Here is a 72,089-nt window from a genome sequence, read left to right on the forward strand (position 1 = left end):
CCCAGTGAATTTCAGCAGTTAGTGCTATAGTTTACATAGCCAATAAATACTCTCACTTAATTATGCACAAGAAATAGCTGCTTACATTAGAGCAGGTAGTTCTAAAAGTGAATTATTAACCACAGACTCCCATATTAAAACCACCCCATTGTAGAAACAACCTCCATCTCAACTGATGTGTTATTACTGTGTTTTTACTTGATATTACTGTGCTGTTTTATCTGTGGGCTGGTTTCTTGTCTACCTGTTACATAATAAAAATATATTTTGGGGAGCAAACTCTGCCACACTCCAAATCATTTGTTCAGACCTAATTTGAGTTGTCTAAAAATAAAATGAAGAGCACAGTAGAGATACAGACAGTCCCCTCTACATTCAATACTGTGCTAATGATAGAGGCCAGTGGTATTATAAACCCTTTCAGAATGCATTCCTTTTTAGAAGTGTGTGTTTGTATTTATATGTGTGGTGTGTGTATATTGTGAAAATGTAGACTGTAATGAGAGCTGAGCAGGGTTATCTGGCTGAGCTGAAACAGGTTTCACAGCTATGAATAAAATATAGCCATGATGCTCCCCCAACAAAAGCACCTCCTGCAGTGAAACGACAGACTTGTAGGTGGTCCTTTACCAGCAGAGCATGCCTTGGAGAAATCACTGCTAATCATTAACTTGAAGCTGGATGGCTTTGTTTTTTTCCCGCTGTACCCCCACGGTTGGGTTGTGAAATATCAGGCCCAGACAACAACACCGTTGATATTTGACTCTTGTCAACATCACATGCACACAGTATGAATGTACCTGCCGCCTTGGAGATCATAACAAACAGTCAGCAATGACAATATCAGAGAGCAGCAGGTATTATTGCTCTTACAGGCTGATGTAACTAAAAATAGGAGCTGACACACAAATGCATTAGCTTATATAAAAAAAACCTTGCAATTTGATTTCCAGATTGCAAAAGAACATGCTTATAGCCAATATAATGCTGTATCACCGTGAATTTAAAAAAAAAAAATCAGCGTTTCTCTTACTTTGCGTTTAGAGTTGGACATTAAAGACAGCCTCAGTCACACTGGATCAAAAATATGAATATGAAAATATAAACATCCTTGTGACTAGAAAAAAACTGGTGGTTACTCAGTGATTGCATTCAAATATTTTTGCTTTCATTCACAAATAAATAAGCAACCAACTGGTCACCCAGAGGTTCATGTGAATACTTCTGATTGGAAGGCAATTCAGTGTTTCACCTGGTAGGAGGCAATCAATCACTATCCTGCAGCAACTACATCACTGTTTGTGGAGACATTTCAGTTTCAATTCTGGGTCTGGCTGGACCAGAAGTGTCAAACATATTTTAAATCATGGGCCACATACAGTCCACTTTGTTCTTAAGTGGGCCGGACCAGTGAAAGTCCTCTTCCTGTCATATTTAATCTATGGGATATCTCACCTTTTCTATAAGAAAAGGTGCAATTTCAACAGCACCATTCAGTTTTTTTTTTCATTTTGTTGATAAAGTAATGCTATTGTTCAAAAGTCCAAAATCTATGCCCTCTTTCACTCTTTCAGTGGGCTGGACTGGAATCATTGCTGGTCCGATTTTGGCCCCGGGGTCAATAAGTATGTGATTATCTGTGTAATGTGAGTTTCTCTGCATGTACACAGTAACAGGTTTATGATTTTTGTAGATTTCTGCCATTAATATCTTACAGATTACTTATAATTGCTAACTTGACCACTCTCAGTTACAAACAGACAGTTTATTGCACCGAAACTGCTTTGGTGTGTCAAAATGGCAACTTACTTTGAAAAGTCACAGACCTCGTACCCATCTTTGAATAATTTTAAAGGCAGCAAGTTTGCAAGTTCCTGGTGCCGCAGCTTCCAACCACTCATGTGGATAAGCTCTCTGCTAAATGTTACAAAAAGAAATAATGTATGGCACTTTGATAAATTAAATGTATATTGATGATGTCACTGTATTGCTGTAATATAATGCATTAATGTTCCCAAATCCAGCGTTTACAAACAGTTACATCAAGTGTGTTACATAAGTTCATCATCATTAGGTGCCCTTTCCTGTGCCTTTTTTAGCACAAGCATTCACCTGACGTCAGTTTATAGGAGAGCAAGAACAAAATGCCACAGACTAAGAAGTCTGTTGGATTGGGAAGTGCTGTAAGTATTTAATCCTAATGGATTGCTTATTTGAAAAAGTAATTAAACATCTGATAGCTTCAAATGAACAATAAACATATTGTGTTATTAAAAAAGTACTCTAAGGAGTTAGTTTGTAATGTGTTAGCCTCAATACTGTTAACAATTAATGTGTAATATATTCCTTCAGAGTAACAACTCCAATCCCCAAGTTAGCTTGTATCTCTACTACACATCCTTGGGTCTGTGTAGAGTTGGGTGCATCAGTCTTTGCTTGTTTTGATGTGTGGGATGAGGACTGAAATGCACAGTAAATGTACCATAAAAACAAAACATATGGCTAAAACATTCTGTGTTCCAATAATTCATATTTGTTGTGTTCCTGCACAAAATTGACCTTCGCGTTTATAGTACATCTCCCATTACCAGTGAAAGTAGTGCAGTACCTAATAGAAACAAATGTTTTTTTTTTTCTAGGTTGTTGCAAAACAGGCAATCCAATATGCTTTGTTGTTTTCCCGACACTGCTTCTGTTGTTTGTCTCAGGGCTGAACAGGAGGAGTAATTAAATGTTCTCTCATCCTCACCATTATCCATAGTCAGGGCAATGCTTCGCCATGGGTATTGTGCTTACTATTGATTAAGAGACTAGAGAAATACAGACTGACTGAGAAACAGAAAATATATTTTAAAGCAAAAGAATAGATGGAAAGATAGGAGAAGATTATAGAAAATGAACCACAATTTGCCGTTAGTTGCAGACCACCCAAATCATCTTTGTAGAGCAACAGCTGGTCAAGACGTATATAAAGCCTTATGATTGTCCTGTACATTTACTGTGGAAATCTGGTTTTTCCACAAGGACTCACTCTCCCTGATGTTATTTTTTTTCTAAAAAGTGCATATTTGCCTTTTAGACAAAATATTCAAGTTTTACACAAGTGCAATGCTTTTACAGCTGCAAGAGCATCAAGACAGGGCTGATAATGGATCACTTCAAAAGCTCCATGAACACCTACACATATAGTTTACTCTATCTCTTATGTTCAATTACATTAATGTGATTTACACTTTCATAACCACAGACAAGACGGGTCATTACATGTTGAGTTGATCCTCTGCTTGCAGTCGCTTCCGCTGTGAGATATGCATTGACTGCTTGCAGTCTGCTGGCCCAGATAGGCTTGTGTTGTGTCTACCGAGCAGGGCACTGTCCCACATTCAGACTGCTCTTCATTCCCAGAGTGACTAACACATTGACAACAACAGGAAAGTTAATGGATGTGTAATGGGGCAGTGGACGACTGAGTCCCACCAGTGCCCCAAATACAAGGTATATGTGGTGGTTTCAGCTAAGTAAAAATAGTATCATGAATGTTTGATGATGCTTCTGCTCTTAGTTGTTTTTCTTTTAAAAGTAAGCAAATAAGCAAAGCCATCTAGTCATCAGTCATCATGCGAATCACTACTGATTAAACTTAGAAAATCTTACTTGGCATAGGATGAGAGGGGAAGCTGCTGAGCAAAGTTCTTCATAGCTAATCTACCAGGACGTATTTTAATTTATTTTAGTATTGCAGTAGTAGTTATTGTGGATTAAAGTTATCGACTCTGAGTTTAATAACTGGTAACTGTAATTCTTGAATATGATAATCAAATAATCAGTTATCAAAAATCAAATAATTATAGAACAATTTTAAATGTTTTGAAGTATCACTGTTCAAGTAAAGGATGTTTATTGCTAGAAAGAACAAAATGAAAATTGCTGATGAGGCTGGGAATTTCAAACTCAATATGAAAAGTGGAATTAAAATTGATGATTTAAAGTTAAAGAAATAAAGAAATGTAGGTTTCTCTTGTTTTTTCAATTACATTCAGCTCATTTCTTTGAATTTATGTGAGAAAGACTGACAAGTCATTAGCACATGTGTTCAATAGATTGTATTTATTGAATATCCTGCATGCAAAGTCTTCTAATACAAAAGCAAAATCGAACAACTGACAATGCAATTTTGAATCTGTTCTTCAAACATTTAATTTGAACACAGGTGTGAATCATGCAGATGGAGAAGTGGCTTCTCATTTATTAGAAATGTTTTGGTCTGCTTTCATTGCTGTTATAAAATGGCTGGGAAATGAGGTCAACCCGTCTGTCTGCGTGTCTGATCAGTGGATGAGTGCATTTTCATAACTCTAATACCTTTTTGGTATAATGAGAATGAAGTCACACAGTGCAACAATAAATACAGATTATTTTTTTTAATGCAAAAAGAAGAAGAGGGAGATTACATTCATGTGGAGCACAGTAACATACCATATATGGCAGTATGCTTTTTTTAAAATCTTTATCCATTTTCTGGCATTTCAAACAGGCTGGCCTATGTGGTACACATGCACTAAAGAAAATATTTACCACTCTTTAAGTGCTCAGGAAAGTTTTGCATTTAATTCATTTAAAGGATTGGTAAGTTAAGGAGCATATCTAATGCAGAAACACATCAAATGCTGAAGGACCACACTGACATATTATAAATAAAGTTATCTGCAGTATTTGTTTAACATACTGTACATGTTTAAGAATATATAAACAGTAAATCTGAGTATTGCATCATGCAGAAAACTATTTTCAGAAAAGATTGGATGGAATTCAGTGGAAGAGTGTCAGCAGAACGATGTATTTCATTTTAACCTTGATGGAGCGTCTGCTGTTTATGCTGCATGTTTTGGTTAATTAGGCATCAATCCATTTTAGAATAGGATTTAAATTACTCTTTAACTCTGCTTGGAAACTGTTTTGGTAGTCGATAATCCATAAAAAACTCATGACAGTTCAGTGACATATGTTAAACCCACCAAATCATCAGAAATAATGAAGAGAATTTCATCCAGGAATCTTTGACTGCCTAAACCATTTTCATCATTTAGAAAAGAAGTGAAAGCTAACGTCTGCCTGTTGAACTGAGTGAAATGAGCTGACAGATTACCTGCAGTATAGATACACAGTATTATGCAATAACAACATCAAAGTGCAATTGATTATTTTGGCACAGTTTCAGCTATTAAGTGGTCACTCACTTAGTTGTTCATTGTAAACACACAAACTACCACAACAGGTATAATTACCTGCATACAACAGTGTCTATTTCACAGAGAAGGTAAGACAAGTAGTGGCAGGGCTGAGCAATAAAGCAATAATGATAATTACCACAATATAGTTCATATATTCATTGCAAAGTAAATCCAGTGTACTCTTTGAAAAGAGAGAAAATAAAGCAGAGACACACTCTTCCTATTGAAAAAGACACCCTGCACAAGATGTGTGCTGCTTGCTGTGACCCATGTTTTATTGTGATAGCACCCTCTACTTGGCAGAGTAATATAATGAAAGCAAATAAGAAGGGTGATGCAGGGCTGCAAAGTCCACAGAGAGAGGGTTGGGGTAGATGCATAAGTTGGAAAACAACATATAACATGTAGGCCACCCAGTGACTTTTATAAAACCTGTGGTGTTTATTATCCAGGAAAACGTTATCTATTTCAACCAAGGAGTATTTAAAATGTGTTGCTTAAACCAACACCTGGTTTCTATGTGTAATAACCATTCAGGTTAAGAAGAGTTACTGGTTGCAATATATCTAAAAGATACAATAAAAGAATGTGAACGGGCCACAACCAGAAAAATTATTTATTTTGCTCTGAAAATGTACAAATTCCTGACCAACTGCAGTCACAGAGGTACAGAAGGTGCGATCACAAATTTCTGACTCTACCAACAAAAAGAAGGAGAGAAAGAAAATGTAGTTATAAAAATAAAAAGAATAATAACTCAGTTTTAGTTTGGCTAGAATTCCGCACACCTCTTCACCGCCTCTGCTTTTTGCAGATCAGTCCAAGTGGTCACATCATGACTACTTGGACTGGACAAGTCAAATTTGGGAAGTAGGCAGTTGGTGAGAAAAAATAGTGTTGGCAAGGCCAAAAAGCTTCAGATTCAGGTTGCAGAATGTTCACTGTTAGGATGTTGAAAATTCACAATGCACAACCACAGTAATCAGTCACACACACACACACACACACACACACACACACACACACACACACACACACACACACACACACAGATATGTTGTTGTTCATAATCCAACCGCTTGCTGTGATATGAAGTTTGGTGTCTGGTCTCTCAAGTCTAAGGACATGGTGATTACCATAAAGGGCTGTTTATCACACATTTTGCTTTCAGGACTATTTGATTACAACTCATTTGATTTCTTTATTGACTGTAAAGTTTCTTTACTACAGAAATGCATATATCAATTCAAACTACCACTTACCAGTCTTTATTTGAGTCTTTTATTTGAGTTTATAGCCCAAACATGAATATTTGGGCTATAATCACATAGTGCATGACTGATATAACAATAAATTACTTACATAGCTAAAGAACTAACAAAACATAGCAAATATTGTGATAACTATCATTATTGCATGATACTGTACTTTTATTTTGATATTTCAGACAGATTGCTCAGCAAACCATTAGCTTATAATCATCCACACTCATTGTACTGTATATTGCAGTCCACAGAGACACGTTTTATCTAGAGGGATTGCATGCATGGAGCTGGTGTTGATAAAGGAAACAGTCAAGCAGGTCACCCCATCCTTGCAGATTCACAGTATTAAGAGATTTCAAAGGATAAATGATCTACAGTAGAGGTCCAGTTTTATTGCCACTGTTTGTCAAACAGACCTTCGTTGTCCTCGCGCTTGTGCCCTGTTGACTATATCCTGGTACATCTTGGACCTGAGAAACCGTGGGTAGGAGTCTTTCTCCATGAGGCTGTAGATTTTACCTTGGACTTCATTGAGGCTGGTTGGGGTGGGATCCGCCAGGCTCTGCTTAGTCCTCTCCCTGGTACGGTAGTCAATGTTAATCTGCCAGGATAAAGAGAGGAAAGAATAATTTTAATGAGATAAGAGTCATTTACTTTCATTAATGTAATTTTCAGTTTGTTTCTGTTACCCCGATAAGAATCTTTTTATTTCTTTTGACTGGGTTTAAACAGTGAATTATGGGTTTGAAATTAATAGTCTTTTTATCGATTCAAGTCTGTAGAAAACTGCATTAACTCACCTCTCTTGGTGCCTGAACCTCAACAAACTCCTTAAATATCTTGTTTGCTTTTGACACCAGCTTAGCTGAGCTCTTGATTTTTTTGTAGTCTTCACAGGCCATCCAAAACTCAATATTCTCATCACTGAATTCTGACTTAAGAAATGTCCGGAAAGCTGCCAGCCCATCTGAGAACAAAAAAAAAAAAAAGAATAAAAAAGTTAAAGAATGTAAAAAAACAAAAACATCTAAGACTGTACAGCACCTCATTTTATCCTTTATTGTTCTTTGTTGTGTGCTGAACATAAGCAGGAAATGGTATTATAGTTACAGCATAAATAAATCAGAACAAAATACTCCCACAAAGAGAACACATTTTTGTCAGCCAAGATAAGTGAGTAATTAATGTGCTCCCTGTGTTGACGTTATGAGAAGTGGGGCATGTTTTTCTATGTGCCTGTGTCATACTGACATGTCATTTCCACCCTTTCTGCTGTTTACCTCTTAACACGGTGCAAAGCATGTTTTATGTAGCAATACTGTCTTGATTGGCCTCCAACAGCATATACGCTTACCGTGGTGCTTGGAAATTTGTAAACCCATTACAATTTTTTGTTCTTCTTACCAACAAAAGCATTAGAAAAAAAAAAAAAACTTTGAAAGTTTTTTTTTCCAAAAAAAGGAGAACTCAATTAAACCAAATGAGACAAAAAATATTACACTTCATTTATTTGAGGATGACTGGCAGAAGAATATGAATATGTTTTCTGTATCATTTGGGACCTCGTTTATCACAAATGAGAGCAAGAACTGGAGCTAAACATTTCCACTAAATCGCTGTTGCATATCAACTTAACCTCCTAGGACCTGGCGTCCACATATGTGGACATAAAATTTTGGAACATCTAGACCAAAATACTGTCCTCATATCTGGATCTCATTTTTCGTAAAAAAAAAAAAAAAAAAGGTAATTCTTTGTTTTTACATTCTTTAGGTCCCAATCAACCCAAATAGCAAAGAAAAATTACAAATGCATGCCATGAAAGAGTTCGGGTCTTAGGAGGTTAATGGAAGTTTTGCCATATTTGCCTCTGAACAAGTTTAGGATGATGCCAGGTTTTTGCACATGAACTGTTACTTTTAGGTCGTTTCCCAGATTTTTGTGTTATTTGAACATTGTTTGTAGATAAATGAAACAAAAATAAACCTGTTTTACATTAAAGATATAAGAGCAATCTACTTCTCTGGGTATATAAGCACTAACCTAGGCACAATCCTAGGTTCCTGTTAGACACCATCTTACTCCTGCTCAGTCTGGTTTTCCTACCATGACTGTGATTTTTTCTTTTTTTTTGCTGGTAAGGTCAATGGTATCAGATCACAGTTCAAGCCAGGAACCTTCCAATCTGTCCAAGTGCCTCAGCCCACCCCGTTGTCTGAGTTTTATCCAATTTCCATGACAGATCTGCCAGATATAGTTTGCATATGTGCACTTCTTCATGCCCAATTGATATTCGTTGTAAATCTTTTAATGAGGTTCTACTTATCATCTCCACCTCCTGTCCATTATCAACCTGTCTGTATCTTCTGTGTGCATGCCAGATTTCTTTAAAACAGTGACTGTCATCCTTTTGCTTTAAAACCTCTCCCCAGATCCCACCATTTCAGACATTTACAGCCCATTTCGAAACCTCCATTAATTTGCTAAATCCTTAAGAAAGTTGTGGACCATAAGTCACTTATTTCTTTTTAGACATCTCTCAATCTCTGGTACAGAAATATTAACATTTTTTCCTCTCAATGTTTTTTCTCCTAATCTGTTACACTTAAAAAAGGTATTGCTTGTTATTTTGTTCTAACAAGTCAAATATTAGCTAACAGTGCACACAAGTTGGATGCATCCAGATGAAATACACAGTATTCCTTTTAAAGCAAATTAAGGTTAGAACCTTATTAAAGGAACATCCAGCACTCTGTTCCTATTGATTTAACATCACTTATGTAATCCAAATATGTGTGTGTTTGTATCTACATGTTGTAGTGTGCTGCTCTAATGCTTGGTTAGTTGTGCACAGGATGCACAGGTGCATCAGGCTCTCTGTGTCTAGGGAAATCCTCTAGTTTTGCCTGGTTTTGTGTGTCAAACTGATCTGTTATGTCATAACCTCAATTTTAATAAAGCTGTTCAAGTGAGTATGACTTTGCTTCATTCAAGACTACCATTTGTTAGCCTAGTGTTAAGGAGTTCATCACTGAACAAAACTGGGATACAGCTGTTGCAACCCACCCTTTGGACTCCAACTCTTATTAACTTTTGCAAAAATCTTGTCCAAAACACGCTAATAACTACCCACATATTTCTGACTTGGGAGTTAATATTTCAGTGTCTATTAACTGTCACTAAAGTTTTCACTTAAGTTTTTAAAAGCATATATGCGATAACAGAAATCTAAAAAAGTGCAAGTAACACTGTGCAACAAGGATACATAGATTTGGATAGGACTTCAGTTTAGGTGTATGTATGAGAATGTTATGGTGTGTTTTAAAGTCTTGTTCTTTATTATCTTTGCTGGTGAAATGGTGAGGCAACAACACAGGGAAATATGTGTTTTTTAATCTGCCAGGTTTTTTAACTGCTCATAGATCCTGGTATCTTTAACCTGGAAAAGCCCTAAATTGTATTGTATTTAAAGAAATTTCAAGAAATTTTCATTCACCTAGCATTTCAATAAAAAAAAAACAAAAAAAGAGGGTAACTGTGGATTGACATTTAGTTAGCAAGGACAGTAAAAATAAAGATGGTCCTGGGTGAACTTTAAAAAAATGAAATGATACAATGATGGACACCCTAAACCTTTCCTGTAATAGAACTAGTGGGATAATCACGTTATGGTTTTAGACATTCATCATTCACCAAATATCCAGCAGTTCAAGCTCACTCATGTTTGGTTATATTGATGGATAACAAAACAATGATTTTAATTATTTGAGACAATATTTGGCAGATTAATTGGCAAAAAAGACAAACGAATAGCTAGTTATAACCTCATGTATTTCTTTATCAAAAAACATTATATAGTAGTTCTCTTGCTTTGCTACAGATACTGACACATTATTGCCACAATCATTGGTCATATAACTGGACAGGTATACAGTGTTTTTATTACCATTTTTAGGGAAGCATATGTTGTAAATTCTGTGCTTGATCTATGTACATGTATGCATACGTACAATAAGGAAGACAAAGCTGTCAGCTCATCAAATGTTACTTGGGGTCAACAGTCCTGAAGGTATCATTAAACTCATCCAGTATTAGTTGGCTGACCCAAGATTTTGAGTTGTTCCAGGAAACGTGGATAGGACCTCAAGCAGCTTAGATTAAAGTTTCGCTTCCAACAAATGACGATTGATTTCTATATCAGTTTAAAAAAAAATGGATTTGACCTTTGAGGTTCAGCAAGACACGAGCATCCTAATTGTAGGAGGAAAATGTTTGAATTTGATTTGAATTGATCCGACTCTCACCAAGTGGATGTGCCCTTTACTCTTTTAGTTTAGAGTTTTCTGTCAAAGACGCTATGTCACATGGCTTGTCAGCAGAAAATAAATACATGACCCATTTGTGCAGACAGACATGTGAGTTGTGAGTGCGTGCTGCTGTCTGTTTGGTCCAAGGGGAAGGTCAAAGACGAGGATGTGACTCATTATGCGGCACGGACTCTTAACAACAAAGAAATGACACACTTGCGTAACATGGGCTTGAAAGGAGAACACTAAAATTTGTGTGTCCTGAGTGAAAAATAGGAAGTATTAAAGAAACTGGAAGGGGCTCGTTTACTCCTGTATAAGGTGGCTTTCATTTTCTTGGGGCTGGCTGTAAGTGTTCTGCACTGTACGAACTGTTCCCACAGAAAATAGAAAGTGTTCACTTACACTTGTGAGTGAGGAGGCTATCGAACGACTCAGACCATCGAACAACTTCATCGGTTGATAGCCTGATGGAGGGAAAGACAAAAAGAAGTGCCTTAGTTACATGCTAATCAACAACTTTGCTCTGATGCATTTTGACTCCTCCGAAGTGTTTTATAAATATTGTTGAAGGGCATCTGAGCTTAATGCATGATTAATTCCTTCTCATACTAATTCTTCTTCTCAAGGCCATAAAATATTTCAAATACCAGGTTACTTTTAAAGATTGGAGGAGGCAACAGAGCTACAGTGAAATGATTAATGTCTTGGACATTAGTAAAGCACGTGTATAGCAGGCTGAAATATTTTAAACCAATTCCACAAGTTTCTTTAGTGAGGATGTTTTAGAACATCTGACCGTGTGACTTTTTTCAACTGGCCAAAATGATATTTATTTAATTTATAACTATTACTGAGTGCAAAAAGGGTTATGTTAAACAGCAAGTATGCTGTACAGTTTGCTCTGTTTGTGCTTTTGGCTCATATAGTTAATCACATTGAGAAAAGATTTTTAAAAAATGGGGTGTTTATATAAAAAATAATAAAAAGATAAATATGGAACTTAATGTATATTTATATCCAGCAACATGTAAGTAATCTATATATGATTAAGGGACTGTGTGTTTCATTGTCAAAAGAATAAAATCATAAAAAGTGGCATGCAAGATTAAGTTCAATTAAATATTTTATAAACAGATCTATAAAAGAGGACTTTTTAATTTTCACCATGACTCTGTATTTACATGCATTATGGTGAACCTGTACATATGAGTAACATGCACCTGACAAAAGATTTCTATGACATGCTTTGAAAAAAAGACTGGAAGGTTGGTTGGATCAATTCACACGGCTTGAACTGCCATCGCCTTACATACATTTAGAAGGTTTTATGATCCAACATTACTTCAGCTTGACTTCATAATATGTCATATGATATAATGTAATTTCGAGGCCATAAACACAATTTGGAAATACCAAAATGGCTATATTTAACATTATATAATATTATTATATTAATATGATAGATTACATGTCATTGTGGTGAAAATAAATTGACCAAAGACAATTTTATGAAATGCTATACATGCTGTAAATTTCAGCCAGTTGATAGGTCGGCGCTAGGCAATATGATGATATCATAATATCTGATACAGATAAGAATCGCACAGCTTCGAAGCCCAAAGTGCATTTGTTTGCCAGCTTAGGTTGGGCAGACAAACAAACAGAATGGTTTAGTGCAGCAGTGACATTCATACAGTCATTACAGCAGGACATTGCACGACTGAAGTTATCTCCTCTAGTAAATGCCAAGGGTGATTCTTGCAAATATGTTATGACTTAGGACTTGCATTAATAATAATAACTATAATAATAAAAATAATACCTGTGTCTTTCTCAGAATGTATAATACTTTTACCGACATACTGCCCAAATGGAAAGCAATAAATTACATTCATATCACCTCAAATTAAAGGAAGTCTTAAAGGCAACTTTTCCTTGAAAGGCCTGATAATTCTAATTATTTTACACAACAACAGGTCCAGCACAAAAACAAGCTGTAGTCTTCTAAAACCAGCACAGGAAGGCTTTTTTTCTGGCGAACTCACTTCAGACACCTGGCTGTGGTTTCGTGGGCTGGAGGCAGGAATTCTGAGAAGTCATTGTAGGAGTCAGATTTGTGGGACAGGCAGCCTAGTCTGGTCTTCATGGTGCAAATCTTGCTGAAAAAGAACACAGTATTTAATGGTTTTCGACACTTTTTTTTTTAAATCACGAAAACCAACTTTTGCTTTATTTTCCATATTGTTTTGGTACTTTGCAAGAGTCGCCACTTTATGTAACACTACCTGCATCAGGACTGAGCCTGTGCTCCAAAATCATGCACAGCGCTTTAACCACAACACACTTCCAGCCTTCTCCACTGGACCCCCTCCCCCCAACCCTTTCTTGGTTTTCCCTGTGCCATGCTATTTATAATACACTGGAAACACCTCTGCTATCAAGAATCTTGCTCTCACGTAGTTGTTGGTGCCAAGATGGCTAATCACATGTTTTGACTTTGTGTAGTTGGGCTGTTCCTTTAGATGATGTATTTATAAGTTCTCAAATGTTGATGGATGGCCTGCTGAATAAGCTGATCATAAAGAAACAAGATGCAGAGAGATTAGGCCAACTGAATCCACAAGACAGGACTGAACGTGGACAACAGGTGCAACTCCATATGCAAAGAGCCGATTCCGTATGGCTCTGCCTCATTCAGAATGGAGCTTCAAACATCACTGATACCCAACTTCCCTTCCTGAGAAGGTGTTTTGGTGTAGCTGTGTAATACACATGATGCAAAGTTTTAAATGAGTTTCACAGAGTGTGAAAAGTAAAGATCATTTTTCAATTTTTCCTGAACATTTTACCTGCACTATAATGATAAAACAACAGAAATGTATTTTTGCACCTATTCTGCTCATCATCTTATTTATTACCATTAAACCGACCACTGGGATAGACCACTAACCCAATAGCTAGGCTTATTTGTGATTTCTCTATAAATTTCTCTATATCATGTTTATAGTATTTAGATGACGATTTAACATGTGGGGAGTCTTTAAAAGCCCCACTGTGTATTAACACTCTCCCCCCAACAAAAGAAAAAAACAGCATCTCTCATGGACCACACTGAAACAAACCATATCTCCGTCTCTCATCACAGTCTGTCCTGTTTCATTTGTACACTGCTGCTGCCATGTACAATTTGTCACTGTTCTGCCTCTGGGACACATGGGTCACTCCAGATGGGGCATGGTTATAAAGATGCTGTTTTTTAAAAGTAAGTCTATATAGATAGTCTCAATAAGCTGTCATTAAGTGTCAGTCTTGTCATTAATATTACTTACTTCCTTACTTAATTTTAACTGTAAAATATTACTGGTGTATTACTGTATATTCAATCCAGTGAAGTCTGTCATCACTGAGAAAAAGACGTACCCTAACTAATAATTCTATGCTGTATTTATTTGTGTAATTTGGCTTTCGCCATGTCTTGATATTGTAGATCATCCATTAAATTTCAGATTTTAATTTTCATAAAATGTTTGCTAATTGGAAACAAGCTAAACCAGTTTGGCTAGTTTTCTATAGTCGACATACAGTACATGAACAAAAGTACTGCGCTACCTACACGTTACACCTACAGAAGCTGCTCTGCCATGGAAGCTCATACCATGAAGCTCCCAGCACACAGTTTTTGTCCTGATGTGAATGTCAAGAGGAGTTTTGGAGAAACATTGGTGACTTTATGTGGCTTTCTTTCTTGGTGACTGAGTTGTTGTGGTTCCTAAACACTTCCATTTTGCAATAACACCACATACATTTGAGCATGGAACACACAAACTGACTTATTGTTTGCGAATGCAGACTCAATGACTAGGCGGTTGATTCTATACAACTGTGGCACCTTTGTGACTGAAAACCCTTGAATTCAAAGATAAAGAGGTGCGGAAAAGTATCGTTGTCCCTACCGTCTATGACATTTTACCAGATGACTGCATGACTTTTGTTTTATCTGTAGTAAAAGCCAAATAAAGTCATTCTTTATTTGTTTCCAGCCTTTCAGTTGATCTAAGGTAAACAGCTGCTGACAGTAGCACGTATTTGGGTAAAGATTTGTCTTGTCCACTCACTTTGTTGCAGTGTTACATCTACAGGATGTTTGCTTGGCTTTGCTGATAGTCCTGTTATGTAAACATTTCCAGAGTGGGCTATTTTATTAGACACTGATGAGCTTTAGAATGACTCAAGCAGCTTGTTTCTCTATCTATCCATCCATTCTTCTTTTCATTGTAGTTGTCCATCCATCATAAAAAGCAATTATTTTGGATAATTATCCCAGTTTAGTGTCCCTTTTTCTTTGATGATATCAGTGCAGCAGAGGAGTTGGAGCACTAGATTGTTTTGATGTTTGGACCTTGAAGTGGGAACATTGCATGAAATGTACTGTTCATTAGCTGACCGAAATCCATTTGCTGGGGATAATGGGCTTCATCCACCACATGAATTCCAAAGCTCTTTAAAATATTACTTTTTGTTCCCCGTCTATCCACTCCTGGGTGTTTTGAGGTGTTGCATGCATGTAAGAGAGTGTACGTGCACTTATGTTTGGGCTGCACTAATGCAGAAGGTTTGTGGTATTGCTATTTAATGAAATTTGCTCAGCACTCTGCCTTTAAGTGGAAGAGGTAAGCCAGTGAGGTAAATCTATGTTCACAGAGGAGAACACGAGGTTACAAAACCATCAATGAAACCTAGAATATTGTGCACTGAAAGATTTGTTTGGGTTTCGGTTAAGAGTTAATGCTCTGTCAAAAACCTTTCCTACTCATCAAACGTAAATCTAAATAAAGACTGTAGGCGGGTTGTTTCAGATGCACTGCAGATGTGATGCAGCCTGCCCCAGAAACGCCTAAGTTATATGTTATATATAAAACAAATCCACTCAACTAGAAAGGCAGCGTATGTGTCATCTATATGAGTCATAATCTCAAGGTGCACTTAACACAAGGTATTATTGAAAATTCATTTTCAGAGAGGAAAGCTAAAATAATAGGCAGGGATATTTTAAGCATGATAGACTATGTATAGACTTGTAGTTAACTAAAGATCACTAGTGAGGGCCGAGTTGTGCGTCAGTAGTTAGGAACATTATAAAAAAAGACTGATGTTAGAATGAAACAAATATAGCAATAACACCAGAAAGACTAAACTTTAAGATTTAAAATATGACATGACAGCTTTGTCAAATTTAATGGCTGCTCTGCAGCTTTGACACACAATTTTCCCCACAAGATGATGCAAAGCTTTAAACCTATTAACATCCACCAGATTGCTGTTGATTCCTCTGGTGCAGGACTAGCATTAGGTCCCATTTAGCTAACAGGCTAAAGAAGCATAGTTTCAGATACTTAAAGATATTTCCTTTCAAGCTGTCTTACATGTGTTTTGGCCTTGCAGTTCTTCACTTGTAAGATTTTGATTTGGATCTGCCATATAGGTGAAGATTTCATAAAAGTAAGTTGATGTGTATATAAGCAACCTATCGAAATATATGAGGTTAAGTGTTCAGTGATAATAGGTTTGGTAAACATCACCTGGATGGAAATGTAGATTTGTCAAGTCATCTGTGGAACACAGAAACATAGATCTATACATTACAGAAGGTGCTGATTTTTTTTTTTTTTTTTATCTCTGAAGTAATGTAATCACCAAATCCATTTTCTCGTTTCTATGTTTGATTCAAATCTGTTTCAGTTCCCAGCTGAAATGAAAGCATAATGTATTTCTATTTAGTACTGTCTATTATTAAATTCAATTTGGGACTACTTATTCATATTCAGCAACATAGTCATTTCTATTCCATTTTAATTTTGACTTACAATATTAAAAAGCATAGCTTTGTCTCATATTTTCTTGGCTTAAAAGAATAACCATATTTATATTCAGGTTGTTTCTATGAGATTAAAATCAAATGTCAGTGTTTTTCACATTTTATTTAATTCTATTTGTGGCAGAGGGCGTGCACAGGCATTTAGGTGTGTGCATGTGCACAGCCAAAGGTAATGCACAGGCTTTCCTACATGAATAATAAAACAATAAGCTCCTATTCTACAAATATTATATTTGCCAAGCACTTTGTGGCAATAAATATCTAACGTAATCAGCTGCTTCTTCAATAAATTTCAATAAATGCTGCAAGTAAATACCAGCTCCACCTGCTGCAGGTGCTGTAAAGTAAGAGACCTTCTAGCCAACAGAGAGTAAAAGGAGCACTGCAGTCAACAGAGCCGCGTTTGCAGTGATGAACTTTCCAAATGTAATAGCATGGCCTACTAATAAATCACAAAAGTGTTGTTCCCTCAAACAGGTGATTAAAAAAAAGGAAATGAGCGAACATCCTTAGGTGTCAATTTATAAATCTCAGCTGTCTAGTCATATAAAGTCTGTGAGTGACTTTTACAAAAGCAGTATAAGAGTGAGAAAACTGACAAGAGTGCACTCAGCAGACATAAACAATGACCCAAAGCTGCAAGAATCACAACAAATCTCCCTTAAAATACTCTCCCAGAGAATGAAGACTCTAGCCAGAGAATAGATTGGGATTCATTCCATTTTAGTGGTGCACGAGAAACCAGATCTGCTAAGGTTAGAGCATAAATAGGGAGTGTATACATTACTTATTTGCTACTTTACTTATCAAAATTTTTAATCACATGATTTAAATGATGTGAGGTAGTTCAACTACAGAGCTTCAGAATAAAGATTAAGAAATAAACAAAGAATCCGAAATGTCTGCTTCTTCGTGACTGAAAGGAAGCTCGGTCATCATTCGGAGAAAAGTCTCAGAATTGTCTTTGTTGACAGATTTCTTTTAAAGTAAACAAGCTATGCTTTTAAGCTGCACTTCCTGCAAAACAGTGCCGTCATTTAATCACCCCCTTTATGAGCGATAAGTGAAAATGAAAGGTTATTACAATCTGGATTGCATAATGCATCGAACATATTGCCTTTAGACCGCAATTAGTGATTTAAATTGAAACGCATCTGGTCATGAATTCATGTTTGGCAATAATACACGAGCATTTAAATTTGAAATACTGGCACGTTAGGCAGCAGCTTTCATCCATTAGTACTAGAAACAGAAACTATGTATTATGGTCAGATTTTGTTTGTGTGCCAGCCTGTGCCATTCTTTAGCAGGCGGAGGCCATCAAGTGAAATTGATAAGGAGAGACATTTATATATTGATAAGCTTGTTTGGTGATCGACAAAATTCTCAGTATCATGGCAACAGATGCCCTCCTCCTGCTACTTTGTCTTTTCTCCCTGTCTCTTCTTCTTTGTTTAGACAAATCTGTATGTCCGTGGCTGTTGTGAGGTACATTCTTCATCTGCAGTATGATGCGGACACGTGCTGCCGCTACCGCTGAGCTATTTATAAAAACCCCTGACAAATCCGTGTAGTCAGGGGGAAGCAGTGCATGTTCTATTCAGCCATGCAGCAAGGCTGGCTCCTGGAGGAAGGAGGCTAAAAACAGCAACAGCGCTCGAATGCCTCGGATACACACAAGTACGCCTCGTGAATCTAAAAGTACAGGAAGCATCCGCTAGACTTCCAGTGTCTGAGATCCCTGGTGGGGTTGGTGGATTAAGATGTTAAAATGTAGATCATGGAAGCTGCGTCTGTGTGTGTGCGTGTATATGAATAATCTTTGATGTTACCTAACTTGGTGCAATGCAGGTTTTGAGACGTCTCTCCATGTCCTCATTTTTTCATGCTGACAAGAGACACTCTGCAGTTCTATACACTGTATGTGTGTACTATCAGCTTTTAAACAAATCCTGTAAAAAGGGATTAGATTGATGTACATATAGCATATTCATCCAAAAATTCTCTACTTGTCAGCATGCTGGTGTATACTGGTAAAATGTATTTATTTGGTGCTAAGGAGAGGGACCGTATAGACCGACAGCATAACCACGTAGGGTACATGTACAGGGCCCTGGAGAACATGTCGGCAGTGACGCTGCGTTGACGTTAAAAGCAGAGGGCATGCGTGTCAGGTCATCTCTCAGGTTTAGAGAAGATAATCTTATGCACAGGTCACATCCCTGCTCTTGTTCCTGTTGAGTGCCAGTAAAAATAGCAACCTGTCAAGTTAAAGTTTTATACATTGCTCGTACATTTTCTTCCTACTTCCGAGCTCACCTCACAGCATACGTCATACTGTTTCAGCACTCTGTTTTGCTCAAAGACACTCAGACTTTATTCCAACATTTATATGTTTCCCATTATTGTAAAGTTATTGTTTTCCACCATAAGTTTGTCTCTTTTTGATTGCCACTACTGCTATTCTGCTTCTACTTCTACTTTTAGAAGTACTCTAAAAATTGAAAATAAAAACTCTAGAAATCCTACAATACTGTGTCACCTCTCCAAAGCCAGACATCCATCTAACAACCCATGCATCCATCCATACTCGACTGCTAATTCAACTAGGGTGTTGAATTTATCTGAAAGTGTGGACTCCATGTCTAGCATCAATGACAGGTTACCAATGCCTAAAACCCAGTCTAATTGCAAAGAAAAAAAAATCAAAGTTCAAAATAAGAGCTAAGAGGATTTAAAAAAGGATTATTTTAATAAAACAAGCTCTTATTTTGAAAACGTGTCTTAACATAACTAACAATTTAAATAAACTATTTTAAATAAGAGCTTTAAAAAAAAATAAATAAGGACAATCATATAACCTAATCTAAAATGTGTAACAACATTAACTCCCAATGCTTTGTAGGGCTCACATTGTGTGACATGTCATTCCAATTCCAGCAAGAGCTGTCTATCTTGCCATTAAATTAAAGAAACAACCCTGAATATGTCACTGTCTAGGTCACGCACAACACTGATTGAAATAATGAGGAACTGTTTCACTTTTAGCAGGGTGACTCAGCCTTCCCACTATTTGTTACTATTATATAAAACCTTTTAAACTCCAGACCATGTTGGATGTCAGTAAAATGGTCTTGCTTTCTCTCTAACTCTCAAAAACCCCAATAAACTTTATTATGAGGGGAACTTTTACACTGATTACTTAGGACATGAGACTTGTTAAGGTTGTTCCTGAGTGGTTCATGTGCAAAAATAACCAGCTGCTGTAGTTCTATTTTTGTAAATTATATAATATGGACAGTTTTTGCTCCTCAGCTCAGTCTGTTGTGTATAGTCATGTTCAGAATAGAGCCATCCTTTAAAAACGATGATTTTGCAGTGTCTGTAATAATGTCCTTAATAATGATCATACAGAAAAATATTTGAAAAATATATAGATATTATTAAATGCCTATTTTATATGATATTTATATTACACAAACAATTTATTATGCAATGTTACTTGTGCTATTATTTTTTCACTCTTAAAAAATCTTTATAAACGTTCTCTTAGTTCTTACTTTGTCTCAGTATCACCACATCACAATATCTTTTGAATACTTCACACCCAGACAGGAACTGGCATTCACACATCTTTTAATTAATGGATCAATGAGCTGCTTAATTACTCCACTCACTCACTGTCAGCCTTACTCCCGCTCTTTTTCACACACATTAAGGAAAGAGTACAGTTGCTTATGTTATCTCTGCAGAACCACACTCATGCATGCTGGCTGATTTGCTTCTGTGCCACTGCATCACCTTGATGTGGGGACCTCTCGCTCTTTAGAGAACAAGGGGTCAAAAATACTCTCTAAGGAATCAGCAAATTCTTCTGGACCAAGTATGGCAAGAAAAATCACACAATGTTCTGACCTAAATAGCATACTGAATGTATCTACATACATTTAGTACATAGATAGGAGGAGAAATACTACTGGAGAGCTAATATTATGCTTAAATTATTAGTGAAGAAACGACAAAAGATAGTATTTTCTTTTGTCATTCAAATCCCCAAAGTACTAGAAATCTCTCAAATCTTGGCTAGTCTGCTGCCAAATGTCACAATCAAAGTGCGATTGTTTGTCTAGCTCTACTCTCCCTTCATTACATAAGTCTGTTTTTGCTGTTTTCGGGCTAATTAAGATGCACTGTGACTCAGATGACAAGTTATAAGGGTGACTGCTCGGCAGTTCAGCTTTGGCAAGTCCATCCATGTCCGTTCCCTCTCTGCTGCAAACTTGTCAGATTTGATACTTGAGTCACAGGAGCACAGCTGTGGTCTTGCACTTGTGCCTTTGCCTGTGTGCATTTGTGTACACTTGGCCACGAGAGCGGAAAACCGACTGCCCACAGAAGTATGTGTCAGACCATCTGATGTGTTGCCACGTTTAGCAACAACAGAAGGAGAAATCATGGCCGATTTCAGTTTTATTACTGGTCTCAGGACAGGCCAATTCACAACATGCATTGCCCATCCAGAAATGTCTGCAGGCTAAATTCTTTCTGTTGTCAGAATTGAAAGCCAGATCAACAAAAAATTGAAAAGGTGATAATCAAAGTGTTAAAGAGAAAATGACGACTGTTTTCTGATATACAGTTAAGCCTATATATGTTTGGACACTGAAAAAAGTTCAGTTTTTTTACCTGGTTACAGAAAGATATTTGGCCTGGAGTTGATTTGAGGTGTGGTGTAGATTTTGCTGTGGACAGACAACATGCAGTCAAAGGAGGTCCCCATGCAGGTGAAAAAAGCCACCCTTAAGCTACAAAAAAATGAGAGAAATTGCTACAATAGTAGGAGTGGCCAAATCTACAATTTGGTACATCCTGGGAAAGAATGAAAGCACTAGTGAACTCAGCACTAGATTGGACTTTGATAAAAAAAAAACATATCTGAAAAACCAGCACAGTTCTGGAAAAACATTGTTTGGAAAGATGAAACCAAGATCAAGATTTACCAGAATGATGGAAAGTATGGAGAAGGCGTGGAACAGCTCGTGATCCAAAGCATATCATATCATCTCTAAAACATGGTGGAGGCAGCATTTTTTATATACATACATTAATATCACGTGCATGGGTGGTAGTGGCACTGTGACACTAGTGTTTATTGATAATGTGATAAACGACAGAAGCAACCGATGGACAATGTAAAGAAGTGGAATATTATTGAATTCCCAATTCGGTCAACATGACCTTAATCCAACTGAGCATGCATTTCACTTCTTGAAGACTAAACTTCAGACATAAATACCACAATCAAACAGCAGCTGCAGTGAAGGCCTGGCCGAGTATTAAAAAGGAGGAAACCCAGCATCTGGTGACATCCATGAGTTTAAGACTTCAGGCTGCCATTGCCAGCAAAAGTGTTCAACCAAGCACTAGAAACGGCCAATTTATTTTCAGTTATTTAATTTGTTTTTTGTTTCCATGTGAATTTTCCATTCCATTTTCCAGTAACTTTGGTGAATGCTGTTTACAGTAAAGTCTTTTGGTTTTAAGGCAGTGTTTCCCACAGAATTACACTGTATTGCACTGTGTCATATTATAGGGTATAACAGCACAGCAATCATCCTCCTGTCAAGTAGCTTTAACATGTCGATGACAGACTTCAGCTTCACTGTAAGCTGAAGCATTTAAGGGCAACTGCAGTTTAAGAAGGTGAAATCATTCTTGCTGTTGTGTGACTGCAGGATGACGCACAGATCACATAACAATACTGAGGACACCATAACAGCAACTCGAAAAGTAAAGGTATTGTCCAGTTGTAACTTAATGAATAAATTCATCCATCCATTTGCTTCCGCTTATCCTTTTCAGGGTCACGGGGGGCGCTGGAGCCTATCCCAGCTGTCACAGGGCGAGAGGCGGGGTACACCCTGGACAGGTCGCCAGTCTGTCGCAGGGCCAACACACAGGGACAGACAACCATTCACATCTAGTGACAATTTCGATTATCCAATTAACCTATCCCCACAAGCTGCATGTCTTCGGATTGTGGCAGGAAGCCAGAGTACCCGGAGGGAACCCACGCAAACACGGAAACTCCACACAGAAAGACCCCGGCCTGATGGTGGAATTGAACTCAGGACGTTCTTGCTGTGTGGCAACAGTGCTAACCACCGTGCCACCGTGCTGCCTGAATAAACTCATTGTCAATAAAATACTACAGCAAGTAACTGGGTAGCTGTGGGGTGAATAGAGAAAAAGGGTCTATATATATTCACACCCATAAGCAAAAGTTGCTTGTACAGTTGTTTTGATATGTAGCGAACCTTGATGTTGTTGCAAAATCAGCAAAAAAAAGAAAGAAATCCTTTTATTTTCACTTAGTTAGTCATAAATCAAATAGCTTTAAAACTACAATTATCAGCCCTCTTTTGTGCCTTAAAAAATATCCTATTATTATTATTCTTTTCCTCCATTTAGAACTTTGCAGTCATGGACTTCTGAAGTTCCATACATTTTCCATCTCAGAAGCAACATTCTAAAAGCAGTAATGAGTTCTAAAAATACTCTCGAGTCAGAGATTTAAAATTTTCATTTAGTTAATCATGTTCCATAACGCCACAGTTCCTCAGTCCTCTGAGGCCTGCCATGATAACACCTGAGCTCATTACTCACTTCACGAGTCAACCTGGGATAAGAACTGCCCAGGGGCTTTTCAGTACATAACACCCTGTTACTATTTTCATCTTCCTTCTACTCAAAAAAGTACATTCATGTACGGTCAGATTATTGTCACTTCCCTGCTGCAGGCTTCTCTTTATCAGTTTATTGTGTAGAAACATAATCTGTGTCCACTTCACAAGCTCCAGCGGATTATAACTTAATCTCAGACAGAATACAAATGTACAGCACTGACCATATAAGGGCGGAGCACATTATCTGTTATTGCAGTTAGTTTGGGATCCTGAAAAAAAAGGACCCATCTGCTCTATGAGTGCTACTACGCTTTTCATGTCAAGCGAATATATAATGACACGCACAATTTTGGTCACCCACAGTTTGGTCAAAAGTTCATTGGCTGTGAGTATACAGGGAGTGCAGAATTATTAGGCAAGTTGTACTTTTGAGGAATAATTTTATTATTGAACAACAACCATGTTCTCAATGAACCCAAAAAACTCATTAATATCAAAGCTGAATGTTTTTGGAAGTAGTCTTTAGTTTGTTTTTAGTTTTAGCTATTTTAGGGGGATATCTGTGTGTGCAGGTGACTGTTACTGTGCATAATTATTAGGCAACTTAACAAAAAACAAATATATACCCATTTCAATTATTTATTTTACCAGTGAAACCAATATAACATCTCCACATTCACAAATATACATTTCTGACATTCAAAACAAAACAAAAACAAATCAGCGACCAATATAGCCACCTTTCTTTGCAAGGACACTCAAAAGCCTGCCATCCATGGATTCTGTCAGTGTTTGGATCTGTTCACCATCAACATTGCGTGCAGCAGCAACCACAGCCTCCCAGACACTGTTCAGAGAGGTGTACCGTTTTCCCTCCTTGTAAATCTCACATTTGATGATGGACCACAGGTTCTCAATGGGGTTCAGATCAGGTGAACAAGGAGGCCATGTCATTAGTTTTTCTTCTTTTATACCCTTTCTTGCCAGCCACGCTGTGGAGTACTTGGACGCGTGTGATGGAGCATTGTCCTGCATGAAAATCATGTTTTTCTTAAAGGATGCAGACTTCTTCCTGTACCACTGCTTGAAGATGTCTTCCAGAAACTGGCAGTAGGACTGGGAGTTGAGCTTGACTCCATCCTCAACCCGAAAAGGCCCCACAAGCTCATCTTTAATGATACCAGCCCAAACCAGTACTCCACCTCCACCTTGCTGGCGTCTGAGTCGGACTGGAGCTCTCTGCCCTTTACCAATCCAGCCACGGGCCCATCCATCTGGCCCATCAAGACTCACTCTCATTTCATCAGTCCATAAAACCTTAGAAAAATCAGCTTGTGTGTCTTGTTCAGTGGTGGTCGTCTTTCAGCCTTTCTTACCTTGGCCATGTGTCTGAGTATTGCTCACCTTGTGCTTTTGGGCACTCCAGTGATGTTGCAGCTCTGAAATATGGCCAAACTGGTGGCAAGTGGCATCTTGGCAGCTGCACGCTTGACTTTTCTCAGTTCATGGGCAGTTATTTTGCGCCTTGGTTTTTCCACACGCTTCTTGCGACCCTGTTGACTATTTTGAATGAAACGCTTGATTGTTCGATGATCACGCTTCAGAAGCTTTGCAATTTTAAGACTGCTGCATCCCTCTGCAAGATATCTCACTATTTTTGACTTTTCTGAGCCTGTCAAGTCCTTCTTTTGACCCATTTTGCCAAAGGAAAGGAAGTTGCCTAATAATTATGCACACCTGATATAGGGTGTTGATGTCATTAAACCACACCCCTTCTCATTACAGAGATGCACATCACCTAATATGCTTAATTGGTAGTAGGCTTTCGAGCCTATACAGCTTGGAGTAAGACAACATGCATGAAGAGGATGATGTGGACAAAATACTCATTTGCCTAATAATTCTGCACTCCCTGTATAAAGGCTGACCTGAGCAGCACTGCTCTTTTATTTCCATCTTTTACAGTTTTAAAGCAACAAAGAAGGAAAATTGCTTGAAGCAAATGTTTGGGCACACTGCATGGTCTGTACTTAGTAACCGCCCCCTCACCCCCAGCAAGTATCACAGCTTGTAAACAGTTTTTGTAACAGCCAAGAGTTCTTCTTGTCTGGGGGAATGTTAACCCAGTGAGAATTTTTGGGCCATCTTGCATGCATTAACCTTTAAAGGTCTATTTTCAGATTTTCAAATCTGATGTGTGGGGTGTTGCAAATTAGAGGCTTAGAGAGTTTTGGCACCCCTTTTTCAAACATACTTTTGCTTTTTGCAGCTGAAATATGCTCTAAATATACCTTCCTTACTGAACTTGTTTGCCAAATGGAACAAGCTTGTTTAGAACTTTACTTGATAGTTCGTAATTTTGTGGCGAGAATGCACAAAGGCTTGATATTTTTCCAAATGTGGCTGAGTGATGGACCAGAACACCACCAACCTGGATTCTCCTAAGCTCTTCAAAGGTGTTTTACAGTTAATTTGAGAAGCAGTTCACCAGAAAAGATCTCTCGGTCTTCTATATCTCCAACCTTGATACCTGTGGGTACTACTCACTGCTATGTCTTCATTACATTATCAGCTGAGGAAAGGGCTGACTAAAAAGGTTTTACTATCATCGTATAGCCTTATGTCTTTTGGAGTCCAATTCTTACTTAACCTATACAACAAAGAATTTAGGACAGTGGGGTTGCTGAGTTCAGTTATGAGCACTTCAATGGCATGCCAGCCTTTATTTATTTGTTTATTTTTTAATTTTATAGAATTCTACATGCACTTTCAATTTTTTATGTTGGCAGCTGAAATTAATGTTTTGGACTGTCACCACTGAGTTAGATAAAGGCTTCAAAAAAGATGTCTGAATGTGGTTCAAAGATGGCTGCAGGAGCTGCAAGACCAACTTGTAGAAAGACTTAGTTTGGACCGAGGAGAAACGGAGCTGTTCTTTTGGACCAGTATTAGAAATTTAGATGATTCTATGTATTATGCATGTTGGAAATAAAGACAGTGATTTACATTGAACAGTCAAATTCTTATTTTTCTATTCCCCTTAAAAATAAACCTCCAAGAAGAAAGATGAAGATCCTTGAAAGTTACAAAGAAAAAAATCAATGTAATGTAATACGAAAACACTGAAAATAATTAAAAAGACAATTATTGGTGTGGGTGTCCTACCATCCTTGCTCAAACAAACATATTAGATATATAGTATGATAGATTGATATTTTGGGGGACTCATCACAGGAAGCCTCTTTCGTGTCTCCTAATTTCAAAATTACTCATGTACACTTGTCACCACTTTTGTGCATCAATATGATCAGCTTTTAAAGACCTCTAAGTACAAACTAACAATACTGAGGGACATTATCATTTCCTTAGCCCAAGATTAGAACAGTGCAGTTCATTGAACCAGTTTGCTGCTCTGAGGGATAATTCATTCAGAGTTTGAAGCTACTGTAGCAAAAGCATTTTGACTGGTGTACATTGGCTATCAGGGATAATGTGAATAGTTAAAGCAGCACTAATGGTTTTGTCCACCTAGGTGCTTATTATGGGTTCATTAAGTTGATTAAGCTCATGGTAAATCAACTTGATGATTAACAATAAAGTTAATCAGCTACATTAATAAACCAACTGCAGAGTTTTGTGATACTTTTTGGGCAATGTTTTGCCTTATAAGTACAGCTATTAAATATTTTGCATTACATATACAATATTACACAGACAGACAGACACAGACACTTTCATGCTTTTTTATACCAAAGTTGACCCCAGCAACAGCTGATGATTAGTTTTCTGTCAAAGCATTGCTGATCTTGATATTTTAGGTATTCACACTGACTGTGATAACCTGGTATGCCTCTTGAAATCCTTACATTCTGTGCTTTAATAATGTGTTACACATCTTTGCTTTCACCTCCCACAGTTCTCAAGTGACCACCAGGAGCCCTTACCACTGTCACTCACCTCGGGTGTAAAGGGAGGGCGAATAAGGCTGCCCAGTCGTTGGCCAAGTATTTATCTCAGAGCTATGTCAGATTACACTCAAGTAAATCTGCTTGTCACTGGCTGCACAGAACTATTAAAAGCACACGCATGTTTAGGATGATAAGGGCACGGCAATGACTTGCATTAGCTTGTGGAGAACATTTTGCTTGGTGATAAAATTAGAGCTTGTCATCTCCTGTGGGCTAAATCTGAAAATGATGAGATGTGACTAGACTGAATGAGTTTTTTTTTCTTGTTTTTTTTTTCCACTGTCTTTTTTTTCACAGTAGGCTAGTCAAGCGTTGTGTGTTTTGTCTTGTTTTACCTGGGTTCATTGGCCTAAGTGTCAAAACGCTTTGTTCGGTTAACTGCTCACTACTACAGACTGTAAGCATGTCTCTTTTTACTCAGCCCGCCTACAGTCATTTTTGTAATCAGTTTGTTCCAGAGACTTATTTTGAATTGCAGAAAATCAGATTCACTCCTAGGCCTCATGTTGTGTCTACTAAAAGCATTTCATTTCAGCAGGATTTAAAACTGTGTTTCATACAAATGTAACAAGAATATGCTGACTTCCATTGCTGAGCTACAGTGGTGCACTTTACTTGAACTGCTACATGTGGTTACAATGCTAATTTAAAAAAAAATGTGATTTTCTTCAATCTTCAAAGAAGAAAAGATTACAGTACAACAGAACTGCTAACATGTTCTGCAAAATGCATTACAGTGATTGTACTTTGTCTGACATTGCCTCTACAAATAATCATACAATAACATACAACTAATGTGTTAAGTCAAATAATCTTTTATGGGCAATGTAATGCCAAGGGATTAGGCCTTTTTTTTCTTTTTTTGTGACAACTGGCAGCTGGGACAGGCACAGAACATGAGGACAGAGAGCAGAGAGAATCAAACGTGACAGAAGTCCCTCACTGGAATTGAACTGGGTACATTGCATAATGCTCACCTTAAACCACTGGTGCACAGGGACACAATTCTGGCATATGCTTTATCGACACAACAGTGTTGTACAAATACACATACATTGATTAGTGTGTAATAAGATCTTCCCAAAAAACTTGTTCATCCTCATACACTTGAAAATAATCCATTAAAAATATCTAAGAGCAGGCATTTGTGGAAGCCAGCATGTTGCCCCGCCCATCTTGAATACAGTGACTGAGATGGGCACTGGAATTCTGCCTAATCACATTGTATGCAAATGACAACAGACTGGACACATACTGTAAGTAGTCATTATAGGCATTTGTGTGCCATGAAGGCAAATTTTAATTCATGTCTGCACCTTCTCACTCAGGATATGAAGGATCATACCTATGATGAATTGGAACCTCTTCTCAAATGATGAAACAAAGAAGCAAAAATGTGAAGCCAGAGGACCACATGTCAGGCGATCTACATAAAACATTATCCTCTTCCTTCTCATCTGAAACCTCATATCCTGAACTGAATTCAGGACTCTAACACATGAAAACATGCATAAACATACATACATGTATTAATCCTGTCAAAATTACATATTGTCAGCAGATTAGACATGTGACCCACCTGTCACTGAACAGCTGACAAGGACAAAAACACAAAATAAAACAGAACAACAGCAACTGGTTATAAGCTAACGTGATAGCTAATGTTATTCTCCAGTGTGCTAAAAATCAGATTTTCCCTCTGATAAACAGTTTCATTAAATTCTCACGTAGTATGTAAATTATTACTTAAGTGTCCCTTCAAGAACATTAACAACAAAGTTTAACTAAGGATAACTCAATCTCCTTCCCCACCTAATATATTGACACTGCAAACATACTGACAGCTGACATAAACTGCAGACTGACCCATTACAGAAAAACTGGAGGCAGAGTTGATTGTCCTACACTGGCCACTAGGATCATGCACTTTAATTAGGAGCAATAAGGTATCATAATTCAGTTGACTGCAATTTGCAATCCACTGACATCTTTTGGTGAGATTTTACACAGTGTACCTTTAAATATGGAGCTACTGCCCACAACGCAGTCATGGTAGCATTGTTAAAACTGACTAATATAGACTTTACTAGGTATATATTTATTATTATATTATATATATATATATATATATATCAGTGTTAATCTCGTTAAAATGACGCTAACACCATAACCGCATTAACACGGCAAATCTCAGTTAGCGAGTTAGCGCGGATCGCCCCGTGTGTGGGGCTGCACGGCACTAACGTGTTAATGAGCTAACCGCGCTAACACGTGGTTAACTCGTGCTTAAGTGTAAATGTGCTTAAATGTTCTTAAGTGTAAAAAAAAAGAATGATTTTGTCAGATCCAGGCTAGATATTTTCTCCAGCTTTAGGATATTTGCTACAGGACAAACCATATGGGAGGGGGGAACGGGAATTCTGCCTAATCACATTGTATGTGATTAGTGTGGCAGGGGTAGTTGTATAGTCTATGGGAAAATGACCTTCCGGTCCTTTGATGTCTGATTTCAGTTAAGGAAAGGAGGCTATCCTTTATGGGGGGCCTACCTTGCGTTTGAAAAGTGACTTCTCTACAATTATACAGTGTCCCTTGTTTTCACAGTCCCTCACATGTGACGCTTGATTTCACAAAGCTACAAGGTAAGAATGAAAAAGGTTCAGCTTGAGGCTCCAAAAACAGCGCTTTGCAAACAAATAGGCAATATTTGCAGTCATAGCCACCTTTTATGTAAAGGTTGTACATTTACCCTACAGGCAGAATGGTATAGATCTCCCCAATGTACTCTTTGAATGAACGTTATGATTTTTGTTTTCAGAAAATATTTGTATTTTTTATAAAGCAGAGAGGAGAAAAGCTAGAGAAAAATTATAGGAAGCAAATTATTTATTAATCAATTTAATTAATCAATTAAAAATAGTTTGCCTCATTCCCAACAAACTGCATGTGTTTGCACATTTTGCAGTGACATTTTGCACATTTTTTGATTGAATTGACTAAATGCATTTCTGCTGGGGGTTAATGTTCTTTTTTTTTTTACTTTGCCCATCCAGAGTCTAGAACCACCACTGACAGGATGTGAAGCCTCCCTTCCAATGTAGAGATCCTAGTATTATAAAAAATTATCAGTACAACTCTCAGAAAATAGGGTTTCCTTGTCAAGTACAAGTAAAACTGGCTAAAGGTTCACAGAGGAAAGTGATAAAAAAAAAAAAATCATTTCATATTTTAGGTGAATTGACCCTTTAAAATCAATGGCTGAAAAAAAGTAATAAGGATTAGCAGTTTAGGAAGGTTCTGGATGCAACCTCACCCTCAGATGCCACTTGTGTAGACTTTAAAACCTTTCTCCCATCTTTGATAGCAGTGCTGAGTGACATTTACTGGACTGAAAAGCCCTCAGAGCTACCAGAATCAAGGGAGGGAAAGTGGGAGGGTGTGAACTGATTTTCAGGAGTGCTTACAGGAAACGAAATTGAAAGCATGTGTAAATAAGAAAACACTTAGGAAGACATTTAGACTGGCAGTGTACACAAACACTTCTTAAAATTAGCTGCATGACACTGATGTTCAAAACTTCAATTACTCTCCCATAATAGTTTCATTAGTGTTTCCAATATTAGCCCCAAAGACGTCATATCACTTAGTCAACAGTGTTTTCCCTGATTTACTAGTAAGCCTCCATTCAAAGCTACACATAATAATCCGTGCTGTGAACCATCAAGAATAACAAAGACCTACATAATGCCTGGAGCTCAGTGTCTACAACAGAATTACATAACACTCTGTCACCCAATAAATTAATATGGATCCTTTACCTTGAGTCCGGTGTGAGAGAGCAGCTGGACTCTTTCTCCCCCTCTTTTTTATCACTGCCTATCCCCAACGTGCCTTTTGGCTGAACGCAGCCTCCGTCTAGCCAATGCTGTTGTGTATTTGTGTGAAACTGTACCGCTCAGCACTGAAGATATCTAGTGTTTCTGATGCCAGTGAGTGGGAGCTACATGCGGCATGCTCATTGGTGTGAAATTGTGAGGTGGGGGGGAGAGAGCAGCTGAGATGGATGGAGGCAGAGAGTGGGGCTGGAAACAGAGAGAGAGTCGTAGGGGAGGAGAGCTTTGTTTGCATGGGGAAATCTCCAAGGACAGCCCAGAGCACATCTGTGGAGAGGAGAGGTGCTGTTCGGTGATGTCAGTGAGGTTGCGTTTGAAAAGATGGGAATGTAAATGTGTAGCGCAGGAATACAGCTGTGGGTGGCTACTGAAGGCTAGGGTTGACTACCCAAAATTCTCAAGAGGAAACTAAAACTATTTGTTTGAAATTAACACTCTAAGAACTGTTGAAATTGATTTGATTGTGAGGTATTTTAGGACATTAGGGCGACAGCAACAGAAGTCATTTATTTATTTATTTATTTTGTAATTTTCTTACAGTTTTCTCTCACTTTTTCTGGCCAGGAAACTGCATATGAAATTCAACCATTTTAATCTAGTGTTTAATACTTGACTAAGCCTCTGTGATGAATAAAGCATTTTGATGCTGATTTACATGATCAGCATAAAAGACAATCACTTTAATGTCCGTCTTCTGGATCACTAGATGCTGTGCATCTGAACGAACTAAAATAAATAAATAAAGATTACGTAACCCAAAACCTAGTGTACACTCAGGCAAACTGGAACAATGATGATAACATGATTTGGTAGTCAACAAAATCTTGCAGTAGCTTTTATTTATCTTTGTGTATGTGCAATTTTGCATAAAACATAAAGACAATGCGTGCAAGAGGTGGGATTGCACCTTCATTTGTTTGCAAGCCAAAGGCATATGGAAAACGGCACATGACAAGCTTAGGGCACATAGATGCGAGTGAAAGTGAAAATTATTTGTCTTACTGCAACGTGAAAAGAAAGATAAGATCTGCAAGGAACTGAGAGTGTGGAGGAGGCAGTCTGGCTGAGAACCAATAATTCTTGCTGCTGAATAGGCAACTAAGTGTTATATAAAATCACACACATGCACGCACTTGCACAAGGACGCACGCACACACACAAAGCAGTTAAACAGCGCTGCCTACGTGCACATGCTCTGAGTTTCCTCCTGTCTCGTTTTCTCCAGCTTTGGATGTGCACTCACACATGGGTAAACGGTGTTACAGTGGTAAAGATTTAGCAGCTTGAGTAATTTACACCACTATTCTTTTGAGAAAGTAAATCTACAAGCCAATTAAAACCATTTTGCACTGGAGGTTTTAGGCAATGTTACGCAATTTGACAAGTACTTTGTGTGAAGCATACTGATGCACTAACCCCCTCCAAGAGAGTGAAGTTAAACTGCTTACTTTCTTGCTGTGTTGGCATCAGTTAAAGAAGATTAAGTCCAACTGAAACTGCTTTTTCGCTTCAGAGCAAAGTGAATCCTGTACACTACATATTAAGAATTAAGGTGTACAAAGGATGTTTAAAATTGTTGTAGAAGTGGTGCATAATCATGCTGGGAGTGTGGCTGCTTTGAGGTGTACAGGTGTACTGATGCACAAAGCTCTATCTGATAGCTGGCTGCCAGAACTAGATTTTTTAATGGTGTTTTTGCCTTTTTAGATAATTTTTCATGGAGTCATTTGACAGATAACATAATATGGCTTGCTGTGTGATTTATTAGGGACATGTGAGATTCAGTTTCGGTGAGTGAAACTGTGGCATTTTAAGACTTTAGGCCAGGGGTCGGCAACCCTAGGCACGCGTACCAGCTGTGGCACGCGAAGGGTTAACTGATGGCACGACCATACCTGCACTGGCCATCAGGCATACCGGGCATTTACTCGGTGGGCCGATGGTGATTTTTTGTTTTTATGGGCCGATGATTTTTTTTTTTTTTTTTTGTAACAGTATAAACAATGAAAGGTGGTGGATTGGCCAGATGCTGGCCGGTGTGTAAAAATAACTCAGTTGTTTGGTGGTGGCTATGGCGGAGCTTCCACAGATTCAGTAACATTAGCAAGTGGTGGAGGCTGGCAGGTGGATGAGAGAAAGGGGAGGCAGGAGGAGGAGCGACCCGAGGCGGGGCGGTCCGAGTGTCAGTTGAACTGAACTTCAGGTAAGAAGTTATGACCTGCAGTCTATCTGGGTCAGATATAAACCAAGTTTAGGTGCTCATAGTTCAGTCTGTCCTGGTCCTGGCCCCAATTGGGGCAGTCCTTTCTCCAGTGTCCATGCTCACCGCAGGTGAAACCTGCATCTTCTTCTGTGTTTTGTCCATTCTGAGGTGCCTTTTGACCTCAGTTGCTCCTCCTGTCTCTGGCACGCCCTTTCTTCTGCTGCCCGATCATCCGTGTTGGTCCATCACTGTCCTGTACAGTGTTAATGCAGAGTTATCAAGGTCAGCATTCTTTTTCTCGGCCTTACTTTTCATTCGGGCTTAATGGGCGTCTCGTCACAGCTCTGTCAGCTGAAGCTGTCTGTAAATCTCCCCCGTGTAGTGAAACGGGCCTTGGATTTAACGCTCTCCGTCTCTGCTGCATGAGATCGCTTTCCTGTAGCACTGTTGACATTTTTAGATTGTTGTTATGGGTCCAGCTGCTGCAGCATTTGGTCAGGGTCAGGGTCAGAGATGGTAGAGGGGAGAGCAGGAGTCCAGGTCAGCTTCGGCTTTCAGGACCGGCAAAGCAGCCTGTAATTAAACATAAAGAGAAAAAACAAAAACAAAACAAAAACAGACGAACAGGAAAATGATGTTGTATTGGCTGTGTTATTCAGAGAGGGGAGAAACACCGGGCCAGGCCCTGTGTCAGCCTTCTCTCCCCCTTTTTTGTTTTTCCTCACAATATAATCAACTCATAACCCACCAAGTTGACAGGACAACACAGGTAGATATTAAAATTCGTAAGATCACGTTTAAAAGCACAAAAAAGGAATTTTCCTTCCTTCAGTAATCACTTGTATGATTCAATCAGCAGAAAACATCTCACCATTTGACTCTTAACCACTAAATTTGTTGTTTCATCACTGGTTGGTCATACCAGTGTCGTTCTTTTTGAAGTTGTTGTCCTGCAACCCAGAGAGTTTATTTGTTAGTAGTGGATAAACTTCAGCATTTGATAACAAAACTATTAAGTTTTCCCTGTTTTAACACTAATGAGAGATATAGGCGCATGTATAGTGTGTGCTGTAGTGCAAGCTGTTCTTCATTGCATGTATGTGTATTAGTAGCTTGCATGCAAGGCCTCTGGGCCTGTCTCACCCAATAAAGCATTTTCTCAACAGTTGCCTTTCTTTCGCGTGTGTTAAGAAAGGCAAATGTGCTTGTAGCAGTTGTGAGATTATTATGCTGTCATATATTACATTATACCTATAATCAAAATGAGTGAACCATGATACTGCTGTAGGCCACATCATACTTCTGAGTTAAAAGAATGTGAAAATCATTAGATTTATTAGATAGGTTTGTATTATCCTATACTGCTGATTCACTGCTGATTTACTGTGAGTGAGTTACACTGTTTCATGACATTTCATACTGCCGAGTTATGAAGAGAATATTGTATTCAGAGAGCAGGGGTCTCTCTCTCTTTTTTTCCCTCTTTGTGATAGTAAAAGAACAGAGCACATGCCACGGGAGCGTCACCCCACCTTTGGTGGAAGCAGAAAAACAGGGAGCCAAGGTCATAACTCAGGCTCACTAAGAGTTAGAAAGAATATGAATACTTAGTTTGTGGCTGTGGCGCATTTTGTATGGCTTCTTTTCTTTGTTTAGTAGCTTTCTGCCTTCACCTGAGGGTGTGCCCTAAGCATGTGACTTCAGGTCTCCATAATTGGAGTTTATTTAAAGATAAATAAGATGATTTCATTTATTGCTCGCGGATCATGCACTAGACGGTATATTGCAGTATTAGCCTGCTTCAACACTTAAACAAAACATCACTCTTTGTTTTATTATTATTATTATTATTATTATTATTATTATTATTATTATAAATTCTCCTTTCTCAAAAACAGAAAATGAAATTGTAGTTGTTCTTGGTTGAGAAACACAAAACCTCCCTTTTTTCTTTTTCAAAACAAGAAACTAAGTTTGAACTTTTCTGGCTTGTCACCTAAAACAAAACAGATAACCCAGCTCTCAGCTGGCTCTGAACAGAAGTTACAGTACTCATCACTCAAGCAACATTTCAAAAAACAAAAGAAACAAAAACAAAACTTAGCACACTACACAGAGAACAACAACAATACACAACTGAAGATGTTGTTCTTGTTTGTTCTCCTTGAATTTTAGAATAAAGTTATTACATCTGCATTAGTAAATCATATGCCTAATCATTATGTGCCACTGTGATCCACAAGTATGATCACAAATTTATTCATTTTTCAACCCAACAAAACAAAAACAAAACAAAACAAAAACAAGTTACCGATGGCTTGAACGCTTTACACACGAGTCAGGATGCAAAAGGCTGCTGCCAAAGACAAATCAGAAGCGTGAGGAAAAAAACAAAAACTGAGCCCACAGATAGCTTCATGTTTGAGCTTTAATAGCGGTTCCCTCCCTCTGATGTGTTCTTATGCAGCTCCTGCTCTAAAAATGTGTAACCTGCTCATCAGCTTAGCAGTGACCATGTATTTAATTCAGCTTCTCAATTGTGTAGCTTTAGCTGTTGTATAGAGGGTTTTAGTTGTTAGTATAGGTGTGCTCTATATTTCAGCAATGTCTCATCTAGGATGACAGGTTTTCGAGCAGGTCAAGTCCTCTATGCACTTAAGTAGTTTACATATTTTCTTTATTTTCTTCATTTCATATGTCATTATACTGAATTTGAGCAACCTTAAGCTTGATGCAGATTACTTTAACAATTATCCACCTCACATCATAGCTGACTGAGGTGCCTCTTCATATTAATATTATTTCATTATTAATGTTATTATCTTTTATATAACAGCAATAGTATATTACAATATTTTATTTATATTTTATTTGTGTCCACCAAGGGCTGAGGGTGAGCTGCAGTCTCACCCTTTCCCAAGCTGGAGACATTTTCCTTTTCACACATTTTCCTTGGCTGAACAATGACACAACCTTAATATACTTTATGCATCTCTCTATTTCATTTAATATGTGTTTGTGTGAGTTATGTATTTTCTTTCGTTCTATTCATTCTGGGCATGGTCTTCATCCTAACTATGTTTCATTGTTCATACCAGTTTACAGGTTGTTATCCTTGCTTTTATCAATTTGAATACATTACAGTTGTTTTATTTAACTTTATTCCTCTTGCATTTATATGTATTCAGTTGGGTCTGTTTCAGCCCTTTTAAACTTATACTTGGATCTCTAATTTTTACTTGACGAGGATTATTAAGTTCTTCCTAGTCTGAACTGCTTCTTTGTTTCTTACAGTCACGTGCAAAATGTCCCTCTTTTCCACACCTCCAGCATGTAGTACTAAAACCACTGCTTGGTGTGTGTCTAGGTCTGTCTCTACCTCTTGCTCTTCCCCTACGCATTCCTCTCCCTCTCTTTTGGATTACTCCTGCTCCGGTTTGTTGTTTTTCTAAACATTCCTCATCAGGTGTTAATTTTGCTTGTTTATTCCCCATTGTCAAAGATTTTGCTGGGCTGTCACTGGCACGCTTGACTTCAGAGTGGTTGCTGATACGCCCTTCTACTTCACTTCTAAAAAATGAAGCGGTATCAGTTTTACGAGATAAAACTCAACCGTTCTCATTTGTCACCAGTACGTGAGCCTCAAGCAAAGAAAACAAATAAAATAGAAGTAGTTCAGCAGCGTATTGTGCTGTAAAATCAACTTACTTCTAGACACATACACACATACACACAGATAGACATTTATGCGCGCTAATTTGTCACTTAAGTATTTAACAGCTACCTCTGAAACTGGTCTAAACTTAGTTCTTTTTGGCCTTTTGGCGAACTTAACCTATTTTACGCGTTTCTTAAATAATTTGTCACGAGATAATTTCGGCTACCTCTAAAACTGGTCTAAACTTAGTTCTTTTTGGTGAACTTAACCTATTTTACGCGTTTCTTTAATAATTTGTCACGAGATAATTTCGCTACCTCTGAAACTGGTCTAAACTTAGTTCTTTTGGCCTTTTGGCAAACTTAACCTATTTTATCATTTTATTTTACGTTTCTTAAAACCTTCGTGGTCGTTTTACAAAATAGTGTTTCTCTCACCCTCAGACGTCTCACTGGTGATTCGGATCGTCAGACTGAATCCCACCGCCGTGGACCAGACTAAAAACACCGCCTGGACCCGAATTTAAACGTCCCAGGGCTTTCGGCCTCGCTCTAAGAGGGCTGTGCACAGACTTCGGTGCTGGCTTCCCACGGCGCCAGGAATCAGTTCTGGATCCTTGGAACAGAGTCACAGATAACAGTTCTGATATTTCTGATCCGCTCGAAGGACCAAAATAAATGTCAAGAGATTTATTCTAAATGACACTTCTTCAGCTGAGAGTCTAAGAGTGAAGAGACACACACTGTAGATCTTTACTTGCAAGGGCGGTCACAGAACGCTCACAACAGAGTGGGGCCCTGTGATCAGCGCTCTGTTCTTGCACTTGTCTTTATTTATATGCAAAATAATACAACAGTGAATACGTCTATTCATAGGCAGAGGAAAGTTAGTGTGTAGGGAGTGAAGATAAGAGTGGTTTAGGTGTATGCGTGTGTGTTGTGAGATTCAGAAGGACGCAGCCTCTCTTCTTGTTAGGGAGCGCAGATAAAAGTGTCCAGCTCTTCCTCTTCCTGGCAGGAGTGAAATAATAACAGCTTATTCAGCTGTGAGAAAGAATTTATAAAACAGTCCTGTAGTGGACAACAGTCTAAGTCATCAAAAGGTCATCATGCAGTATTCTATCATATGCAAACTTATATCATTAAAAGCTTATACTGACTACCAGTACAACTCTCCATTGACACAACCCCAACTACCAGATTCAACTTGTAATTGGCTAAAAATAGCTTTCCACATTCTGACACTTCAAAAGCTTCAGGAGCTGTCCGCTCAGCACAGCATCAGCACCACGGAAATACATGGATACATCCGTAGACTCCAGACAGAATTCACAATGTGTTTTTGGGACTTTCAGGTGTATGGACCAATGTTTTCTTTCCTGATAAAACCAGAAAGCTTTAACGAGCAGCTGGGTTTGTCTCACATTAACTGGCTGAGTTAATGTCAGTTAAGCAGTTGGAATCCATAGCTGTGCGTGTTCATGGAGCTTGCATTTTCACGTTTAACTGTCTTCAGAACATTGCAGAGGCCTTATAGACAGTATTTGGCTCTACATATCTGTGTGAGCAGATTTTCTCTCACACGAAGAGCGTCCTCAGGTAGCCGTCTGAATGCTGGAAACTCGGAGACCTGTGTCTCTGAGTGGGAGACCAGAGATCAGATTAACATGTGTATTAACAAACATGCCATATTGGCTCAGTTTATTTTTCTTATCATTGTTGTGAGGAGACCATAAATAGCATTTCCGTTGTACTTGCTGTTATGCAGTTCTTGTTATGGATAAAAAGTGTCTTTTTTTGTTTCAAAATAGCTGATAACTATTCGCTGATAGCTGCCAACATCTGCGAACAAATATAATTCTATAAAGTTGTTCTATATAGTGTGTAACTGTTAATATGGAGCGTTATTAAATTTATTGCTAATGCAATCATATGGCACATTGACTTCTGAGGAAATTTTAGATGGCACTCGTCATCAGAAAGGTTGCCTACCCCTGCTTTAGGCTAACAAAGCTAGCTAGCCTCAGCTGTTACCTTAGCAGTCTTGTCCAAATATTGTAACTCCTGGCTCCAAAAAAACAACATGGTGGCAGCCATAAAAGAGCGTGTAACACAAGCCAAACGCAAACCTACAGAAATACAAGTTAAAACTGACTTTTACAGGGTTTATAGGGGTACATGTGTTTGGATAGCTAATAAAATAAAGTTCCCTATACCTGACGCCACTAGCCACTAGGTCCGAACCTTTCTTCAGTTCCCAAACTCAAACAACTTCGAGAGTTAAAAATAGTCAAAACTCCTTCATGTTCAGTAAAAAGATTACCGGTAGTGTGGCTGCTTTGCAATAAAGGTTAACATTCAGACATGCATGAGAAAGAGGATTTACAAAGTCTAGCAAAAGTTGAAGTCAGCAAGAAGTTAGCTCGCTACGTGTCATCTAAAGACGAAATACCATGTTTTGACTGAGGAATTTCTAAAAAACTAAAATGTGCAGCTCAGCTATCACTTTCAACATAAGTGTGGTCAGAAAATTAAACAACAGAAATGTTTGCAGGGTTCCTAATGTTGGGTAGCTGGTACACAATGGTGTGCTACCTAGTAGTTAGCTACACAGGTATGGTTTGGATAATATAAACATATTAACAGAATGAAAATAGAAGATGAATGCTAACTTTTTTTATCCTCAATAAAAGTTTATTTTAGGCTCCCCAATGGCGAAAGACAAACGCAATCCTATCAGGGCAGGGAAAAGAGGCTGAAAACAACCAAACTTCAGTCAAGAGAGCACGTTCGATGATTCATCCACAACACAAAGTTAGTCATTATGTTACTGCGTGGATTGGATTACTCCCTATGAAAAAATTCAGTGCCTCAGCTTCAGGTACCCATTCAATTCTTAGTTAACCTCAGAGTGATTCTTTTCTGAATCATTTAAATGTTTGGTGTCTGGCATATTGTGAGCCCAAGGGCTGTAGTTACATAATATGGTTTTAAAAATTGAGCTTATAAATGCAATGCACATGAATGATGCTAACAAATAGCCAGACAGACTGACAGTCACCATTGAATATTTTTACTGGCTTATTCATATATATAAAAAAAACAGACAGCCTTATGTGTTTGGACCCAGAATGAGGGTTAATAAGTCATATGCTCAGTCATATGTGAGATTTCTAATCACAGATATACTGATAAAGCAGATGGTACTGATAAAAACATTTGTTAAATTCAAAGTCACTTAGAAAGCCATGAATTGCTTTACCTTTTGCTGTAAAACTTTATTGTATTCCTTGATGAATACGCGAAACAAGGTGGCACATAGTAGAACACTGTCTTGTCAAAAACTCAAGATCACAGAGAATGTCATATATTTGTAGCCCTTCACTAATCTTACTGAAAAATCTAAGTATATAATACCAGTGGGGCTGGATAAATGACTTAAAGGACATAGTGGATACAAAGAAAAGATTAAACACATGGCTACACTTTTTATGGGCAAAAGGTAGTTTGTTAAAAAGAAAAAAAAATCCCTTTGGTGCACTTCAGAAGAAGAGTAAAAACACTAGAAAGAAAGTAAAAACGCAAGAAAGCAGTGATTCCTTGTTAAGTCTCCTTTTCAACTTGAACTTGATGAACAGGACAAATTTACCTTGTGAGTCACCAATTATGTATTGTGATAAAAGGGAGTGCAAAAAGCACACATCTTTGTCTATGCGCCCAAAACAGGAAATTGTGCTCACACACAACGACGGTTTACACAATCCATTTTTTCCTCTGTGTGCTAATGTCATTCAGCAATTACACACATTACACGGAGCAGAGAATAATTTGAGCAATTCAAAGACCTTTTCATTTAGAAGAAGGCTGGCCACATAGAGAGGGTGTATAAAGAATGTTCACCCACACACATAGTTGGCCAGGTATGTGCGACTTTCATGATGCTGTTTACATCACAGGTTTCCCAGTCGCCTTTGTCTCTTACTGTATCTCTGGGTGACTCATCGGAAATCCTCTCCTGGAAGTAAAAATCTTTACCTCATCAAGTAATTTATGTTTCACGTTGCCTGACACGCACACACCCCCAGCTCTGTCTGACATTTTACACAACTCAGATTTCAGTGATTGAGATTTGAAGGCTGAACAGAACTAAAGAACTAAAGTATTTCTTATATGACCATTATTGTTTGTTGGGACTTCTTAGTCTAAACCTTCAGCTTTCTTGATGTTGGCTAACAGAACTCTATTTCAAGGAGAGCAATCCTTGCACATTGCATTCTTGAGCTTATGTCCAATTATCTGCATGAGTAGTGTTGTATAAGTGTTTGCCAATTCATGGGTTTCCATTATGCATTTATGTCTTTTTATAGGACTCACATTTCATTTCTAATCTTCAGGTTTGCAGCTGCTATTGCTGGTGCATCACTGCCTTGCACTCCTTTCTTGTGTGGGGCCACCCGAGTAGTGTTTCAGTGCCAGGGTGCAGAGTTAGTGCAGGTTAACAAAAAATTTCACTTCTAAATTTGAGGTTTTTTTCTTAATTTGCACCTACTTTTTTGGATCTTTTTTGTTTTTGAATCTTTTTTGAGCTCTTTTAATATTTGTTTAGAGTGTTAAGAGTGTTCACCTTTTGCTAGGCTATCATTATACAGGTGGTCAGAAGTTTACATATGCTTATCATGGGCAACAATGACATTATAATTTTTAGGCATTTAGTGATTTCTTTGAACTGTTCTTTTGCTAGGGTGGAATGATAGTTAATGATGATTGTCTTTTAATAAGTGCTGCTGAGGAGTCTACAAGGTCCCTTAATTTGACAAGGACAAGGCCTATTAACTTCATGTTAGTAATCATGATTGACTACAGACGGCAGTTTCTCTTTGCCAGTATAAAAAGGGAATTGATTTGACATCCCTCACTGGATTGACGATACTCAGAACAATGGGAAAGTCCAAGGAACTCGGTGAAGATCTAAAATAGACATTTTCAGATGCAGATTTCAAGATCATCAGTTCAAGCAGTTGCATGAAAGTACAAAATATTTGGATGTGAAACCACTTTTCCAACATCTGGAAGATCCAAGCTGTCCCCCACACTTTGCCAGATGACATCTAAAATAGCCTGCCCAGTCCTGGGAGAAAAAAACCAAACAGTTCTTTGGACAAATGAAGCCAAGATTAAATTGTAACTTGTAACTTGAATGAGGGGAAGAGAAAAGTATGGAGACAGGAAAGAACAGCTGATAGACATTATGTAACATGGTGGGAGATAGTGTTGGGAACTGATAAGAATTTAGCGTTTCCAGTGCAGTTTGCACTTGATGAGCACACTCTCATCCTTTTGTGGAATAAAAATAAAAGTGTCTATATCCACACTGTAGAGTGTCCCACTACTTTCCTCTTCTGACACACAACAACTGAAATTCACCATAAAAGCAAGTGTAACCAAAAAGTGGGATCAATAGGCAAGCGGACAAAGAATTCCAAGGAACGGAACTAATGTGGACCGGTTCTCTACAAGAATCAGTTCTCAATTCTCACCCCTAGTTGGTATTTTTTGGCATGGTTTTGCATGGCTGCCAGTGGAACTGGGCTGCAAGTGTTTACTGATGATGTTCCTGCTGATAAAAGTAGCAGGATGAACTGTGAAATGTACACAGCTACACTCAGATTGAGCCAAATGCTACAAAACTGATTGCCAAGCACTTCACAGTGCAAATGGACAATAGCTTTGAGAAACTGCAAAAGCATAAGGCACAAAATATGATGATATATTATTTAATGGCCAACTCAGTCACCTGGTCTCAACCCAGCAGAGCGCGATTTTCAGTTACTGAAGGCACTGACCACAAATTCTTTTATTTCATGTATTAAAAGCAAGTCTTATATTTAAGATAATGGTAGAATGTTTGAATAGTTTTAGGAATATATTAAACAAAAAAATGTGTAATGTCAAATGACTTAATGCAATACTTTCATTAAACTGCACTTCAGTCACATCTTGATTGTTTAATTTAAAATCCACTCTAAGGGTGCACAAGGTTAGCTACAAAAACTCTTATTGTCCAAACAGTTATGACCTGGCTTTATGCATCATTAAAGCAACTTTTGCTCTCTCTGGACTGAAGAGCAAAAGCTAATTCAAAGCACGATTCACTCAGTTGTTCATTATTCTTCTCTGAGTGGCTTTAAGTTCAGAATTCAGGCTAAATTGTGGAGCACTATTATTAACCCTGGAAATTTCCTCACCCTGTATGAACATGTATGAATATGAATAATAGCTCATTTAAAGTTACAATAATGTTGGATCAGTTTCTGCTTTGTTGGAGCTTGATTGATTATTTTTCATCTACAATACCAGAGACGTTTTCTTATTTTACAAGAATAGTCATGATGCTGCTCTTTGTTTTTCTAGTTATACTGTAGCTTTGTAAGGGGAAAAAAGTACCAATAGCAGTTTCATAAAGAAAGGGCTGTGACCTGAAAAAGTATATTATTGTTGTCTTCTCTGGACTGTTAAGGCTCCACTATGAGACAGAGCACTATGTGGAAGATTTACTGGATTCTAATTCTGGTGTCATATCCCTTTCATCTATTTGTGGTGTTTATGCCCTACATCTTCATTATTCTGTCATACACAGTGAAAAAAAAACACAAGGGGTAGATTTATAGATTGGTCAGGGATTTTATGTCCCCACATCTAAATATAGAGATGCTTTTGGTCACTGTCGTTCTTTCAGTCTTTTCAGCGATCCCATTTTATTTTATTGGTTCTATGCTAATCTTTCTGCCCTTCACTCATGTTGTATTTTTGTTTTGTTACACACTCATAGTTTGCAACATGACCTGGAATTTCCCGAGCTCTCTCTTCAAATGGTGAACATATAAACCTCGGTATTATTTAATCAAGAGTTATCTCATTAGAAACATATATCCAATTTCATTTATAAATGACTTTAAAAACAGAAACCACTGACCAAAGTTTGCGACATAGGATCAAAAATGAGTATATCATATTAAAATCAATAGAATTAAAATCATAACACAAAACAAAAGCATAAATAAAATACAAGACAACAAAAAACATAAATTAAACAAAAAAAAGGAAAATTAATTAACAACTTAAACTGTGTCAAAAGCCAAGCAGAAGAAATAGGTCTGAAGAGGCCTTTCTGTGTATATGTGTAATGAAATTGAATTTCACACTTTGGCCTAATTATTTGGTCGGAAAACGCTGTGTCATAGCTTTTAATGGTTATGGTTACAAAAAGGGTTTCTGTAATGCACATTTTCTGGGAGCTGTTTATTGTAGCTAATACCCAGAAATCTTCAATAGAAATGACTTGATGACCAGATTATCATATCAGCATATGAGTGTGGCAAACAAGGAGTGGTTCACTACGGTTTTTTCAAATGGCTTCATAAAGGGTTATAAAGACTATCTGATGTCATCATATTTATTGGCAAGAGACTGTGACAATCTGGGCCACCACGCCACATGCCACGGTTTAATCATGTCATTAATGTTACACTGTTGAGGCGGAACAAAAGCTGAATAGTTGTGGCCTATATTAATACAGTCAGGGTCTATAGCTTTGCTATCATGACCTATTTGTGAAACGGATTATGTGGACTGTTTGGATTTTAGACAGTTGTTACCACTAACATCCACCAGGTTACTGGTGAGAAACAATGGTTAGAGTCTACCCTTCATTTTATTACTTTTATCCATTTCAAACACTCCAATGGAAAAGTTTAAAAAAAAAACCATTATCATTATACAGTATCATTTGTGTTAACCCACATACCTGTTGCATGATATTGCAAATCCTTCCCCCCTTTTTTAGCTCTTACTGTGTCAGCCAGGGCATTATGCCCTCACATTATCTAGTACGGAGAGCGACGAAGTGTCAAAGACATGCGTGAAGCAGTTTTGAGGAACACAAGTAAGAGTGTCCATGTGCAGTGTTTGTTAATTGCTGATCAAAGCAGAGAAGACTAGAAGGTTTCTAATCAAATCAAATCAAATCAAATCACCTTTATTGTCACGTCACATGTGCAGGTACACTGGTACAGTACATGCGAGTGAAATTCTTGTGTGCAAGCTTCACAAGCAACAGAGTTGTGCAAAATACAATAACGTGCAACAAGCAAAATATAAAAATGGCTAATCTAAAAAGTAATAAATATATGTACCATATATAAAGGTATATACATTACTGAATGTGTGTACTAAATATGTTTTTCTACGTGTGTGTGTGTGTGTGTGAGTGTGTATATACATGTTTTACAAATGAAATAGAGTAAACAATAAAATAAGATATATAAAATATACAGAGGTAGGTATGTGCAAAACAGTGGCATTAATGTACAGTATGGAGTGCATAATGTTGAAGTTCCAGTAGTGAGGGTGAGGTGTCTATGACGTGTTCAGCAGTCTGATGGCCTGGTGGAAAAAGCTGTCTCTCAGTCTGCTGGTTCGGGACCGGATGCTGCAGAACCTCCTTCCTGATGGAAGTAGTCTGAAGAGTTTATGGCTGGGGTGACTGGAGTCCTTGATGATCCTCCCCGCTTTCCTCAGGCACCGCTTCCTGTAGATGTCTTGGAGGGAGGGAAGCTCACCTCCAATTATCCGTTCAGCACACCGCACTACTCTCTGGAGAGCTTTGCGGTTGTAAGCGGTGCTGTTGCCGTACCAGGTGGTGATGCATCCAGTGAGGATGCTCTCAATGGCACAGCGATAGAAGGTCCTGAGGATGCGGGGGCTCATGCCGAATCTTTTCAGTCTCCTGAGAAAGAAGAGGCGCTGCTGCGCCTTCTTCACTGTTTTGTCTATGTGTACTGACCACGTAAGATCCTCAGCCAGATGTACACCAAGGAAGCGGAAGCTGCTCACTCTCTCCACAGCGGGCGCCGTTGATGGTGATGGGGTGTGTACTCCTCTGCACCTCCGGAAGTCCACTATCAGCTCCTTTGTCTTTGCGACGTTGAGGGTGAGATGGTTGTCTTGACACCAGTGGGTCAGGCGCTGACCTCCTCCCTGTAGGCTGTCTCATCACCGTTGGTGATAAGACCCACCACTGTAGTGTCGTCCGCAAACTTCACAATGATGTTGGAGTTGTTAGTGGCCGTGCAGTCGTGAGGTGTAGAGTGAGTACAGGAGAGGGCTCAGTACACACCCCTGTGGAGCACCAGTGTTCAGTGTGATGGGGATGAGGTGGTGCTGCCCAGTCTGACCACTTGGCGTCTGTCAGACAGGAAGTTAAGGATCCAGCTGCAGAGGGAGCTGCTCAGTCCTAGATCCTGCAGTTTCCTGTCCAGTTTTGAGGGAACGATGGTGTTGAATGCTGAGCTGTAATCTACAAACAGCATTCTCACATACGTCTCTCTTCTCCAGGTGTGACAGGGCAGCATGGAGTGTCAGGGCTATGGCATCATCAGTGGACCTGTTGTGGCGGTATGCGAACTGTAGAGGGTCCAGTGAGTCGGGTAGTGCGGAGCAGATGAAGTCCCTGACCAGCTTCTCGAAGCATTTGCTCACGATGGGGTCAGGGCTACAGGTCGCCAGTCGTTCAATGAGGAGATGGTGGAGGATTTGGGTACAGGGACGATGGTGGCCATTTTGAAGCGGGCTGGGACTACAGACAGAGAGAGGAAAGGTTGAAGATGTGTAAACACTCCAGCCAGCTGAGCCGCGCATGACTTGAGGACGCGGCCGGGAATCCCGTCCGGACCAGTAGCTTTGCGTGGGTTCACTCTCCTGAAGTACCTCCGCACATCCTCCTCAGACACAGTGTGCGCACTGACGTCATCCGCGGTGCGCACACTGTCCGGTCTCATGGTGTTCGCTGTGTCGAATCTAGCGTAGAATACGTTTAGATCCTCACACAGAGAGGCCGTGGTCTGCGGTGTGCTGGTTTTCCCTCTAAAGTCTGTGATCGTGTTTAGTCCCTGCCACATACTCCGAGGGTTGTCAAACTGTTGCTCCACCCTGTCCCTGTACTCACGTTTGGCTGCTTTGATCGTCTTCCGGAGTTGGTAATGTGCGTGTTTGTAGTCCGATGTGTTCGCGGAGGCAAAAGCGGTGCTCCGTGCCGCTAGCGCCGTGCGAACATCTCCGTTAATCCAGGGTTTTTGATTTGGGAAGGATTTAACTGTTCTGGATGGGACGACATCCATCTTGTATAACACGTCTCTTAGTAGCCAGTTGGCAAGAGTATATGTGCAATAACAAGATATATCCTCTTCCTCTTTGTTACAGTTAGTGTGGTTGTGATGTGACCAGTGTGTTCTCTGCCAGCACATTGGAGTAGTCTGCTTCATCTAGCGCAGTGACTTTTTCTATTTCAACAGTTTGAGTAGAAAATAACATTATCAAGCATTGCTCACGTGCAGAGATTGCCTCCAAGCTGCACCTGATCTAGTACACTTTTTTTCTTTGAGTGTTTAAGTAAAAAAAGAGAAATGAAAGTTGGGCAATTCTTCTTATTATTGATAGGCGCCATACCTGTAGAGTTAGTGCTGACTCACAGTTTTAGGAAATGTAAATAGCTGTCATTAATCATCACCACTCATATATCTGTAAGCTGAAAGAAAAGGAAGTTGACCTTTTAGAATGCCCTTTTTCTCTATGTGTGTGTCAGTAGTCAACAGATAAGTAAAATAAAGCCGCCAGTTTTTGAAAAATGTGAGCTGCTGTAACAGTTCCAGATTTTACAGCTAAATGCCAAAAAATGTTGGCCATGTAACAGCTGTGCGTGGGATGGAGAGCAGAATATTCTCTGCACTTTCTTTCTGAATTCTCCAGAAAGAAAAAGAGATGCTGATGGCTGCCAAGAGCCTGTAGGACTGTGGCTCTGGTGTTGAGTGTAGCTTTAAAAATCTTTTTTACTGGTGGTGTTCCAATAAAAGTATAACTGCTGAACTTCAAAAAATATAGAGAAAACAAGGGTTACAACTGCATTTTCTCTTATTGTGACAGCCTTCAGCAGGGGTCAGCAAATGAGCTGGTTTTTTTTGTTTTAATTCTAATGATGAAGGCTCTCAAATTACCTGTTGAGCGCATCAGTGAATGGATTTCCTTTATGATGCTATTTTTTGCAGCTGTCTTCTGTCGTCGTTGTGTGCTGGTCATTCTGCCTTTAGTTTGACCTTTATCAAACGCATGCTCAATTGGGCTTAGATTGGTCATCTCAAAAATTGCACACTCAGTATGACGTGTATAGAAGTATACATCCATACACGTCACCCAGCTGCACCTGTCACTAATACTGACTCCGCCACTGGAAGCCATGCATGCCCATGCATCTCATTGCCTCCAGTGACGTTTACTCGTATTGTAGTGTGCTTCAGATAATGAGTTGTTTCAGGCACTTGTCTTTGCTTTTTTCCTTCCAATCTTTCTCCTACAGATTGTTGGTGATTTCATATCTTCAAAGGACAAAATGAGTTTTTAACACATCTGTCATTAGAGTGTGTACACTGCATTCTAGACAGATTAACTGTGAAAATAATCTGCAAATTAATCAAATAAAAAAATTTTTTCTATTGTTTTACAGCAGTGGCAGTGGTTTTGTGTATGTGTGTTTTTTATTTGTTTCAGACTGTAACTCCAGCAGAGGACATTTTGACCCATCATAGCAGGAAATGCACAACTGCACAAATTGAGTATGAAAATTAGTTATGGCTGAATTTTCTTCAGTTTCTTCAATTTCAGAGTCTGGTATTGTTCATTGTGACTTAATGGCATGTCTCAGTCGACTAAGACATATTAAATTACTATTGTTAAAGAGATCAGTGCCAGTATCCATCCAATCCATCCATCCATCCATCCATCCATTCACCCACCCAGGTGATGAAGGGTGAAGATGGGACAGATCGTCAGTCTATGACATGGCTTACCCAGAGACACCGCCGACCACACACTGTCACATTAACATTTCTCTCTACCATTACAATCAAGCAAAGGTATTTGTATATTCATCTGATGTTTTTTAATTTAAATTTTAAAAAAGGTCAGTGTCAGTAGACCGTTACAACACAAATAAATGCAAAGAGAAAACTGTAAGAGCTCTAAAATGGAACAAAACAAAACAAACAAACACAAAAATCACCATCATTGTGTTACAGTCTCAGATGTTTTTTGTTTCCAGTTAAAAGTTCCAGTTTTCCCTTAGATGTCAAATATGAGTTCTGAAAACAGCCATCAAACCCAAATATTCGATTTTTAGTTGTAACATCCACATAAACTCACTTACGTCCTATGTTTTTATCCCTTCCTTTGCACGATTCTCCCATCACCTCTCCTACAGACGTGTTTGACCAGCTGGTGAGTTAGACAGAGGATTATATATAAGAAACAAACGAGACACACAGAAACCGAAATTTAGCGAGGGCCACACTCGTACCAGTGCCTCAATGTCATTTACATAGAAAAAAGCCCTTTCTCTAATCATTTATATCACTGGGTCTTGGTAAGTTGACTTTAATGATGACATAAAACAAGCTTAAGTAAACCTAATAATATTGGGAAAATAACAATTAGGTATTAATTTTCCAGCCCTTATTTTGAGTGGCAAATGTGGAAGCCACTTTACCATACATTGAATAAAGCTCCTAATTACAATGACGAGCAAAACCATGGGACATGCCATTGTCAAGATGTTATAAATTAGGGTGTGTGACACATATAATATGCCAGCTCATTCCAAGTAATCGCTGCTCTGTTATCCATCTTGGAACCTTGATTAGTTTACTGACATAATTATGAATTATAGGTCAGACGTGAGCATACATAAATCATCTGACCACTTGTGAAGGGTCATTTCCATATTTTCCATGATCCTGACTTCTCTATGGGGTTTATGAATAAAAGCAAAAATTAGTTTGTACACTGCCTGCTGAGAAACCCAGCAGAGGACAGCTGACTTTAACGAGGTCTCTTTTCAAACAAGGATAATGACGAAAATGGAACAAATAAAGTTCTAGTTCTTTGAATGTGGCTCCTGAAAATTAGACATGTGCAAGTATGCAAATATTTAATAAGCAAGCAATAATAACACACACAAACAAACAAACAGCAGTAGTGGTAGCAGATTTTTTTGACAGAGGCTTTAAAGTCTCAAAAACACCTGGACCTGTTACCTGGCAACAGTACACTGCTAGAAATATACTTTCTTTCTCTTTGATTAACAGCCAGCTCGGAGGTACTAAGGAACTGAGATGGTGCAAACAAAAACCAGGAGTTGGCTCCTTAGCAGTGTAGAAAAGTACTTTCTAGAAAGTCCAGGAATAGTCACTGTGCATTATGCATCAGGGAGCTCATGTTAGCGAGTCTATGAAGCAGATCTTTCACTGTCACTTCATTATTCCATGAAACCCCGCACAATAATGTGCATGCATTGAAAAAGAAAATTAATAGCTAAGCAAATAAGTGTTTTTCATTAATTATTAATTAGCAGGAAGGTTACTTTAACTGGAAAATTGTAAATTCTTTTTGTATAAAGTCTCTATTTAAGAAATATTCACCTGATAAATTGGTTTATTTTATTTATTAGCTTATCTGTTTATTTGGTCGTTACATTGTAAACATATTTATATGTCTTTATTGTAATTTACACATTTTCCATGTAGGCTTTTTATATAAGAAATACATTTTCAATTGCTCAATCCAGTCATTTCTAAAATCTGATTAAATCAAAGTGCTGCTTTAATGGTAAACGAGAACAATAGTCTGTGATTGAATCGCCATAATCTGCCACAAAGGTTCTGCTGCTCTCTAGTGGCCTCTTCAATCCACTGCACTTTCACTATTTAAGCCAGCTTGTGTGACGAATCGATTAGTTTACTCCTACTGACGACAGACTGAACCACAGCCATTACTTAATGGACCAGTACTGATGTACAGAGATTGTTAGTAGTGGTGACAGTTATACAAATTCTCAGTTTTCTTGTATCACAGCGGCTCATCACAGTTAAGAGCAGTCAGGTTAGTTGGAGGTGATCTCTGGTGTGCTGGTGGAGTGCAGCGTTAACCCCTGACTGCAAACAGCAGAAAAATACAAGTAAAATGGGAAGCAAAGACAAGGAACTGAACAGGGACGTGAGAATTGTTTGCACTGAGGATGATGCCTTCACTGGATGCCCTTTAAGTATTATTTTTGATCTGGGGATATTTTATGCAAATATTTATTTTTTCTTTACTGCTAAGAATTTTTAGCTTTTCCTTTCTTTATATTCCTCGATTTGTCATTTAAAGTGAAGCTTACTTAACATACATACAATTTCGAAGACCATTTGTTAAACACTTTTGTTAAATAATAGCCAAGCGATGACTAATCAGTTAAATGCTAACAGAAATTATGCTTGAATATAGTCCAAGCATTTTTCAGTTTCATAATTTTATACTTCACAATATTCTAGTCAAACAAAGAAATGCAGATTTTAGTTTTAAATAGATTTAATAGATCAACATTACGTAAAAGAAAGTTAACAGGAGGTATGGCCTCCTCTGGGGGTGACTTAAGTAGTCAACTGTCTGCGGATGGACTGCAAAAGTGTGATTTAAAACAAAAAAGTGAAAATACATTTCACAACATAAAACCTTTTTTTTTAATGTCCCCCATGGTAACCATGACAATTTCAGTTCCTTCTGTTCTTATTCTCAAGACAATCGTTTGTTTGACGATTGTGAGAGTGAAGGCTATATTTGTTGTGGCTTTTACACATATAATCACACAGATGAGAGGGAATCAACACAAGGAGCGATTTATGGTTAAAAAAACCAACCATTAGGAAAGTCTGTTGATATTTTTTTTTTTTACCTGATTTTTGTTTCTAAGAAAAATGAGAGCCACAAATGAGGATATTCGTTTAAAATTTTGATAGAACAGTAGCAGTATAATGTCCTCGTAAGTGGATATCAGGCCTCTGTAGAGCAAATTTGAGTATTTTGGTCTAAATAACCCAAAATGTGATGTCCACATATGTGGACGCCAGGTCCTAGGAGGTTAAATCTTTTAGGAAAAACACAGAAGGGGTTAAAAGAAACACTTTAGAATATTAGTGGAAAAATGATGCATAAGTATGCATGCTCACATATCAGTGTTAATAACAAAAGTAATAACATTTGGTGAGCATTAATTTCAAGCATAATATATCAAAACATAATATATCTTCCATTAGCAGACCTACTTTGCTTTGAGTGGGTGTGTCCTTTGTCTCTGTGAAGCAGGACACAGCTGACTCCACTCAGCAATCGGCACTGGAGGACACCAGAGTTCACTTTTTTACCACAGGTTTCTTATTAAATTTGCCTTCTTTGATGCAGTTCAGGGGAACATAAAGTACAGAAAATGTGTTCTCAGAATGCAACTGTTGAACCTTTGGAGCTCTAAAGTAATATTATGTTGTGGCAAGCTGGATAAGATCGAATATTTTTATGGCATGACATCCATTTAGGATGTTAAATATGAAGCTGCCGTGCAGCAGGAAAAAAAGGAAGACCGCAGAGAAGATTCATGGATGGAGTGAAGGAGGACTTGCAGAGAGCTGGTGTGACAGAGGAGAATGATGGGGATAGAGTGAGATGGAGGCGACCTCTAAATAAAACCCCTTGAAAGAAGAAGAAGATAGTAATAACACACATGAGCATAACATATCTTATTAATTACTAATCATTTCATTGTTTGTTTATAAAATAGCTGGATTTCATAAAGTCCTACCCATGATTTTCTCAGTTGTCTTTTGATAATATATGAATAAACCAGTCTTTTACTACAATTTTATAACATGTGTAGTCAAATAAATGAGAGTAAAACAAACATACTAAACTTGGGATATTAAAACAAAAGTCAAATCCTGACCTTATCTATGTGCATATATTGTAGCACCTGAGATGTGTTGGGGAGCTGCAGATGCTTGCTGTTGAGGACAGTAGCAGTGAGCATTTTGTTCATGTCCATGTACCATCGCGCAGTGCTGGATCTTTAGCATCCGGGCTACCTTAAAACTGGGGAAAAACATACATCCTACAATATCAAATTATCTTCCTGTACTTAACTACATGGATTTAGAACAAGTTACATTTCAGGAGGAAATGAGCTAATATTAACATATTAGCTGAATGTTTCTGCAGTTTATCCAATTATTTTTGAAACATTTCAAAAAGGAGTAGTTCTTTCATCGACTCCACTCAGCCAAAAAATGGCTAACTGTATTTATTATTTGTCAATCAAAAATGCCTCCATTCATTGTAGGCCCATAAAGGCTTAGAAGGAACGCTTTGCACAGAACATTGCGAGTTGGTACACATATTTGGCTGCTGACATAAATACGTAATGTAATCCTACATGCAGATAGTGGTTAGAGGCATATAAACTATTTTGAAAGGGAGCATGTGTAGCTGATCCAGATGTTGTCAGTTAGATCCGTCAGGAATACGGCCCCAGTGATGGGGAACGAGAAACCCCTTAGGACCACTTCCCCCCACACAGACCACTCCAGAGACATGTGGCCCATAACAGCAGTGGCAGCAACTCCTAAAGGAGAACACAAATATTTTTAGAGTAAATAAGAACTGGCAAAATGAGACAGAGAGTTGTTTTTTTTAAATTAGTAACACAGTGGGAATTTAAGGTAACACAAACACCGGACAAGAAAATTACTCCTTTTGAAACAGCTATTGTATTTCAAAATGTACTTAGGGAAAAAAGACTGTAATATTTTGAAGACAACTGGAAAGAAAATATGAAGAGTGTATCTCTCTGTGGTGTATACAATTGTATGGCTTTGGCCCGATGTCAGGAGCATCTGAAAAGATGATTTACGTCCTGTCATCCATGTTCAAATTGCTTTCTGCTGTATAGTAGAGAACAACTAGGAGGACGTCAAGAAAAAGCAACACATCCTCTTAACAGATATGCAGTTTATGAATATATATATATATACTATGAGAAAGCTTCAGCTATGATTATTATATTTAGGAAAAATATAACAGATAAAATGCCCCTTTATGTGTTATCATGTGGAATCTGCGTGTGGTATACTAAGTTTATATTTTGTACTTTTTATACTTTTTTAAATACTTTTTTTCTATAGAAAATATTGAACAATAAACGACAACAACAACAAAAAAAACCCCTCATTACTTATGGACAGGTGACAAGAATTTGATGGAAAATGACATTTCTCACTTGTGCCACACGGTGGCGCAGTGTGACTGGTTCATCACAAAACTCCACAAAGCTCCTTTGAGACCTATGAGAGGATGTGAAACTGGGGGCTGTGACTCTTCGGAGCATTGATTATTTTAACCTCATCCTCGTTCTGATTTGTCCTCTCGCTCTCCTCTTCTCTTATTAAGCTATTTGCTACATATTCATCATATATTTTCCAATCAATGCAAGTAGCCTTGACAAACTGTACTTCTAATTGCTGACGGTTAAATAGGAGCTAAACCCGAGTCACGTCGATCAGTCAGGTTGGTGTAAATGAGAACACCCTAGAGACACAGATCCACTCACTCAGAGCTTTTTATCTACCAAAATATAAACACAGGTTATGTGTTTCCTTTGATTCCTGAACCTTCCTGGCCGATCCATGCTAATAGTCCAACATAAACACCACTAAGGCCAGTCTGTGTATCTAACATGTACTTAATCAATCCCCCTGGCTCTGATTTGCAGACTGGGGTCAAAAGAAGACTGAATAATTAAACCAGTTTCCAGAGCAGTGTCAATTGGAGGCTTAGCAGGGTCAGCCGGAGCTAGCTGTAAAGCTTCATAGAGATCAATAATGTAACAGGATGTTCACACTGCAGGAGTTCATTTAAAATATCAGATGCTCATTGGACATGTGAATATATTTTACAATTTAAACCATCTGATAGCACATTGAAAATCATCAAGAAGATTGTGCCTTTTGTGAAATATTTTTACTGAGAGTTCGCCATGGACAACAAATGAAAACTAGCATAAAATACTAAATCTGTTGTATTTACATGATGCCTTTTGTGTTATTTCATTTGTACTGTCCCATTTAAAAAGGCTTAAAACTAACTGCTTACTGGAGTAAGCCCAGTATTGCTACATTATGCTCAAGATAAGAGAAAGTTAAGCTTGGGGAACTGTGATTCATGGTTGATGGAGTGAAAATAGTATCAGAAAGGTCACAAGTGTGTACGATATGATCCCCAATCATAAACTGTGCTTTACAAATAAGCACGATGATTTGTGGATAGTTTTGATTACTCAGAAATGCACACTTCAATCCACACACGAATGCAGGAATAAACATTCACGATTGACACAGTTTGAAGTTTATCTTCACAAATGAGATCATCATCACTTTCAAAAGGCTTCCTGTGCCTACAAATGTCTAAAAAATATTTGTGACATTCATTTCACATTCATTACTTTTCATTCCAAGGTTACTGGGCACCTTAAAAATACAGTATCTGTACAAGGTTTTGAGCCTGCACTGTCCACTGTACAGACCGACATGACCCTCCAGACTAATAAGAAGGGCACATCTTTCCTTAGATCCCCTCCTGCGTCTTTAAATATCCACATATGTTGAACTCAGGTCCCCAGTTTAAAACTCATCATCAGTTTTTTAAGAAGATCACAAGTTCTAATATCATAGTTTAAAGGTTCAGACACAAGCTGCAGATTTCCAACCTTAGACAGGGAAAAATTGTGACCTCATTCATGCTGGCTTTTCACACTGATTAGATGGCATCACACTGTGCACAAGGTTACAGGTGGGGGATTTGAATTAGTACATGCTGTGTTCTGGTATATGATGAACACTGATGCTAACGTGGTACCCGGGGTGTTAAGGTGACAAAAAGCGATCTCGAGTAAGCATCAGCATGCGAAGGGTTGAGAAGTCGTTTATGTTGCTGTAGTGTAAATCTAAATTGAACTATATTCAATCCTGGACATCCCTGACCTGGAAAAAGGAATGTCCTCACTGAAAACTGAATATATTATTCAAATGATTGATGTGCAAATGACTTGGACTTACTCCTTTAGACCGCAGATAAATAGATGGGTCGTGGTGCTCTGTAACATCGTCTCCTTGACAATCACACAGTACAAAGCAGGACTCAGCACATGCATTTTGTCTCATTCTAATACCAATACGCTTTTTTCCCTCCACACTCCAGGGCATACAGTTATTAATATGCTGAATATGAAAATAGTAAATTATGTTGTGCTTTTCTTCCATATTTTATCATGTTGGTAATCCATATTCATATGTTCCCTATCGGTTCCACCAGGTTTTTTCCTCAGGGATGTTTTCTAAGTGTGGAATAGAGAAAAATACAACAAGAATCTTTGGGGAAATATCAGACATGGGCCCTACAGCTTGACTGCATGTTGGACCGAACCATTTACAAGTGAAAGGCATACAGCTGGATGTGGTTTACACAGAGTAATTGCCTTTGGTTTCTGGGGAATACAGATATGTATCAGTGCTATAATCAATAAAAGTGCACTGGCTGGATAGCAGCAGCAGCTGCTATACCCATATGGGGATGAGAGTATGAAATTAAATAGTCTAATTAATGCTGTTCCTATTGTCTGCTGTGCTTTGGGGTTTGCAAAATACTGACTGTAGAAAAGGGTGGTGTTTTTTCCTGTCTGTTTATTCAATTATTTTTTGTAGTGGAATGTGTATAACATCCATAAGCTTTAATGAATTTTTTGTATTATTATTTACAAAAACCAGAACTAGTTATGTTTAATATGGAACTGCAGTAGTTGGATTATTATGTCTTGCAGTGATGTTATGAATCTGATTATTTCTGCTACCGTTCATAATTGTCGTGTCTATGTAATCTTGTCTTTTTCCCTCTTACTGGCAGAGGTCATTAGCAGGAAGTAGCATTAGGTATTGGCAGATGGCATTTTTCTTACTGACAAACTTTTAAGGTGGACTGAGGTTTTTGCTTCGTATTTGTATTAGCATGACATAATCAGCAGACTTTTTGAATGTCAATGAAGGAGCATTTGTTTGCCCTTTAGACAACGTTTTCCCCCAGACAGCACAATTTTCTTCTATGACTAATGTCAGGAAAAAATATGTATGTTATATGAAATAAAAGGTTGTAACATGACTGACTGAGGCCTTTGTTTTGGAAAGTTCTAATAGATACACTATATGTGAATCAGTATATCTGAATATTTTAATGTAATAAGTCTTCAGGAAATCATATGCATGACTACAGGGGGAAACCTGTTTCGATTCTAATAATAATAATAACAGAATGACCAGTAGTGACTAAATACTTTAAAATTTAAATATATTACCTAAAGCTGCACCAGTAATTACTTAATGGCTTACATGACTACATGTAATGTGATAGCAATTGCTTATAGTGACCGATGACCATTCCCTCCAAGCTTTACACAAAGCTTTTAAGTGTTTAATTTTTTGCTGGGAATTTATGACCAGTGCCTTTACTGTTGTTGGTTTACTCTCACCAGTGTCATTGTGGAGACTTGTTTTTCGTTAGAGTCTAACTGCCAAAAATACTTTACATGCTGATGTTTTTGCTCTTCTTCCGAATGATCTCTCCTTCTATGTTAAGAGCAGAAAATTGAATTAGTACCACGTGTGCATTCTTTGGAAACTTTTTTCCTTCCAACTTCGTATAAATTTCAAAAGTCCCTCAGGCCACAAGTTGAAAAGGTAATTTGCATCACACATGATTGAGCATCAAATGAATACACCTTGAGTGCATCTGCTATAATTTGTGTGAACAATGCAGATCTCATTCCACCATGTGCATCACAAAGTGATTGTCATTGCAGAGGTGTGAAGGATCTCATTTTCTCCTTAATGCCAGTGAGGCAGGATACTGTAAGGGCTCTTCTGCTCTCCTCTCTGTTCCAAACTTTATTTCATCTCTGAATTCACTCAGTATCATGTGAACATGGTGGGACTACTGATGTCGGTCTTATGCATGCTTAGATCACTTTGCCCCAGTTGTACATGAATTTATCTAGAGACAATGACACTTGCATGGCCACTTGCGGCCACGTCACCCCTACTTGCGACTCATATATTGACGTGAAGAAATATAATGAAATTTTGCCCTTGATGTTAGTCTAAGGAGCTTGGAAAGAAAAGCGTCTGGACTTCTTTAAGTTTCCTTGAAGACATTTCACCTCTCATTCGAGAAGTTTCTTCAGTTCTAATAGCAATTGGTGGAGAGTCCCAGATTTTAAGCCCTATAGGAGTGACCCCATGAGGGTCATGGACCCCTTTTTGATCCTATACCTAATCACACGAGCCAAGGTGTGAAAACGGGTGTGGGTCACAATCAGGGTTTTGAGTGAACCCACTGTGAAAACCTAGCCCCACCCTATCATGTGGTTTATTGAGATTAAATGTCCATGGATGTTAGTGGGCATTAAGGCGTTTGGGAAAGGATCTCAAAACTAGATTATAGATGGCAGACAGCTGATGTTGTAGGCCACACATTTTGGACAGAGAAGACAGATGGTTTGAAATAGATGAGTGAAAGAAGCCATCTATGTCCACTGTGAATGACCATCTTTGAACAGAGGCGGTGGCTTATCATTTATACAGATTCATATTCCAATGGATGGATTAGAGAACAACTTCGGGTTAGTATCTTCGGCATGCAGACTGGAGTAGACGGGGGTCAAACCAGCAACATTCCGACTGGTAGGTGTTGCTCTACCGCCTGAGGTATAGCCATCCAAAAATACGCATATTTTATAAACAACTACGAGGTTGCCTGACAAGGGATTATAAATATTTTTTCTAGCATCAGTTTCACATCATTTTCATCCAAGACCTGTCCTAATGCACAAAATAAGTCTGTTAAGCAAAAAAGTATGCAGTGTTTTTGGAAGAACTTCAACAGGCCGTTTTGAGGATGCCCAGATGCTTAAATGCATTGTGGTGCTGCCACAATGCATTTAATTCTATGATCAAGGTGACCAAACCAACAGGACAGAAAACTATTTTAAATGCACAATTTAAAAAAAAAAAAGAGATTTGAAGATTGTTGATTGTTGATTTGATTTGCAAATCTCATAAACCCATATCTTACTCACATTAGCATATAGAAAAAATATCAAGATTATCTTTTTATGAAATATATTACCTCATTTTAAATTTGGTACAGCAACACGTCTCAAAAAAGCTGGAACAGTGTCCTGTTTACACCATGTAGCATCCCCTGTTCTTTAACAACAATCCGGAAATTTCTGGAAACTGAGAAGACCAGCTATTGGACTTTTGGGAGATATATTTTGTCCTATTCTTTTCTGATATATATAATTTTTAACAGGCTCTTCTTTGTCTTACCTTTTGTTTCATAATGGTCCAAGTCTTTTGAACTGGTGAAAGGTCTGGACCTTGGACCTTTCACTAAAAAGAAGATGCAACATATATGGTTGTAAAAGCTGTACATGCCTTTTAGAATTGACCGTGTCTTTCTAGATGTGCAAGCCACCAATTCTTCAGGCATGGTACACCCCAATACCATCTGAGACGCAGGCTTTTGAACTGAGCACTGTTCCTCTCCTCTTTAGTCCAGAGGTCAAAGGCATTCATGATTTTCTGAAAGAATTTCAAATTGCAATTCGTCTGCCCACAGGGCTTTTCCACTTTTTCTCAGCACATTTGAAATGAGCTTTGGCCCAAAGAAGATGGAAGCTTTTCATGTTCCCACATTGCTTTTTTTTGCGTGATAGATCTTCGACCTGTATTTGTGGATGCATACTGCATAGCAGACTGCAGTCACTGACAATGACGTCAGGAAGTGGTCCTGAACCTATGCATTGATTTCCATGACAGAATCATACGTGTTTTTAATGCATTAGGATCCAACATGAAATTTCACTCAGTCACTTGCGCACAGAGATTTCTCCAGATTTTTAGACTATTTATTGATAGCCATTCAGACAGAAAGATTATCCACCCAAATACCCAAGTGTTAAATACTATGATACTTTTTCAATGAGAACCTTATTTCCAGGTAACTCCATCCCATCCATGTTCCATGTGCAATGTCATTTGTGAAACACACTATGGGCTCATGAGATGCATCACTGACTCTACCTATAAGAAGCTCATGATTAATGTAACTAATCGCTACATTTGAGAAGTGGAACTATGAAAAAGTCCAAAACCATACATTTAACAGTACTTTTGTTTGACTGTTCATTTTTGGACTGTAAAGACATCTACAAAATCTGTGATATTCAAAGATGCTGAAACTTTGATCTAGTCTATTGCCTAACTCAGAGCAATCCAACTACTGCTTAGAATCCAAGATGTTAAAAAACATGGTTGGTGTTGGTGTTGTGGAGAGACATTTTAGCCCCTGCTGTCTGCTAAATGACGATGTTCTGCTTTATTTGTGCATGCTGCATAATGAAAACAACCCTGGCAATCTAAAAACCTTAGTCTTCCATCATCTTACAGCACTAGCATATTTCATTTCATAGCTCAGTAGTTCACTTGCTCAGTGGTGAGATTCTTCCAGTTCCCATGAGAAACTCTGTCATGAAGGCGCTATGGGCCTCATCATGGAGCAGAAGCCATAGATGCAGAGCAGTACTGTAGGGCCCACCCATCCAGTCTGGCAGGGCATATAATGGCTTGCCCAGAAAGGCCTATTGCCACACTCCCCGTTCCAGCAAAAGTCCATCGCTCCTCTCCCAGTCCCTAGAGACGTCTAGCTGCATCCGGCGAGAGCACAGCCTAATTTAGGCAGTTTAATCTGTTGAGATATAGAAGCCCCAGATAAGGCCAAGGTGAGACTGACTGTGAACACCAAGCCGCCTGCTTTGCCATTGTTGTTTCTCTTCTCTGAAGTTTTCCTGGCTAAGGCAAGACAGGAAAAAATGTGAGGCTGTGAGTGAAGATACATTAAGATGAAATATGAGGTGTTGAGCACCTGGGGCTCCAGCAGGTTATAATAAATACTGTCTCCTATTCTGTCTTTATACAAAAACACCCTAATTTTTGCAGATATTGTGGAAGACGTCAAGCAGAGGAATATGTATGAGTCCGTGCGTGTGTGTGTAGAAGTGTGTGTGTGTGTGTGTATGTGAGACACAGCTTAGTGGTGTGTTTACCTGCACTGAGCCTGCACATACTGTTTATCTGTTTAACTTTTTCCACCATTAGCCAGCACAGTCCAGCAAAAGGTGTTAAATCCAAACATTCAGATCATCAAATCAATAAGAAATTCTAGATAACTTCCTGATTTTATGTTTACTTAATAACCACTTTCATACCTACTTGAACCCATCCTCACTCCAAATTAAACGTAACTGTAAACAAATGCCACAGGGTTAACTTTAGTTGGATGGCTTCGCTGTGAATTCTTAATATTTTGGGAAAAAATAAGTAAGTCAGTTATTGCTCAGATGAGAATCACTACAGTCTGTAATTTAAAATATCCAGCAGTGAATAATGACTCACCAGTGAGGTGTCAACAGAAAGCTCTGCCTCAGCTCAAACTGTCAGGCTGCCTCCATGACTAAATTCTCAACATCAAGGTCACAGCAGAGAAAATGTTATTCGCATCCATATATTTCACATTTAATGTTATTGTGTTTACAGCATAATGTACAGTGACTACAGCTGGGGGGGTGGGGGCATTTGAAAAAAATATGACCTTTCAAATGTCATAAAATCATGAAGCCTGCAATGATATTCTCTGCTGTTCCTCCCATTCTCTTCCATTCAGTACATGCTGTACAACCAGTAATATAAAAGTCCACATGATCATTACTTTTCAATAAGGAAAGTAAGTTGTTCAAGTATTTAATGTCATTTAATATCTTTAAATATAGTTGTTGCTGTTGTATTTTGGTTGCAGTTGCTAGTTGCGTCTTCACCTTTGCTGCAGTTACTTTTCAAGGATATATAGAGCAGATATCAACAGACACAAGGTGGATGAACACTCACATTACATAATGTACGTCCAGATGTTCAAAAAAAAAGATTTTAAACACACATAAATAAGTACGTCAATATAAAGGATGATTATATTTTTGTTTTTCGCAAGTTGTCCGGGCAATATGCAGCATTTAACAAATGCTGCATATTCACATGCATGTCCCACATGCTCCTTAAATATTAATTAATATGAAAAGTAAAATTCATGGGTGTTTCTCTCATACACAAATACTTAATGCAAAAACAGTTTCCCCCATAACATAATGAGCGGCAAAACAGCTGCATGTTACAGATAATCTACTTCATTTAACCACAATTCTGCAGTTCTTAATGAGACTTCTTGAATAATAAAGCTTGATGAACTAAATACCATAACCGATTCTTTTATAAATTTAATCAGCGAATGGGTCTTTTGTCAATATGCATTAATTGTTGCGCTTGCAATATGCTGTGCAATAAAAGGCATTTCTAAATGCTTTAGTATCCTCCTTATTTTCTGCTGTTTGTCATTCTGTCAACATTCCTTCCTCCATAGTTTGTGAAATCATAAAATCATAGCAGGTGTCGCACCGCTGCAGTGGAGATAACACAATTAGTAATAAGAGCACTGTTCCTGTTGCTGTGTATTCTGTTTATGCATATAAATCAAACTATTTGGCAACTTTATGTCATGATTCCCTGACGATGCAATGAAAGGAGCTGTGTAGCTTTTATCCCACTTATGTTTCGCTCATTTTTTCTATAATAGACAGAAAATGAAAAAGAAATTGCTGTCATGTTGAGCTATTTACCAAAAACATGAGGATACTCTATTTTTATGGTGTTTGGATAATACTTAGACTGGTGCTGTTATAATTCTGCTGCATTTTTCATACATTATTTGCATTAAATATGGTATTGAAAAAGCAGCGCTGCAACATGCAGTACTAGGATCACTTGATCTTGAACCTCACTTTCTGAACTCATTATGCTCCTGATTATCTCGGACCTGCAGTCCATTTCCCATTATATTACAGCAGACAGAGATGGACCTCTTTCTCATTCTGAGGAGCCGGCTCAATTTCTTTCTCTCTTTTTTTCAGTAATACTCTCCATGAAGTCTGTGCTGGAACTAAAGGAATGATCAAAGGTAGAGGATCTATCTTCCATTTCCCCTTCCTTCCATCTGTAAGTTCAAACTTAAAGATAGTGTTAGACAGTGGTACGATAGCATGAACAGAGTGCAAAGCCGTGGGAGGCAATAGCAGGCAAATGTCTGAAATTGCCTGCTGTGCGCAGTAGGGCCAAATGGAGCGCAGCGTGCTGAAGGACATCTAAAGGCTCCATGGCACTGTATTGCTGTGTGTCACATGAACCTACTCGGAGAAAACTTTGTAGAAATGGCTGTGTGGAATTTGATTTCGGAGTGAACACGGGCTGAGATTGACACTTTGTTGAGTAAGCTCTGAAGCGGCCTGGCTGACCCCCGTTGCGTTAAGCCGCACAAGCAAACCTTTCCACAACCTTAATGTAACAGAACAGAGCAGGGAAAATGCATAAGCCAGAGTGTTTTTCTTTTAAAATTTGGGAACTCGTTTTACTGTTTTTTTTTTCCAGCAGCATTGCACTTGGGTTATTCAATTTCTTGTCTATGCCCTTGCTTAATATTTCAATTAACCCATTTATCCTCTTCTTCTCATGATTCTGAATTGCACTATAGTGAATGTTCAAAGGCAACCCAGATGCATTGATTCAGAACGCTTCACAGACCAAACCTTTCTTCCTGCAATCTGCCTTTTTTCCTTCTTTGCTGGCAAATCATGTGAGGCTGCTGCAGTCAGGAGCCTGACTTTGAAATAGTGTATTTGTGTGTGTGCATGTGTGTGTGGAGGGGTGCGTGTGTGTGTGAGGTGTATATTGAGGTATTTGTGAGGCTCAGATAAGCATATGTGTGCAGCGGCTCAGCTGCGAAACAGAACTCCCGCTGTGTCGAGTTGATAAGACGTGGATGTCCAGTGTTTCTTTTCTCAGCCATCCATTGTGGTTCTTGTTGATTTCATTGGACATTGTGCTGCACTTATAATAAGGTGGCTGAAACTAGTTTTTGGTTTAGACAATGAAAACAAAACAATATATTCCAAAACCACTTATGCAGTTTTTTTTTCTTCAAATTACTTAATATTTACATTTGACAGCATTTAATTGCACAGTTACTGTACCAACAGTTATTAATGTTTTATAAAAAAAATAAACATTCAGCAAAAACTAATATGCCTGTTTAATAATTTAACTTTCAACTACTGCAAAACTAAACACATTACTCTAGATAAAGATAATGCATATGTACCATATTCCACCAAATATGAAATGAATTTTAAATATTAAATTAGCATCATAAATTAGTATCAAAACATGCTGAGAGCATCCATCTGAAGTTTTCAGGGAGATCTGTGAGCCAGATGCTGGCCATGCAAAGTGCAGCACTAGATGGAGCTCTTGAATCAGTGTGCACCTGTATCATCACTCCTCATCTCTGTGATGCAGGGTGCTCGTGACACATTCCTGACAATTTTGACAGTCTCTGCTTCATACTTGTGAGGGTGGGAAGAGCAGCTCGTGATTGACACACTGATGGACAGACAAACAGTGAAAACCTCAAAACCAGCTGTCCTTGCCATGTGGCCATCTGCCGCTTCCTGTCTAATTGGATGATGAGTGCTCCGATTGGAATGTGCGCTTGACTGCTAAATATTTTGTCCCCATATGTTTAAATTATGTTTTTTTTTAAGAGTTTCTATACAGTTGCAGAAATGTAGCAGAATTGTTAATAGCCCTGTCAGTACAAGGGGTAAGAGTCAACAGATCATAGCTATAGCTATGATCTATGCCTGTGTTGAAAATATAACTTGGTCTGCACAATCGTATAAAAAGCTGTGTTGCTGGCTTAGACCTACGCCCCTCTGACACTTTGTTCATTCAACCTTCATGCAGCATTTCCTGGCACTGAAATACTGTAAAGATCCAAGATTTCACAAGTATGTAGTTACCTACAGTAATGCGGGAAAAAGCGTGCTTTATTTACTAAACTCCGACCTGAATTTATAATATGATGGACGTCTCCATCTGGGTATCACTGTATGATCGATACCAGGAAAGATATGAATCATACAGTACAAGCAATTTGTCTCCGGGGCAAATTCATGTTTCTCATTCTACCTGTCAGTCAGATGAAAAATGAAAAATCACCTTTTTCATCATGTATTCCGGTGTAACACTGTCTTGCAGCCCTGCTGAATAATCCAAACATTTTTTTTAATAACATGCATAAAGAGATTACCACAGCTTCCAATGGAAATAGTGCTTCACCAGTAACATCAAGGAGTTTCTTGCAGTAGTCTGACAGGCAAATAAAAATTCTAGTAGTATTGTGTTCCAGCGGCTAAAAGAATGAAGGCCATCATTCCCACTGAATAAGTAGAAACGAAAAACTTGTGAAATTCAAATGCCACTGAACATCAGCAGATGAAAAGCATTGTAAAGCTCACAAGGAGCTGCTTCCGATCACCACTTCACATTTGAGTCAAGTGGACCTGTGGCTGTCAGCACTGAACCCAACCCTGTGACATTTAAAAGGGGAAACAAGAAAGGCTTTTTCTGTCCAGTCGCACAAAATGACACTAATATCTCCAGGTGTGTGTGACAGGGATGATAACAGTAGTTGGAATTCAGAAAAAAAAACTTTTTGGGAACATCGTACTCATCACTTTTACCAGGGTATAAGATAACCACATGATTACGGCCATGGGTAACAAGCCTAACAAGTTACCAATAGAGAGATAAAGACAGTGATTCTCATGTGACTGTCATTAATCAATAACCCCCACATCCCCCCACCACAGAAATCAATTCTGAGTTGAAAGCCCAGCCTGCAGGAGGTCCACAAGATCACCAAATGGGCAAGTTCAGCCGCCAGATCCATCAACAACAAAGAGGGACGGTTGCCAGCCATTGGAGGTGTGGAAGAGGTATCTCTATTAATCCAGAGCACCAGATGATTTGTTTCACTGGATCACCTAAAAAGTTATCCTTGAAACTCTTTGGAAGAGGAAAGGCACTTTCTAAAAAAGTAACATGGGCATGAATTTCAAGTCCATGGAAGTTCAGTGCAGTTTCTCTTGATCCAGCCTGGTTTACCTCAGCCTATGACAAAGATCTCCCCAGTGGTGAAAAGTCACATAATAGCTGACTTTTAAAGATGAATAAATTTGCTTTGTAATTGTTAAACCTTGGATTCATCAGAGTTTATAATTCTGTCCACGATCTAAAAAGCACATCCAAACAGCGGCCTGAAGGAATTTGCATAAGGCTTGTTGGAGATATGTAAACAACAAGAAAATAGGTCATCTGACTCCTTATGCCAAGGCTGAATCAAAGGTGAATCAAAGGTGAATCAAAGGTGAATCAAAGGTGCGAAAGGTTCTAAATTCTACGAGTTACAGATGTGGTGTGTGACAACCTGATAACTCACCTGCTGCAAGCAGCATCAGGTGGAATAGCGGTGCTTTGCAAGCTAGTTCAATATAGTTTGGCAGGCAAAAGAAGAAGTCTATCAGGACATTTTCTGTAGCCACAGAAAAAAAAAAAAAGATTGTTGTATCCCATGAGGGAGACTCCGTGGCTACTGTTGCTGGGTAGCAAGCCAGAGAATGTTCAGCCCCCAGCTGGGTTGCCTAGGAGAGACTATATGATATTGAAAGACCTGAAACAGCCAGTGCCTCCAGGATACGTAACTATTCCCCAGAATCAGCATCGCCAAAGGTGGTTGTGTGGAATTAAAATATTTTATGCTTCATTTCTACCAGTGGCAGAGTATACAATGATCCTAGGGTCACAGCTATATTATCAGTTTCAACACTCCTTAGGCAAGTATTGATTTGCGCTTAATGCTAACACCATAATCATAACATCCTGAGATATAACCTTTACCACATTCAAGCAGAATCTTCCCACTTGTCATTGGTATTACAGATGTTTGGTCATAAACAAGAATACTGGAAAAAAAACACAATAATGTAGCCACATTAAAAAATAAAAGTAGTCATTCTAAAAACTCCTGAGTATCATTACAACACTTTGTGGTAATCTGTAAAATTTAGAGAATTGTCAATGAAAAAACTCAACTGTGACACAACGGATAATTTCTGGAGTTAGTGGTTAGTGTCTCCTGGTCCTATAGAGGTCTTATAGAGGTCACGGATTATACTTAGTACCAAATGAACAAGTTTGAAATAAATAAATAGAAAACTCATTATCCCAGTATTCCTACTAGTTAGCTCACATCCATTAGAAGCCATGCATTAAAACTCATTAGAACACATTTGGTAAGGATGCAAGGTCTTTCGCACCAATCAATCAAGGTCATTGCAAAGATGAAACCACTCCAGTACTGGAGGGCTCTCAGACTGATGAGTGTCAGCGGCCTTTGGTGATCGCTGGAGGGCTAATGTTCCCCTCACTGGGGTCCCTCCTTTCCTCCTAACAGATGAGTGCTGTTCTGACAGAGAGAGCTGTAGGAGGAGGAAGGAAATAAAAGCTGACATATCAGCACCCTCTTGACATCTTGTCAGACTTGTCCTGTTTTGCCTCGATCCAGTATCCAGAACTTCTTGTTCTCTTTTTCTCGCTGTTTGGTTTGCATTCCTGTAGGTTGCTCTGGCTTGCTTTGAAGAGACTACCTTTCATTAGCTTCCTGTCTGGGGGTGTAAATATGTGCACGTACATGTGAATGTGTCTGTGCAGGCAAAAAAAAAAAAAAGAATACATATACTTTCAGTGCTTCTTTTCCAGTTCCTCTTTGCCTCTTTTCCTTGTCTCTTTCCACACTTCATTCTCTGTGCATTTTGCTTAAAGTAATGCTCCAGTAATCGTGACAGAGGAGGAGTGGGAGGGGGAAGGGTACAAAGAAGGAAGAGGAGGAGATTAGCTTAACAGTTATTTGGTGTAGAATTTTTTTTCCCCCTGCTTCTTTTTCGGTTCCGAGCACCACTCAGGCTTCTGTTTGACAGCTCTTATCCAGATCCTTCAGGGTGCTTCCTTCCGCAATCAACTAATCATATTCTTTACAGTGCTGCCTTGTGTGAGACTATCTATATTTGGCTCACATCCAAACAGGAAGCGGTATTAAGTGCTCGTCATTTGGGCTGAGATCTAAGAGCCCTAAATGCTTAGATGGGATTTAATTTGGATCGCAGTAATAATTGACATTATTGGGATAGAGAGTGGTTTGCATGTTCTCGCCGTGTCTCCTGATGCTCCAGCTTCCTCCCACAGTCCAAAGATCTGAACAAGAAGTTAAATGGTGATTCGAAATTGGCCTGCATTTAATAGTGAATGGTTGTCTGCCTCTCTGTGTTAGCCCTACGATAGATTGGCGACCTGTCTCACCCTATGACAGCTGAGATTGGCTCCAGCCTAGAACCCAGAAGAAAATGGAAGGATGGATAGATCTTCGTGGTCTCTTTTTTCATAGAGACTAAGCAGATCATAACATTGGATACATGCATTGTTCATTTTAACCTCTGCTGTGTTCCCAGTAAACGTGTCACTTTGTGTCTTTTCTTTTAATAACTAGCACAATTTGCTGCCACTGCCATTAAACCTTATATGTTAATGGGAAACATTAAAAACGGAGGAGAACGAAGAGTCCACGGAAGGTAATCAACAGTGCATTTTAGGGAACTGACAATGGGTTCACACTATGCTTGATTTAGGCATTAATTATTCTAATGAAAGCAGGGAATCCACTTTAAGGTCAAGTTGAGCTACTGGCAGATACATTTGGTATTGAAAGTCATACTGTATGTTAATTAATACATTCGTCTGCGAGAGGTGGTGTGCAAAATGTTACTTTCTAATGACCTTGCCGATTACGTTGGTGCGATCTCTTAATGAGGCTGCCTCATTATGATTATTTGTATGGTGTTATTATCCATGTGAAAATAGCAAACAGTCAATTAATTCTCTGTAAATTGCATTCAGTAATCAACATTCACCACTTGACAAAGAAAAGATGGCGATAATTCACGAGCGCTTTAAAATGCTTTACTTGGATTTTGAAAAAACAAGAAAAAATGTTTAAATTCAGAAAATACGGGGATTTTGAATTTGATGGCTGTGACGCATATTAAAAAAGTTGGAAAAGGGTTATGTTAGTCACTGTGTAGCATCCCCTCTATATGTCACAAAAGTCTTTGGGAGAGCAATGTTGTAACATTCTTGGATTATACCATTATAGCTGCTGAACAGTCCCAGCTCTTCTTTGTCGTATGTTTTATAATAATGCTCCAAATGTTTTCAGTAGGTGAAAAGTCTGAACTGCAGGCAGGCCAAAACAGCATGCAAAGTCTTCTGCTGCAGAGCCATGCTGTTGTAATGCATGCGTTTATGCAGTTTAGCATATTCGTGCTGAAATGTGACAGGCCTTCCTTCAATAGATTTCATCTGGAAGAGCATATGTTGCACTAAAACTGTACATACATTTCAGCATTGATGGTGCCTTTCTAGATATGCCAGCTACTGGTTCCATAGGCACTAATTGATCACCAAAGGGAGGCATTAAATTGACATTTTTGATTTATTTCCTATGTTCTATTGTGAATAAAAGACTTTACTGTGTGTGCTGTAGTTGTACATTTTCCTTTTTTTTTTTTTTTTCAAATTTCATGTAAAGTATTTTTAAAGCCTAATGGGTTAATAAGATGCCTGCTCAAACTGATTCCTATCAGAAGTCATCAGTCAGCTGTATTGAAGGACCTGCGCAGGTGCCCAGCCCTCACCAGATAGTAAGCTCTAACAGAGGGGTAAATGGGATCCCCAATGTTTCTTCCTGTTCCAGTGCTCTAACACTTCTGTCCTCCTGTTCCCAGCCACTCCATTCCAAGCAAAAATACGGATGACTCACCCCGGCCACTTACCTCCTTCAGCGGATCCCCTTCCTCCAGTTCGGAAAACGTTTCTTAACCACCAGTTCTCGCCATCCGCCAACCTGCAAGATTCTCCTCCCCCTCCAAAGTAAGCTGGAACATTCTCTCTCACAATCTGCTCTGCATTTTCATCAGCACTCTTCTCTCCTTGTGGAGCTATCTCTAGACATAAATAGTTCCCGTCACCCCAGTGAACAAATCCTGCCCTGCCTGCCTTTTAAATTAAATAAAGATTTCAAAACTGCTATTGCTTTTCAGGTTTTGCTTGCATTTGAGTCCTTCACTCTACTCTGGTGGCAATGGCCCATAACACCCTCTCAACTTTTTGGGAATTGGTGTTATGAAACGGGGTGGTTGCAGCTCCTTAAAAAGTCCTCAGATATATACATTAACTAATAATAGCCTCGGAAAGTTGTCTTAAATTCAGATTGGATGGGCATCGTTAAGGCCGTGACATTTTTGGAATATCACCCTAACCCCCATTCGACTTCAAAAGGCAGCAGAAAAGCACCAGAATACATTTGAAGAGGATGACCTTGATGCTAATGAAGAAGAAGGCCTTGCTATCCAGACTGCTCATTAGTCTACAGAAATGGGAAAAAGCAAGTTTAACAACAAAAGGCTTGAGAATAACGATCACTCTTTGATTAAAGCCATTGTTACAGAGCTGCTCTGAATGTCCAAGGTGTTTCAAACAATGAGGGCAATGTCATAGGATTCAGGACAATAACGCTTTCAAACTGACATCAATGTGAAAGAGGATATTATACTTTAATGAAGTTTATTGAAAGTGGTTTTAAAAAAGACTTCAGCTGATTCATTACATTAAATATTCGGTAAAAGTGTGCATAGGGTAATAAATATGTGCGAATATACATGAATTTTTGTGAAATTTGAAACAGATAATTATCAGAAGATATTATTTGCTTTTTGTTTGGATTATTGACAAACATGGTAAATGGACTGATTCTTACAGCACTTTTCTACTTTCCTGGAGTATTCAAAGGTATAACACGTTGCATTCACCCACAAACACCAGCACTGTTGTCTATGCTTTGTCAGTGCTTTCTAACTAACATACATTCGCGCGTATTCATGCTCCGATGGATGCATCGGGGGTTAGTATCTTGCCCAAGTATGTTTGGCATGTAGACTGGGGGAGCTAGGAATTGAACCAGCAACCTTCCAATCAGCAGTTAACCTGCTCTACCTCTAGCCAACCCCTTATATATCTTATAACTATTATTTATTTATAGTATTTTCAGTTCAGTGTATGATTCACTTCAGCCCTGTGTGACTCTGCGAGCCTGTATGCCGCTTTAAATACTCCCACAGCCACATCTTGCTGTGAGTTTTCATATTCTGGTTGTTTACCATCAGCACAATAGCATAAGCTATACTGGCTTGTTAAACGAGGGGAGAGAACCAAATTTGTTGAGTGATTCAGTGACATGTTCTTGTCAGGAGCAGCTGGTATGGAAATATCCTACTCAGAAACTTGAAGCTTAGATGTCTCTTCCCTAATCATGTCTAAAAATGGTCTTTTCCTCTTTTAGAGTTGCCATCTACAAAAAAATGAGAATAGCTAAAAAAAACCAAACAACAACAACAAAGCATTTACTTCTTTTCAACTGTGAATATAAAAGTTTATTTCAGACAGAGATGAACTATGGTGGAGTGTAATGTGTGTATATTGTTCCATTAGAGATTCACACCTCACTTTAAAAATGCACATTATGCCACGTCTCTAGGACTTCTTGACTTGTGAACACGAGCCTATGTGCTGCTGTCAACACTGGAGTGCTCCTGCAGCAACTAGAGAAAGTATGTATGAACTTTGTGAACTTGCAAAAATGTTGGTTTGAACTTTTGCACCACTTACTCCGGCGCTAACAGCTTTGAACCAGAATGCAGACCCACAACCCATGCTCTTCCTCAGCCACCTTTTCCATCTTTTCTAATTAATTCTCCGTGGAGCTTCACACCTGCGGGGGCCAGAGCGACTCCGCTCTCTTGTTTCAGGCTACAAGAGACAGTAATGGATGTTCATCTATACAAAAAGAACTATCCCAGGTCGCAGGGATGGGGGG

The 72,089-nt window shown here is 38.5% G+C and overlaps 1 protein-coding gene across 1 annotated transcript; it reads right to left on the minus strand.

Moving 5' to 3' along the window:
• Positions 1 to 4,307: 4,307 nt before the first annotated feature.
• LOC116334360 (regulator of G-protein signaling 8-like) lies at positions 4,308 to 33,175 on the minus strand. The gene is made up of 5 exons (XM_031757763.2): positions 31,154 to 33,175; positions 12,852 to 12,965; positions 11,209 to 11,270; positions 7,297 to 7,463; positions 4,308 to 7,097 (listed from the first exon to the last, which is right to left on the minus strand). Exons 2-5 carry the CDS (start codon positions 12,950 to 12,952, stop codon positions 6,903 to 6,905), a joined length of 525 nt encoding a protein of 174 aa, XP_031613623.1. The 5' UTR covers positions 12,953 to 12,965; positions 31,154 to 33,175; the 3' UTR covers positions 4,308 to 6,902.
• Positions 33,176 to 72,089: the final 38,914 nt, after the last annotated feature.

Source organism: Oreochromis aureus, linkage group 17, assembly GCF_013358895.1.
Source record: "Oreochromis aureus strain Israel breed Guangdong linkage group 17, ZZ_aureus, whole genome shotgun sequence".
In the NCBI taxonomy this organism is placed as follows: domain Eukaryota; kingdom Metazoa; phylum Chordata; class Actinopteri; order Cichliformes; family Cichlidae; genus Oreochromis; species Oreochromis aureus.

Coding starts and splice junctions, on each gene's coding strand:
- LOC116334360 (XM_031757763.2), bottom strand. CDS start 12,952: ATGAAGACCAGACTAGGCTGCCTGTCCCACAAATCTGACTCCTACAAT. Junction 7,464..11,208: donor TAGCCTCCTCACTCACAAGT/GTAAGTGAACAC, acceptor TTTTGTTCTCAG/ATGGGCTGGCAGCTTTCCGG. Junction 7,098..7,296: donor AGGTTCAGGCACCAAGAGAG/GTGAGTTAATGC, acceptor TTATCCTGGCAG/ATTAACATTGACTACCGTAC.